Raw genomic sequence first — 72,089 nt, 5'->3', positions numbered from 1 at the left:
GGTGACAGGTAGCACAGGGGGACATAGCTTTAAACTGAGGGATGATATATATATATATAGGACAGATGACAGAGACAAGTTCTTTACTCAGTAGTAAGTGTGTGGAATTCCCTGCCTGCAACAGTCGTGGATTCGCCAACTTTTAAGGACGTTTAAATGATCATTGGATAAACATATGGTTGATGTTGGAATAATGTAGGATAGATGGGCTTTAGATTGTTGCGACCTGTGAAATCACTGAGGGCCAAAGGGCCTGTAATATGCTGTAATGTTCTATATTCTCAGAGCAGGTCAGAGACTAGGAATACTCCGATAAGTATCGCAACTCCTGACACCCCGAAGACTATCTGCAATCTACAAGGCACAAGTCAGGAGGGTGATGGAATACTCCCCACTTGCCCAGATAGGTGCAGCTCCAACAACACAACAAGCTTGACACCACATCTACAAACATTCAATCCTTCCACCAACAGCGCTAGGTAGCAGCAGTGTGTACTATCTACAAGATGCACTGCAGAAATTCACCAAAGATCCTTCGACAGCACCTTCCAAACCCACAACCACTTTCATCTGGAAGGACAAGGGCAGCTGGTACTTAGGAACAACATCCTCTGCAAATTCCATGCCAAGCCAATCACCACCCTGACTTGGAAAAATACTGCCGCTCCTTGACAGTCATTGAGTCAAAGTCCTGGAATTCCCTCCCTAATGGCATTGTGGGTAAACCCACAGCAAGTGCACTGCAGCGGTTCAAGGCAGCAACACACCACTACCTTCTCAAGAGCAAATAGGAACGGGCTATTAACGCTGGCCAGCCAATGAAGCCCAATTCTCACAAATGAATCAAATAAAAAATCAACTGGGACAACATTCCCATACTGGGACAGGCAAAAAAGAAAAACAAGCTCAGGAATTCCTGAAGGCCTAGTATTTATCCACTGGTGCCATAAACAAGCCTGTTAAATTCGACCTCCAACTCCAGACCATTTTCGTACAAAACTGGAAAAAGAAGCACCAGTCATCACAGACAGAAGAGTGTAAATTCTAGACAGATCACAACAACAGCTCTTCATCCGGAGGCAACACAGCACTCAAGATATCAACCAGAAGGAGATTAAAAGTTCAAATAATCAACCATCTCAGTGAACCGGCAACGACTCCTGAAGAAGAATAGGCTAGCCACCACTTAGTTCCCATACTGGAGGATCACACCAAGACAGGTAACCAGATCATCCAGGGACCAATCAGGGATAACGGTGAGCAACAAAACTGCACCCTGTGCAGGGAAACACCGGAACTGGATGATTGAATAGCTGAGGGAGAACCAAGGGAAGGTGCCATCCTGGATTAGTAATGAACAGCTTGGACATTCATTCTGAGAGACAACCCACACTAACATCTCCCAGAAGGAGAAAGTGAGGACTGCAGATGCTGGAGATCAGAGCTGAAAAATGTGTTGCTGGAAAAGCGCAGCAGGTCAGGTAGCATTCAAGGAGCAGGAATTTTGAAAAAGGGCTTATGCCCGAAACGTCGATTCTCCTGCTCCTTGGATGCTGCCTGACTGCTGCGCTTTTCCAGCAACACATTTTTCAGCTAATATCTCTCAGAGTCAGTCACAGGTCACCAAGATGTGGTTTGCTGACAGCTGCAGGGACAGAGAGGCACTGGGCTTGGGGCCTGGGACTCCAATTATTCCATGGGGCAAAGTTGTTCTGAGGCCCTTTGAAGTCAAAAAATATTGCAAGTTATTGGATAGATTACCATAACACCTTCCCATACGTGGTGGGAGAGAGAGAGGGGACAATGGACAGAGAGCACTCACAAATAAACCATACCATTGTTTGCTGCTAACCTGTACATCCTAAGAAAACTTGCTGTCTGGGGATCTAGAGGGAAGTCACACAGATCTCTCTCAGCATGGAGGGAGAATAACCTCATTTGATAACTATCAATATGGGGATTCCACTATCAATATGGGTATAGACACTACCTTATCGTTCAATCCTCACATTCCTGCTCGCACAGGGTAAGAGTTAACGGACATACAGGAGAGATCAGTGACTCCCATCAAGAACTAGGAGATTTTCCAGAAGTTGTTTGAGAAATATGACATTGGGATAAAACTCACACTGAAGTTGGATGAAGTCCAAACACAATTAACAAATGCCCGAATCGTCATCCACGTGTTACAGCATTCCCAAAAAAAACTACAAGATTAAGATTCCAAATTCGTGCGCTGACCTTTGGAACTCAGGTCCTAATATTTGGATCCATCCACGAAGTTTAAAAGAAAACTTCAGGTGTTTTTCTGCAATAAAGGAGGACACAAAGTCAGTGTCAGTGATTTAAAAAGAAAGCACCAGTAAGATGGATATCGGAAAACAGGGTCAGGGTTTGGTAAAGTGATACAACAAAGCACAGCTGAAGCTAAAGAGCTGGAAAACAGACTGGTTAGCAGTTGTTGAACTTGTTTTGAAGAATTTGCTTGTGGATAACGTTTACTGCCTTGTACCAGGTGGTGGTGTAGGTAAAGAAATCAAGATTTTATGGAAAGCTGAAGCTATTCAATCGTTGGAGGAGAGATAAGAGGATATGTCATTCAAGAGGAGTACAGCCAGAAAGCTGGTAATGTGAGGAATTCAAGGAGAGGAGAGCAAAGCAATGACCCATTATATAACAGGGGAGGTTGGAGAGTAGTGAGAATAGAAGTGCTGGGAGTAGTGATAGAGACATTCTGCTCACAGTCTATCCTTGGCAATGATACAGCTGGGAGGGCTGTCTTCTGTGATTGTAAAGCTAGTGGAAAATCAGGCAATTGGAGGTATTGCCTGAGGATATTTTTAGATCAGAGAAGTTAACTGAATTACAAAGATGGAAGGATAAAGCATTTTTATCAAAAAACATGCACAGAATCTGAGCATATCCCAGAACATTACTACCTTAAAAAAGAAAGTTTGGATGAGGAAATGGAGACGTATACATATTCAGGCAGTGAGCCTTGGTGAGAAGGTTTTTTTTACGAAACGCTGCTCCTGTTTATTTACTGTGACGGCTTGGAGGTCACCCTCAGGACACTGCCTGTCTTTTACCAGGACCTGATCACTGTCTGGACTCACCCACTGTCAGTGGTAGTGGCTAACATTTGCGCATACCCCTTCTCAGATGGAATTTCACATTGGCCCCAGGATCCCTTACCTAACCCTGGGAGCCTGTACCCAATAAACTGAGCCACCTCCAAAACGTGTTGTGTCTTTTAGAGAAACAAAATGGCAGACCACGTACAGACTGCTGCTGCACACCGTCCACCACTTCTCCACCCACATCCCAGACACGCCTTGGTGTGTCTATTCCCCACCGGGAGGGCTGGGAAGATCCTCAGTGGAGGGCTCCTTCCCTTTTCCTTCGAGGATCTGCGTTGGAGGGTGTTACACACAGCAGTCCCACGTAACTGCAGGTTGTAGTGGTTCACAGTGAGAGATTTGCAATTATCCGTCTCTTCACTAACCCACTCCAGCACGTTATATTTACTCATTCATAAATCCCTCCTCTAACACTGTCTCATTCATGAAACCTCAGTTTGGTAGTATATTTTACTTTGACACGATAAACCAGATTAAAACAACCCATTACCATAGTTATGGGGTTCAGCAGAAACTCACAGGGGAGGAAAGAACAAAAGGAGTGAATTAATTGAATCAGGGAAACGTCATTCGACAGAATCAATGTTTCCAGTGGCAACAATAGTGATAAAAGGCAACTAAAGAGAGCAGGTAGGAGTGACCATCGAACACAGTAAAACCCCTTTGAGCACGTAGGAGGGGCACTGGCAGAGCGTTTACTCGTTTGGTCGAAACCACATCACTGACAGACCCAATTCACAAGTCCCTGTCTGAATGGGTCAGTTTAAAGTTCTTTAGGAGATTAAACAAACAAAGCACTGAAACCACCAAGAAAATCATTTCAATGAACTGATAACGGCTTCTTATAAATGTTAGGCCCATTAATGAGCTGTTGTCATGATATGGTTTAGAAAAGCCCTTCCACTCAATGCTGTAGCTTCTGCTCAGAAACCTGTACAGCAAATTCTCCAAATAAAGACACTGACAGCCATTTTACCATCTCCATCTCTCTCTCTCTCACTCTCTCTGGTTCAGTGTCTCAGAACATCAACAATAGCCTCCCAGCCCAACTTTGTTTTGTGGTGCTGTGGAGTCTGTGGGCAATGTGTATATTGGGTGTACACGTTTACACTCTTTAGGTGATTTGAAGAACTCTGGTTTCTTGTTGCACCTCAGCCCCATGCTCCTGATCTTTGGGCACCTGATGAGGAGCAGGGAGGGTAGGTCAGAGGATCTCCATGTGGAGCTGCACCTGGGCCTGGCCAAACTGACCATAAACAGGTCCAGGCTGTGAGACGTGGAGGGGGTCGTTAGGGCCAACTGCCTGCCGGTTCTGTGCCTACGTTTGTGCCCAGGTGTCCCTGGAGAAGGAGCACGTGGTGTCTCTCACTCTCAACGTATTTAGGGAGAGGTGTGCACTACAGGGAGTGATGTGAACTGTAGACGATTCCATCTGAACTCGGTCCCTACTCCCCTCCTCACTTCTTTCACATAAGCATTGCCCCTCCCAGGCTGCACACGTTACTCGTTGCCTGACACATGGGGGTTTCCTGATGGTGGATGAGTGCACATAAAATAAATGTGTTTTTACAAGACCCTGCACTTACACACAACAGGCTGTGCTGAGAGAGAAATATGTCCTATCATTGTGCAGCAGTGTGGGGATAGCAAATTAAAATAACCATAAACAGGAGTGTCGTCATTCTCTGGACTGGCTCTGAGCTGTCTGGCCACAGACACTGTCCTGTGAGGGAAGTTACTAGGGGACAGAGACATTGACACAAGGCAGTACTGCTGCTACCTGGGCACCAACCATGAACTGTCACTGTCACTGGTCCCACTGCGTAGGCCCTGCCCTGGGATCCTCCTGCCTGTGGCCTGTCTCTGCTGCCTGGGGCCTATCAGCTGGACTGGACTGTCACAGGCTAAACTACTGCCTAGGCTCTGCTGACACAGGGCCCTGTGTCCTTTCTGTTCTGCCTGGGCCTGTTACGTATGGACTGGTGCTGCTGCCACAAACCCAAACTATGACCCCTCAGAGGTGTGGCAGCACAGGCATCCCCCTGCCTCTTGGTTACTGTCCCCAATCCCAGCCGTCCCACCACTTCACTCTCCTTCCCTGTACCACAGCTATCCCCAAGGCAATGAACCTGTCACCCTTTCAGCTCCTCACAAAGGGCTGAAGGACCAGGCCTTGAAGCACATTTACTCCTTCCAATGACAAATATATTAAGGACAAAAGGGTAACTAGGGACAGAATAAGGCCCCTCAAAGATCAGCAAGGTGGCCTGTGTGTGGAGCCACAGAAAGTGGAGGAGATACTAAATGATCAGTATTTACTGTGGAAAAGGATATGGAAGATATAGACTGTAGGGAAATAGATGGTGACACCTTGCAAAATGTCCATATTACAGAGGAGGAAGTGCTGGAGGTCTTGAAATGGTTAAAGGTGGATAAATCCCCAGGACCTGATCAGGTGTACCCAAGAACTCTGTGGGAAGCTAGAGAAGTGATTGCTGGGCCTCTTGCAGAGATATTTGTATCATCGATAGTTATAGGTGAGGTGCTGTAAGACTGGAGGTTGGCAAACGTGGTGCCACTGTTTAAGAAGGGTGGTAAATACAAGACAGGGAACTATAGACCGGTGAGGCTGACCTCGGTGTTGGACAAGTTGTTGGAGGGAATTCTGAGGGACAGGATGTACATGTATTTGGAAAGGCAAGGACTGATTCGGGATAGTCAACATGGCTTTGTACGTGGGAAATCATGTCTCATAAATTTGATTGAGTTTTTTGAAGAAGTAACAAAGAGGATTGATGAGGGCAGAGCAGTAGATGTGATCTATATGGACTTCAGTAAGACGTTCAACAAGGTAACCCATGGGAGAGTGATTAGCAAGGTTAGATCTCATGGAATACAAGGGGAGCTAGCCATTTGGATACAGAACTGGCACAAAAGTAGAAGACAGAGGGTGGTGGTGGAGTGTTGTTTTTCAGACTGGAGGCTTGTGACCAGTGGAGTGCCACAAGGATCTGTGCTGGGCCCTCTACTTTTTGTCACTTACATAAATGATTGAGATGCGAGCATAAGAGGCACAGTTAGTAAGTTTGCAGATGACACCAAAATTGGAGGTGTAGTGGACAGCGAAAAGGGTTACCTCAGATTATAACAGGATCTGGACCAGATGGGCCAATGGGATGAGAAGTGACAGGTGGAGTTTAATTCAGATAAATGCGAGGTGCTGCATTTTGGGAAAGCAAATCTTAGCAGGACTTGTCCACTTAATGTGAAGGTCCTAGGAAGTGCTGCTGAACACAGAGACCTTGGAGTGCAGGTTCATAGCTCCTTGAAAGTGGAGTCGCAGGTAGATAGGATAGTGAAGACGGTGTTTGATATGCTTTCCTTTTTTGGTCAGAGTATTGAGTACAGGAGTTGGGAGGTCATGTTGCGGCTGTACAGGACATTGGTTAGGCCACTGTTGGAACATTGCTCCAACAATTCTGATCTCCTCCCTATCGGAAAGATGTTATGAAACCTGAAAGCTGGAACTAGATTGGATTGGGATATCTGGTCGGCATGGATGGGTTGGACGGAAGGGTCTGTTTCCTTGCTGTACATGTCGATGACTCTAAGCCTTTTGATAACCATCATTCAGTAAAAATCTAAGATTTCTTTGGTTGACTGCAAATTTTCACTGATGATACCTAGCATGGTGACATTACATCTGAGAACAAATCTACCAGTGCAGTGAGCAACCTGAACAGTACAAAAAGTTACTGAAACCCTCCAAGATGAAACTTGTTGCAGTTCCATATGAGGTGAGAGATTTGAAGAGCTTACCAGACAATTGGATAGTAATCAGTACAGGAAGCAGAAGATGCAATTTGACGGCCATTTTGATGAGAAACTGAACAAGCAGGAAGCTGGAGGAACACGGTAAGCCAGGGAGCACCGGGAGGAGGAGAGGTCAATATTTCAGGTAGAAACCTCCTTCATTTTGAAGGGGAGTCAATTAGATAGAGGAAAGGGAAGGGCAGTGTGGTGGGGAAAATGCTAGAACGATGGCAGCGTCACTGGACTCACAATCCAGCAGGCGCAGCTACTTCTCTGGGAACATGGGTTCAAATACTGTGTCCTGGCAGGCCAATGGATTTTCAGCTGACCAGTCTGGAATGTAAAGCTGGTCTGAGGACTGAGGACAGAGACAATAATTGTTGTACAAGCCCCTAGTTTACACACAGCTTTCCAGGGAAAACAATCTGCTGTCTCTACCTGGTCTGGTCTGCATGTAACTCCAGATTAGATTAGATCGCTCACAGTGTGGAAACAGGCCCATCGGCCCAACAAGCCCACACCGACCCACAACCCACCCAGACCCATTTACCCCTTCACCTAACACTACGGGCAATTTAGCATGGCCAATTTACCTAATCTGCATATTTTTGGGCTGTGGGAGGAAACCAGAGCACTCAGAGGAAACCCACGCAGACACGGAGAGAATGTGCAAACTCCACACAGACAATTGCCTGAGGCAGGAATTGAACCCAGGTCTCTGGCACAGTGCTGACCACTGTGCCACTGTGCTGCCCACAGTCCAGATCTACAGCAACATGGCTAACTCTGAACAGACTTCAACATTGAACTGAGCAGTTTACTGGACAAGGGATATTAGGGGTGGTAACAGACACCAGTGTTCTCAATAATACCCACATCCCAGAAAAAGCAAACATTGATTACAAGAAATTAATTTGAAATTAAATCGCAAATCCTCCCACTGGGAAAGGCATTACACGGAGATTGTTATAAAGTGGAATTGGTCTACAGACACAGTCACAAAACCCCATCCTGCACGGTCACTACTGAAGACCCCAATGGCCCTGAATTAAGTACTTGGCCTTTCTCCACTCACTTTGAAGTCAGTCCCACTGGAGAGCTGACGACAGGATTTTAAACATGGTCACACTTGGTATTCAGTGTGTGTCTAATATTGCGACAGCTTCGAGGATACTATATTCAGAAAGCCATCTGCTTTGTATAACACGGGAGTGTTCCATCAGTTTAATGAAATGAAGAGCAATGTTCCACTTGCATCGCCATTATTTTCAGAGGCTGTTGCGAAGATGGAATGAGCTGCCAGAGGGAGTGGGAGAGGCAGATACATCACATAAAGACAGGTCCATGAATAGGGAAGGTTCACAGGGATATGGGCCAAATGCAGGCCCGTGGGATAAGTTCAGATCAGGACACCTGGTCAGCATGGACGGGTTGGACCGAAGGGTCAGTTTCTGTGCTGTATGACTCAGACTGGAAACGACTCAGCAGCATCTCAGTGGTACATGAGAATTTACCCAGCATGCCGATCCCAGGGAATGCCCATCTCCTTGTCCTAGACTGACAGGTGAGGTGATAGTGGTATAATGGTAGTGTCACTGAACCAGTAATTCACAACTCCATGGAGCTCAAGCCCTTATCCTGTTCCAGAAGGACCTTTGGAAATGATTGAAGAAAATTTAGGTATGGAATCAGTTCAGCAAATCAAACACCTTGGAGTTGCTAAGGAGGTTATTCAATTACCTGCCTATACTCTCATACAGATATTGAATGACAATTAACTCCAGCAGAAGAATTAATCAGTTAAAAAAAGAAATCCAGAAACAAGAGAGCAGGGTCTGGGGCTCAGAACACGGATTCATTGACTCAAGGAGAAACAACTTCAGGGAAAGGGAGGAAAGCAGATCATGGAAGGAGGTCACAGAGGACTAGTAAGAGAAGGCAGAAAGAGGACATCAATAGTGTTTGCTGGAAACATTTGGCTAAGAAATCCCATTAAAGAGACTCAAATACTGAACAACAATAGGAGATAATGTACCCACTAAACTCTGGGGCACCGACTGTTCCCCTCTGTCCTCTACCCAGTGAGGAGCTGGAAAGGGTATACAGTGGGGAATGATCCATTCCCAATCATAAAGCTGAGACGTTAGTTCTAGCCATATACCATCAGGGGGAATGTCAAGCTACTGATGAACCCCACAGAAGGAAGTGAAATCAAGCCAGCGATTGAGGAGATCAATCCGAAACGTGTCTCAGGACTCAATGGGATGAACCTTGAGGACATTAACATTCACAGAGTTACTACTCACCTCAAGGTTGTCTCTGTGGATCATCTGGAGCGGTACTGGATTCAATGGCAAATAGAACTGTTTTAATTCCAAAAACTAGGAAGAAGATAGAGGGTTTGGTGTCATGGTGCAACGGCAATCACCTCTCTCTCAATGTCGACAAAACAAAGGAACTGATCATTGACTTCTGAAAGAAAAGGAGGAGACCACGCTCCCCTCCACATCAAAGGAGCAGAGGTTGAGAACATCAAGTTCCGAGGAGTGACGATAGCCAACAACATGTCCTGGGCTTCCTATATAGATGTGACAGTCAAGAATGCATAACGACGCATCTTTTCCTGAGGTGGCCCAGAAAATTCGGCATGCATGGGAAATCATATCTCACAAACTTGATTGAGTCTTTTGAAGAAGTAACAAAGAGGATTGATGAGGGCAGAGCAGTAGATGTGATCTACATGGACTTCAGTAAGGTATTCGACAAGGGAGACTCCCCATGGGAGACTGATTAGCAAGGTTAGATCTCATGGAACACAAGGGGAACTAGCCATTTGTATACAGAACTGGTTTAAAGGTAGAAGACAGAGGGTGGTGGTGGGAGTTGTTTTTCAGACTGGAGGCCTGTGACCAGTGGAGCACCACAAGGATCGGTGCTGGGTCCACGACTTTTCTTCATTTATATAAATGATTTTGATATGAACATAGGCCACTGTTGGAATATTGCATGCAATTCTTGTCTCCTTCCTATCGGAAGGATATTGTGAAACTTGAAAGGGTTCAGAAAAGATTTACAAGGATGTTGCCAGGGTTGGAGGATTTGAGCTATAGCGAAAGGCTGAACAGGCTGGGGATGTTTTCCCTGGAGTATCGGAGGCTGAGGGGTGACCGTATAGAGGTTTACAGAATTATGAGAGGCATGGATAGGATAAATAGACAAAGTCTTTCGCTGGGGTGGGGGAGTCCAGAACTAGAGGGCATAGGTTTAGGGTGAGAGGGGAAAGATATAAAAGAGACCTAAGGGGCAACTTTTTCACGCAGAGGCTGGTACGTGTTTGGAATGAGCTGCAAGAGGAAGTGGTGGAGGCTGGTACTATTGCAACTTTTAAAAGGCATTTGGATGGGTATATGAATACAAAGAGATTGGAGGGATATGGGTCAGGTGCTGGCAGGTGGACTAGATTGGTATGGATATCTGTTCGGCATGGACGGGTTGGACTGAAGGGTCTGTTTCCATCCTGTATGTCTCTATTGACTCTATGACTGGATGACAAGGACAACCTTAAAGTAATTGATAACCAGACACCTATTATATTGGCATGATTTTAACAAGCTTTTTCCTGAGTGTTTAGCGAGGAGACTCAATCAGGCTGTTAGTTTGAATTTTAGACAGAATGGTTGTATTGCAGCAACACTGGGCTGTAATGGGAATACAGCCTTAGAACATAGAACACAGAAAAATACAGCACAGAACAGGCCCTTCGGCCCACAATGTTGTGCCGAACATTTGTCCTAACTTAAGCACTATCCATGTACTTACCCAATTGCCGCATAAAGGTCACCAATGATTCTGCCTCTGCCACTCCCACAGGCAGTGCATTCCATGCCCCCACCACTCTCTGGATAAAGAACCTCACCTGAAATCCCCCCTATACCTTCCACCCTTCACCTTAAATTTATGCCCTCTTGTAACACTCTGTTGTCCTGGGGAAAAAGTCTCTGACTGTCTACTCCATCTATTCCCCTGATCATCTTATCAACCTCTATCAAGCCACCCCTCATCCTTCACCGTTCCAATGACAAAAGCCCGAGCACTCTCTTACTATACTCGTACGACCTATTCTTCATTCCAGGCAACATCCTGGTAAATCTCCTCTGCACCCTCTCCAAAGCTTCCACATCTTTCCTAAAATGAGGCAAAAAGAACTGCACACAGTACTCCAAATGTGGCCTTACAAAGGTCCTATACAGCTGCAACATCACCTCACGACTCTTGAATTCAATCCCTCTGCTAATGAACGCTAATACACCACAGGCCTTCTTACAAGCTCTATCCACCTGAGTAGCAACTTTCAAAGATCTATGAACATAGACCCCAAGATCCCTCTGCTCCTTCACCTTACTAAGAACTCTACCATTAACCCTGTATTCCGCATTCTTATTTGTCCTTCCAAAGTGGACAACCTCACACTTGACAGGGTTGAACTCCAGCTGCCATTCCTCAGCCCAGCTCTGCATCATATCTAAGTCCCTTTGCAGCCGACAACAACCCTCCTCACTATCCACAACTCCATCAATCTTCGTATCGTCTGCAAATTTACTGACCCAACTTTCCAAGTCATTAATAAAAATTACAAACAGCAGAGGACCCAGAACTGATCCCTGCGGAACTCCACTTGTAACTGGGCTCCAGGCTGAATATTTACCGTCTACTACCACTCTATGACTTCGACCAGTGAGCCAGTTCTCTATCCAACTGGCCAAACCTCCCACTATCCCATGCCTCCTGACTTTCCGCATAAGCCTACCATGGGGAACCTTATCAAATGCCTTACTAAAATCCATGTACACTACATCTACTGCTCCACACTCATCCACATGCTTGGTCACCTCCTCAAAGAATTCAATAAGACTTGTAAGGCAAGACCTACCACTCACAAATCCGTGCTGGCTGTCCCTTATAAGGCAGTGTCTTTCCAGATACTCAAATCCTATCACTCAGTACCTTTTCCATTACTTTGCCTACCACCGAAGTAAGACTAACTGGCCTGTAATTCCCGGGGTTATTCTATTTCCTTTTTTGAACAGGGGCACAACATTCGCCACTCTCCAGTCCCCTGGCACCACCCCCATTGACAGTGAAGACGAAAAGATCATTGCCAACGGTTCTGCAATTTCTTCTCTTGCTTCCCACATAATCCGAGGATATATCCCGTCAGGCCCGGGGGACTTGTCTATCCTCAAGTTTTTCAAAATACCCAACACATCTTCCTTCCTCACAAGTATCTCTTCTAACTTACCAGTCCATTTCATTCTCTCCTCTTCAACAATATGGTCCCTCTCATTTGTAAATACTGAAGGAAAGTACTCATTCAAGACCTCTCCTATCTCTTCCGACTCAATACACAGTCTCCCACTACTGTCCTTGATTAGACCTACCCTTGTTCTCGTCATTCTCACGTTTCTCACATATGCATAAAAGGCCTTGGGGTTATCCTTGATCCTACCCGCCAAAGATTTTTATGCCCTCTCTTAGCTCTTCTAATCCCTTTCTTCAGCTCCCTGCTGACTATCCTGTATCCCTCCAACGCTCTGTCTGAACCTTGTTTCCTCAACCTTATGTAAGCCTCCTTCTTCCTCCTTACAAGACATTCAACCTCCCTCGTCAACCAAGGTTCCCTCACACGACCATCTCTTTCCTGCCTGACAGGTACATACATTCCTTGAACAAGTTCCATATTTCTACAACATCCTTCCCTGACAGCCTGAGCTCCCAATTTATGCTCCTCAGATCCTGTCTTGCAGCATCGTATTTATCCTTGCCCCAATTGTAAAACCTGCCCTGTTGCACGCACCTCTCTCTCTCCAAAACCAAGGTAAAAGTCACAGAATTGTGGTCACCATCACCAAAATGCTCGCCCACTAACAAGTCCATCACTTGTCCTAGTTCGTTACCAAGTACCAAATCCAATATGGCCTCCCCTCTGGTCGGACAATCTACATACTGAGTTAGAAAAGCTTCCTGGACACACTGCACAAACACTGCCCCGTCCAATCTACTTGATCTAAAGAGCTTCCAATCAATATTTGGGAAGTTGAAATCGCCCAAGACTACTACCCTGTGGCTTCTGAACCTTTCCAAAATCTGTTTCCCAATCTGTTTCTCCACATTTCTGCTGCTACTGGGGGGCCTATAGCAAACACCCAACAAGGTGACTGCTCGTTTCCTATTTCTGACTTCAGCTCATACTACCTCCAGAGGCAGATCGCCCTCGAACTGCCTTTCTGCAGCCATTATACCATTTCTAATTAGCAACGCCACCCCCCCCTCCTTTTTTACCACCCTCCCTAATCTTACTGAAACATCTGTAACCAGGAACCTCCAACAACCATTCCTGTCCCTCTTCTATCCACGTTTCCGTGATGGCCACAACATCGTAGTCCCAAGTACCGATCCATGCCTTAAGTTCACCCACCTTATTTCTGATACTCCTTGCGTTGAAGTATACACACTTGAGCCCATCTCTGTGTCTGCAAGTATTCCCTGTCAGTGCTACCTTCTCCACAGCCTCCCTACATTCTTGGACATCCTGAAAAACAGCTAACCTACTTGCTGGAGTACAAGTCCGGATCCCATCCCCCTGTCAAATTAGGTTAAACCCCCCCCCCCCCCCCGAAGAGTGCTAGCAAACCTACCTCCCAGGACATTGGTGCCCTTCTGGTTCAGGTGCAACCCATCCTGCTTGTACAGGTCCCACCTTCCCCAGAATGCAGTGCAATTGTCCAAATACCTGAAGCCCTCCATCCTACACCATCCTTGCAGCCACGTGTTCAACTGCACTCTCTCCCTATTCCTTGCCTCACTGTCACGTGGCACCAGCAACAACCCAGAAATGACGACTCTGTCCGTCCTAGCTTTTAGCTTCCAGCCTAACTCCCTGAGCTCCTGAATGACCTCCACACCTCTCTTCCTACCTATGTCGTTCTTACAAGAGCCTTCTTACAAAATATTAAAAAGGAGCCCAGAGCAATAGAAAGGATCTTTCAGTTGTCTTGGAATTGGCTACAGCCTTCAACTCCATCACAAGCTGCTGGTGTTAAAAACTTCAGAAGGTTTGTGTCATTTATTCAACTAATTGCTGATTTATATTCGAAATCACACAACAATTGTCCTCGAACAGGAAAGTAGGCTAAACCCATTTTGCGAATGGCGGGGGATGTGACTGTGGCTTTAGTTGTGGATGGGGTCTCCCCGGAAGCCTTGCTTGTGTAGTCCCCGTTGAGAGAGAGTGTTTGATCCGATTATCTCACGATGTTTGGTTGTACCTCATGGTTCCCCTGGTAATGGCAGTAGGAGAGTGTACCTGTTTAACTCTTATTGCTTGTTTTTAGCTGATTGTACTGGTCTTTGGACCAGAGTACTGGCTTTAGGTTTGTGGTACAGCCAGTTGGCTTGGTCTGGCTCGATCCACTGTATTCCCGTGTGGACTGTAGGCACTGCCATTGAACGGTGCTATTAAATAAATAATGGGCGATTTAGTCAATCTCCCGAGTTCTGGATGGACAGATACCTGGCCACACCTTGGAAGCTCACTTCTGCTGGGGGATTGTGACAAATATTAACCACACCAGAAAAATGACAACTATCTCAACACTAACTGACCGCTGGAGACCCACAGATTTTTGTCTGTTGCTGATACTAGGTTGCAAGCCCATCGGGTCAGTGAATAGATCAGAGAGTGACATTAACCCTGTTGTAGAGGAACCCAGTACTCTAGCCCCTGTATTGGGAGGTTCAGACTCTAATATTCTACAGACGTTTTAGATAAGACGACCTTCAAGCAGAACATCAGCAAAGATTCACCCATGATTTTTAAATCCATCCTGCCTTCTCAGGATAGACGTAATTTAAACAAGATAATCCTGGATTATCCAATAGGTAGTATGAAAGATGTTGGATATTGAGGATAGGGAAGGAAGTTGCAGGGGATGGGCACAATTGAAATGTGGATCTTATTCACTGAACAACAACTGCTGTTCCTTGATACGTATGTACCTGCCAGGCAGGGAGAAAGTTGTCGAGCGAAGGAGCAGTGGCTTACAAAGGAAGTTGAATCTCTTGTCAAGAGGAAGACAGTGGATGAGATGTGAAGGCTCAGTTAGGGTGCTTGAGAGTTGCAGGTTAGCTAGAAAAGATCTAAAAATAGAGAGCTAAGAAGAGTCAGAGGGCACATAAAAAGTCATTGGAGGGTAGGATCAAGGAAAACCCTAAGGCTTTCTATGGGTATAGCAGGAATAAAAGAATGACTACAGTAAGATTAGTGCCAATCAAGGATAAATAATGGGAAGTTGTGCATAAAGTCAGGAGAGATGGGGAAGCGCTAAAGGAATATTTTTCATCAGTACCCACACTAGAAAAAGACAATGTTGGTGAGGACAATACTGAAATACAGGTTACTAGACTAGATTGGATTGAGGTTCACAAGGCGGAGGTGTTAGTAATTCTGGAAAGTGTAAAATAGATGTCCCCTTGGCTGGATGGAATTTATCCTGGATTCTCTGGGAAGCCAGAGAGGGAGATTGCCCAGCCTTTGGCTTTGATCTTTATGTCAAAATTGTCTACAGGAATAGTGCCAGAAGACTGGAGGACAGCAAATGTTATCCCCTTGTTCAAGAAGGGGAGTAGAGATAACCCTGGTAGTAATAGACCAGCGAGCCTTACTTCATAGTAGACTTGCTAACTTTAGGGACATTTAAATGGTCATTGGATGGGCATATAGACGAGAATGGAAGAATGTCTGTTAGATGAGCTTCAGATTGATTTCACAGGTCAGCGCAACATTGAAGGCTGAAGGGCCTCCATTGCGCTGTTCTATGGTTGTTGGCAAAGTGTTGGAAAAAGGTTATAAGAGGTAGATTTATAAATCATCTAGAAAGGAATAAGTTGATTAGGGACAGTCAACATGGTTTTTGTAAAGGGTAGCTCAAGCCTCACAAACCTTGAGTTATTTGAGAAGGTGACCAAACAGGTGGATGAGGGTAAAGCACTTGATGTGGTGTATATGGATTTCAGTAAAGCATTTTGATAAAGTTCCCTATTGTAGGCTATTGCACAAAATACAGAGGCATGGAATGGAGGGTGATTTCATGGTTTGGATCAGAAATTGGTTAGCTGAAAGAAGACAGGGGGTGGTGGTTGATGGGAAATGTTCATCCAGGAGTTCAGTTACTAGTGGTGTACCGCAAGGATCTGTTCGTCATTTTTATCAATGACCTGGATGAGGGTGTAGAAAGATAGGTTAGTAAATTTGTGGATGACACTCAAGTCAGTAGAGGTGCGGATAGTGCCAAAGGATGTTGTAGGTTACACAGGAACATAGATAAGCTGCAGAGCTGGGCTGAGAGGTGGCAAGTGTAGTTTAAAGTGGAAAAATGTGAGGTGATTTAGTTTGGAAGGAGTAACAGGAATGTAGAGTACTGGGCTAACGGTAAGATTCTTGGTAGTGTAGATGAGCAGAGTGATCTGTGTCTATGTGCATTGATCCCTGACATTTGCACCTAGGTTGATGGGTTGTGGAGAAGGCATATGGTGTATTTGCTTTCATTGGTAGAAGGATTGAGTTTTGGAACTGTGAGATCATGCTGCAGCTGTACAAACCTCTAGTGCAGCCGCACTTGGAGTATTGCGTACAGTTCTGGTCACTGCATTATAGGAAGGATGTGGAAGCTTTGGAAAGGGTTCAGAGGTGATTTATTCGGATGTTTCCTGGTAAGGAGGGAAGGTCTTCAGAGGAAAGGCTGAGGGACTTGAGGCTATTTTCATTGGAAAGAAAGTGGTTGAGAGGTGATTTAATTGAGAAATACAAGATAATCAGAGGGTTAGATAGGGTGGACAGAGAGAGCCTTTTTCCTCAGATGATGGAGGCTAGCACAAGGGGGCATAGCTTTAAACCGAGGGGTGATAGATATAGGACAGATGTCAGAGGGAGTTTTACTCAGTAGTATGATGTGAAACACAACCTGTAACAGTCATAGACATGCCAAATTTAAGAGCATTTAAAAGGTCATAGGATAGGCATATGAATGAGAAAGCAATATCGTAAGTTAGATGGGCTTCAGATTGGTTTCACATGTCAGCGCAACATCAAGGGTTGAAGGGCCTGTACTGCACTGCAATGTTCTATGTCCTAGATAGAATGTATTATGATAGATATCAGACACCATTCCCTATAATGGGAGCTTTTAGCTCATGTTAAAAACACAAAGATTTCAGACTAGAAGCTCCAAGTGTGGGAGATTTGGGGAGTTTCATGCTATAGCATATAACTATACAAAGTGTAGAAAAATTAGTAAAGAGATTGTAAATATAGGGTTTGAATGCTTCTGATGTGATTTCAGTTTTCGTACTAAGTGTAGTTTAGGCCAACCGACATAACAGTGTTAGTACGTTATTGATTATCATGTGGTTGAGGAGGAGTAAGGTGGGTGGGCAGCATGATGGCACAGTGGTTAGCACTGCTGCCCCACAGTGCCGGAAACCTGGGTTCATTTCCCGCCTCAGTTGACTGACTGTGTGGAGTTTGCACGTTCTCCCCGTGTCTGCGTGGGTTTCCTCCAGGTGCTCCGGTTTCCTCCCACAGTCCAAAGATGTGCAGGTCAGGTGAATTGGCCATGCTAAATTGTCCATAGTGCTAGGTAAGGGGTAAATGTAGGGGTATGGGTGGGTTGCACTTCGGTGGGTCGGTGTGGACTTGTTGGGCCGAAGGGCCTGTTTCCACACTGTAATCTAATCTAATCTAATCTAAAAAAAGATAGTGTCTGGTCAGAGGATGAGGTTAGTTTAGTTTAGAGTTAGAAATTAAATTTAAAGTAGTAAACAGATTAATAAGCAGATAACTGGAATGTTAATGGGTAAAAGATCCAAAGCAAGTATTGGATAAAAGGAGGATTCTCCATTGGCTGAAAGAAGTTGTGCCTGATTGAGTCGTGGTTGAGGATGTTAGAAGAGTTAAAGATCAGTGCCAGGGAGAAATAACTGGTACTCATGTGGAACATGTCGATGGTGTCCCAAAACATCAGAAACTAGAAAAGCTATTAAAGCAAGCAGAGATATTCCTCACGAGTTATGGGAATTCTATAGCTCGGAGACAGGGTCTGTTGTTCGTGAGCATATGATTGAGACACACCATTCCCTATTTTTATTCTTCACTCACATCCTAACTATCTCAGTACAGACCAGATAAAGTAAGGAAGAAGATGTGTAATAATAATGGGGTGCAATGATGATATGTGAAGAAAGCCTGTTTGAGAAGATCCCAGCTCTTGCACAAAACTAAACATAAGCAAATAGCGAGAGAGATGATGGAGTACCTGTTAACAGATTTTTGCTTTCTTGTTAAAGTAGAATTAGAAAAAGGTGTTTCAGGATAAACTCTCAGTGCCAAATGATAAGGCTCATATTATTATGTGACTTAAGTCATATGGAGCTATTACTTTCGCTGATCACCTTATGGAGTAGGGAAATGGAAGGTGCCATTTGGCAGAGGGATCCCAAAACAGCAGCAGGACCTGATGGTATTATGTTAAAAGGAGAGAGTGTCCATTCATATGATTGATAGTCCTCGTCTGCCGAGGCTGGTTTCATTGTGGCTCCAAACTGGTGTTACACTAGAAATGCTAGAGAATGGGAGGACAGTGCTAGTCCCCAAGACCACCAATACCTGGCAACCAGTGAATATAAGGCCACTTCTGCTTTGTATATTTACAAAAAAAATTGCAAAATGACTCAGCATAGTAATTAAACTTACCCTGAGACGGGAAGGTTTTGCTGGGACAACCCGAGGTTGTAATGAAAATATGGAGATTGTAAATAAATGGTATTAATAGGAAAAAGAGAAATAGTAGAGATTTAGCAGTTTTAGGCCTTTGATTTGACAGGGCACAAATTTCATTTTTTAAATATCATTACAGAGTCGCCTGAGGATTTTATACAATGATAAATCATCATACAAATTATGACAGTGATTGAGGGCAACAATTTCAAGACAGTTTATAAACATAGCTTGTAGCGCAAAGCAGGGTGATCCTTTGTCCCTCATTGTTGTTTAATATTGCTATGGATCCATTTAGTATGTTGGGAGGGAAGTCAGGTATTTTTATGAATTTTAAGGATGATCTTATCCACCGTATGGTCCTGGCATTTGCTGATGTTACAGACTTCTCAGAGAGACCCACACAGGTAGGGCGTGTAATTTGAAGATTGTCCAACACTTGTGAGAATGCCAGACTGTCAATTAACACAAAAACTGGAGGGTTCCATTTCTTGCATAAAAATAGACCTTACACATACAGGTCAATGGAACTGAAAGATTGGCAAGAATCAGACCCAATCCATTGTCCTGGGGAAATTGGCAAAATATTTAAGAGCACAAATAGATCCATGAATTGGCATTGGGCGGGGTCAAGTGGAAAGATATGTTGAAAGAATGGATAAAAATCTTAAAAACATCAGTCATACACCTGACAATGAACTGACTTAAAAGAAAACTTAGATAACCCCAAGGATGTACTACTATCTGGTTTTCAAAGGAATTGTCTCAATCTTTTACAACGATTAGACTCTTATTCCAAATTATCAAAGAAATTTTACATTTGCCACATTGGATTGGGGATTCCTAGATCGGAAATACAAATGTCGAAATAATGAAAGAAAACATGAAGCCTTGGAAAAGCAAATTGATAGTGTAATCCAAGGTTCCTTTCAATACAGCAAAGAAAGCAAGACCAATGTTCTAAGGATGCTGGCATAATAAAAGGTTCCTCAAGAACTATGACCAGATGATGGCGTAGATGACGAGGAAGAACAAGATAATGGTGAGCCTATTTAATAATAGCTGTAGACAATGGAGGCAAGTGAAATACTTCAAGGACAGTGGAATCTCCAACGTGTGGATAAAGACAGCAATAATTAGTAAGACCTCCAGTTTTATTAGTATTCTTCTGCTTTGTAATTTAATTTCACTAGAACAACCCTGAGCCATGAATGGTCTGTAGGAAGTAAGGCTTGTCAAAGATGTACTGCCCCATATGAAACACTTCCACATACCCCCAGCTGGTGCCCTGCAGTTACAAATGAGAATTAAATGGCATTAAAAGATAGTTGAGAAATTGTATGAACATGTCGGTAAATACGGTTAGAAAACGTATGTAGAAGCTTGGATAAGAGCTGATGATGAATGATGAAGAAAGTTAGACATAATCTTCCAGAAAAGGTTTGGTGGTTATTGTCAATGTCACGGGTGAGTTTGAGAATGAGGACAGTTCACCGAAGAAGGTGTGAGATGAAAATGTGGACAAAAACATCTTACCATCAAGCTAATGGGATTAGCAAGAGGGGTGACTTCTTGACAGGTGTACCATCCGATTTTAAACAGAAGCATCTCAAAATATCCAAACATATGACCAAAATATTTACAATTTTACAAAACATGGTCTATCATCTTCCCCATTATACAAGAGATGGTATCATCTGCACAAGGAACTGGGATGGTGGCATTAGAGTTCAATTACAAGGGAGTTATGGAACCAGGAACAGCCATCAGTTCCCCAATATCCTCCAAAGGGTATATTCCATCTTTACCCACTCTGGTAAAGACTGACTCCATTCTCACATCAAAGTCACTCGCAGTCTGACAATGAATTTGTTGAGAGCAGTTAGTTCGTGCTGATTCATTCTTTTCAAAGCATAATTAATAAAATTAAAGGTCATCATGACAAGTACATAATTAGATAGACAGGCTTCACTCCAAGTAACACATGACTAGATATAGTCACAGAACTGATTTCTGAACAGAGATTCCAAGGATAAATAGAACCCTTAGGTGAGTAAGAGATGTGTGGCCTTATTTTTGTGGTCAAAGAGACCAGTTAGGTCTGGGTAAATAGTTGGCAACTGATGAGTGGTAGTGGACAAAATAACAATTTGCATTTGAGAAAATTTAATATTCATGAACTTCTGAGGTTTTGCTTCCAACTGAGCCAAGACCACAAAGTAGAGCTGTCAACAATCTTCATTGGTGTGGGTTATTATCCCAAGTTCATTTATCACATGGAATGAATCGGTGCTCATGTGATCAAGTGATTAAGCCCAGATGTATATTTGTCAAATCATTTCAATTGAGTGGGACTCATCAGAAGAGACATAACTAGAGTGGACTAGTTCCAACCTCCACGTCTCCATGTTCACACTGAATTAAGGAGCTTCAGTATAGCCAGTGCTAGTTCAAGTGTAGCCATCAACATGGTGCTGAGCATTTGGGTATGGATAGCTTTAACTAGACTTAAAGAAAAACCAGTAGTATTTTTGCTTTGCCTCAGTGAGGGAGTGTGCCTCAATGTAATTAATAGACACTTGGAGTAGTTGCTCTTCCTTCTAATCCCTACTTCATCTGACAGAGTCTTTCACTTTCATAAAGCACTTCCTTTCCTCTTCAGATGGAGAGCTTTTTTTTAACCCCTCTAGAAAGTGGAGGATTGGTAGGAATGCAGACAAGCAGAGAGACAGGAAAGGAGAAAGATGATTGTGAGTAGACACCAGCTGTTGGCCAGGAACAAGCTGCTCCAACACCTTCCACTGGTTTCCCAGACTGAGGAAGGGCCTGAACATTTTCTTTGGTGCTCAAACCCACATTGAGAAGGTTTCTCCCCCTGCCAAGAGCAAGCCAGACTTGTATCTGGATTAGTGGTGCTGGAAGAGCACAGCAGTTCAGGCAGCATCCAAGGAGCAGTAAAATCAACGTTTCGGGCAAAAGCCCTTCATCAGGAATAAACGCAGTGAGCCTGAAGCGTGGAGAGATAAGCTAGAGGAGGGTGGGGGTGGGGAGAAAGTAGCATAGAGTACAATGGTTGAGTGGGGGAGGGAATGAAAGTGATAGGTCAGGGAGGAGAGGGTGGAGTGGAGAGGTGGAAAACGAGATAGGCAGGTAGGACAAGTCCGGACAAGTCATGGGGACAGTGCTGAGCTGGAAGTTTAGAACTAGGGTGAGGTGGGGGAAGGGGAAATGAGGAAACTGTTGAAGTCCACATTGATGCCTTGTGGTTGAAGTGTTCCGAGGTGGAAGATGAGGAGTTCTTCCTCCAGGCGTCTGGTGGTGAGGGAGCGCCGGTGAAGGAGGCCCAGGACCTCCATGTCCTTGGCAGAGTGGGAAGGGGAGTTGAAATGTTGGGCCACGGGGCGGTGTGGTTGATTGGTGCGGGTGTCCTGGAGATGTTTCCAAAAGCGCTCTGCTCGGAGGCTCCCAGTCTCCCCAATGTAGAGGAGACCGCATTGGGAGCAACGGATACAATAAATGATATTAGTAGATGTGCAGGTAAAATTTTGATGGATGTGAAAGGCTCCTTTAGGGCCTTGGATAGAGGTGAGGGAGGAGGTGTGGGCGCAGGTTTTACAGTTCCTGCGGTGGCAGGGGAAAGTGCCAGGATGGGAGGGTGGGTTGTAGGGGGGCGTGGACCTGACTATGTAGTCACGGAGGGAAGGGTCTTTGCGGAAGGCGGAAAGGGGTGGGGAGGGAAATATATCCCTGGTGGTGGGGTCTTTTTGGAGGTGGCGGAAATGTCGGCGGATGATTTGGTTTATGCGAAGGTTGTTAGTAATCCCCCTTCTCAGTACTAGCTGTCCTTGTCCCTCACAGCTACAGAGAGGTGCCTAGCCCCACAGCCTCCCTTTTAATAATCTGCTAATCAGCCCCTTAGCTGCTTCAGCTGAGCAATCACTCAGTGAGAGATTGAAAACTAAGTGACCCTGAGGAGATGGAACAAACACAATGAAACTATTTAAAGAGATAGCCTTGTAAAAATGGAAATTCCAGACTACAGAAGATAGCTGCGATACTGGGTGTGTGTTTAAATATTAATGATCTATACTTTGTTAATGTGACAAGAACATTGTAATTTCTCATATCCTTGTTTTAATTTTGAGGAATTTTTGAAAGTGATCGTGTATGAACTAAAACTTCCAATTGCAGAGCTTGTATTTGAGATGAGACACAATCTCATGTGAGAGACTCAGAACAAGTCAGTGGGTGGGGGAGAGAGCGAGAGCGAGAGCGAGAGCGGGAGGTGGAGGTGGAGAAAGGGAACTAAATTGTGAGAAAGTCAGAGAGACAGACAGTGAGAGAGAAAGATGCTGCGAGAAACAAAAAGTGTGTGTGTGTGTGAGAGAGAGAGAGAGAGAGAGAGAGAGAGAGAGAGATGAGACAGATAATGTAAGAGTTAGACAAAGAGACAGAGAGGGACACAGAAAGAGAATGAGAATGAGAGTGATAGAGAATGTGACTGAGAGTGACCCAGTTAGTCAGACAGAGATTTCTTATTGAGTACTGGAAGGAATTTTTTTCTCTGTGAATATGAGCTGGTGTGTTTCTGTAGATTGCAATTGAGTGTGTTTTGGAATTGTTTCCTGAAACAAGCTGTTGATGTGAATAGAATCACAGTCTGGTTATAGCACAGAACGAGACTCTTTGGCCCATCATTTGCGTGCAGCCCTCTGCAACATGAAGCTCGCCAGTCCCACTAGCCTATCCTTTGCCTGTAGTTTTTCAAATGCTTTTCTTTTCGGATAATGATCCCGTTCCCTCCTGAATGTCACAATCGAATCTGTCTTTACTCCTCTATCAGACCGTGTGCCAGATTTACACTTTGGTTAATGATTAGCAACACATCAGAATCAAATACGTTATCATCATGTTGCCATTATTTCTTTAGTCAGTCAGCTTATATCTGTGCCCTTTGGATCTTGGATCCTTCTACTAAATGGAGTAGTGTCTCCATATTTTGTTCCTCACATTCTGCATCATTGTGAAGTCCTCTGTCAACTGTCCTCTCAACATTTCTCCTCTTTCAGGAGAATAACCCTTGCTTTACCAACCCAAACATAATGGAATGCTCTCACTGACAGCCATTCCTGTAAATATTCATTACACACTCTAGCAATCAGGAGGGATGGTATCTTGCAAGGATTATCAAATGAGGCCATAGGGGTAGAGTTGGAAACAGCAAAAGGTCAAAGAAACTATGAAGTGTGTACGATAATCCAACAGTCTCCTCACAGGGAGCGAGATAAGACTAAACATTCAAATTCCAATGGAGTACCAGAATAATCCAGCAGCAATAGCAAGAATTTTAACAACCTGAATATTAATAGGGATAGTTTTAGGATGCAAGGTAGAGATGGAACAGTGGAGTTCATTAATTTGGAGTTAGATTTAAACATCCAGCACACACACAATGCACTAAAAATACTTGGTTCAGACTACAAGCCCCGGAACGCTGGAAGCGGTGACTCCCGGATGCAGTCTAGTGTGAGGGAGGCAATCCTGGCACTTACCTGGGAGCATCTGAGTGCTGGTACAGAGCGGTCTGAGGCTTGGAGCGGGGGCAGGGACGGCTGTTGGACTGGGCTCTGGTGTGGGTGGTCAGACCACGCGTGGAGACCTTGTGCTGAGCTGCTACACTGTAATGTTTACTTGAAGTTACTGACCTTGCTGTGATGTCAACCCTTTAATGATGTCCTGTTTTTAACTTATTTTCAACTCTGGGTAATGCATCTACTTTTCTCCCTCCACTGTATCCAAGAATTATACCTGAGGACTTGTATCTCAGATATTGCTATAAGGCGGCAGAAACTGTAAAAACTTTGCAGTGTGCTCCAGCAATGGAGGACACATGACAATAAAAGGGTATTGTGTTGTTTCGGAGAACTTCCCGAAAGTGGGATGGCCAGAATTGGACACACTGTGTTGTACTAGGACTTCCTCTTCTGTGATGGGTTTCATGACCTTGCCTGTGGGAGTGGGTCTGGTGTTGGTGGATGTGGGACACCGTTAACATTCAGTCTTCCCATGGGCAGCGAATATACTGTAGGCAGGAGAGTGGCTGTTCAAAACCACCTTGTACCATCTCCCTGCTTCAACCCACATCACAGTCTATAACCCTCAGAGTTAATGATGCATTCCCCCCCAAACTTTCACTACCCTGCTCCCTTTCCCTCAAAACTATCATTACCCTCCTCGCTTTCCCTCGAAACTGTCACTATCCTCCTCCCTTCCCTCCAAACTGTCACTACCCTCCTCCCCCACCCTACAAACTATCACTACCCTCCTCCCTTCCCTCCAAACTGACACTACCCTCCTCCCTTCCCTTCAAACTGTCACTACCCTCCTCCCTCCCCCTCTAAACTGTCACTACCCTCCTCCCTCCCCCGCCAAGCTCTCACTACCATCTTCCCTTCCCCTCCAAACTCTCACTACCCATCTCCCTTCCCTTCAAACTGTCATTACCCTCGTCCTCCCCTCCAAACTCACACCACATTCCTCCCTCCCCCTCCAAACTGTCACTACCCTCCTCCCTCCCCCTCCAAACTGTCACTACCCTCCTCCCTCCCCCTCCAAACTGTCACTACCCTCCTCCCTTCCCTCCAAACTGTCACTACCCTCCTCCCTTCCCTTTAAACTGTCACTACCCTCCTCCCTCCCCCTCCAAACTGTCACTACCCTCCTCCTTCCCCCTCCAAACTGTCACTACCCTCCTCCCTCCCCCTTCAAACTGTCACTACCCTCCTCCCTTCCCTTCAAACTGTCACTACCCTCCTCCCTCCCCCTTCAAACTCTCACTACCCATCTCCCTTCCCTTCAAACTGTCATTACCCTCGTCCCTCCCCTCCAAACTCACACCACATTCCTCCCTCCCCTCCAAACTGCCACTACCCTCCTACCTCCCCCTCCGAACTGCCACTACCCTCCTCCCTCCCCCTCCAAACTCTCACTACCCTCCTTCCTTCCCTCCAAACTCTCAGACACACTGACATTTTTGCTGGTCTCCAATCCTTCTGTTTATTGTCTCCAAATGCCCTGTGAAGCTCACTCTCACTCTGCATCTGTGGTTCTGGGAATAGAGACAGGAATCTGCCATCCTCACCTGGTCTGATCTGCATGTGACTCCAGACCTACAGTGATGTGGTTGACTCTCAACTGCCCTCTGAAATGGCCTCGCAAGCCACTCCGTTGTACCAATTGCTACGATATCTCAGAGAAACGAAACTGGATGGATCACCTGGCATTGACCTAGGCACAAGAAAGGACAATAACAGAAACAGCCCTGTTGACCCTGCAGAGCCGTCCTCACTAACATCTGGGGGCTGGTGCCAACACTGGGGGAGCTGTCTCCCAGACTGATCAAGCAACAATCTGACACAATCATACTCACGGAATCAAATCTTCCAGACAATGTCCCAGACCCCACCATCACCATCCCTGAATATGTTCTATCCTGGGACAGACCCCGCAGAAGGTGTGGTACAGTGGGATATAGTGAGGAGGAAGTTGCTCTGGGAGTCCTCAACGTTGACTCTGGGACCCCACAAAGTCTAGTGGCTTCAAGTTAAAACGAGCAAGGATACCTCCTGCTGATTACCAGGTACCATCCTCCCTCAGCTGATGAATGGGTACTCCTCCATGTTAAACATCACATAGAGGAAGCATGGAAGATGGCAAGACCAGAAAATGTACTCTGGGTGGGAGAATTTCAAAGTTCACTACCAAGAGTGGCTCAGCAGCAGTACTACTGATCGAGCTGGTCAGGTCCTAAAGGACATAGCTACCAAACTGGGTCTGCAGCAGGTGTTAAGGGTATCAACAGGAGAGAAAAACATATTTGACCTCATCATTACCAATCCAACAGCTACAGATGCATCTGTCCATGACAGTATTGGTAAGAGTAACCACCGCACACCTTTTTGGAGATGAAGTCCCACCTTCACGTTGAGAATACCCTCCATCATGTTGTGTGGCACTATCACTGTGCAAAATGGGACAGAGTTTGAACTGATCTAGCAGCTCAGGGCTAGGCCATCAACAGCAGCAGAATTGTACTGAAGCACAATCTGTAACCTGCATATCCCGCACTCAACCATTACCATCAAGCCTGGGGATCAACCCTGGTTCAATGGAGAGTGTTGGAGGACATGACAAGAGCAGCATCAGGCATACCTAAAAATGAGGTGTCAACCTGGTGAAGCCACTAGAAAGGTCTACTTTTGTGCCAAACATCATAAGCAGCAAGAAATAAACAGAGCTAAGTGATCCCACAACCAACGTATCAGATCGAAGCTCTGCAATCCTGTGATCCCCAGTTGTGAATGGTGGGGGACAATTAAACAACTCACTGCGGGAGAGGACTCCACAAATATCCTCATCCTCAATGATGGAGGAGCCCAGCATATCAGTGCAAAAGGTAAGGCTAAAACATTCACCTCTACCTTCAGTCAGAAGTGCCGAGAGGTGAATCCATCACGGGGTCCTCCAATGGTCCCCAGTATCACAGATACAATCTCCAGCCAATTCGATTCACTCCACGTGATATCAAGAAACAGTTGTGGGCACTGGAAACTACAAAGGCAATGGGACCTGATAACATTCTGGCAATAGTACTGAAGACTTGTGCTCCACAACTTGCCACTCCCCTAGCCAAGCTGTTCCTGTACAGTTAAAACACTGGCATCGAACCGACAATGTAGAAAATTGCCCAGGAATGTCCGGTACACAAAGCGCAGGACAAATCCATCCCGGCCAATTACCACCCAAACAGTCAACCCCATCATTAGTAAAATGATGGAAGGGGTCATCAACAGTGCTACCAAGCAGCACCTGCTCAGCAATAACCTGCTCAGTGACGCCCAGTTTGGGTTCCACCAGGGTCACTCAGCTCCTGATCTCATTCCAGCTTTGGTTCAAACATGGACAAAACAGCTGAATTGTAGAGGTGAGGTCAGAGTGGCAGCCCTTGACATCAAGGCTGTATTCAACCACGTTTGGCATAATGCGTGCTGGCAAAACTGTGATCAATGGGTAGCGGGGCAAACTCTCTGGTGGTTAGAGTCATGCCTGGCATAAAGGAAGATGGTTGCCGAGGGTCTGTCATCTCAGCTCCAGGACATCTCTGTAGGAGCCCCTGCAAACCTTGAGATGTTACATTTTGTTCCTTCATCCACATCATTAGTATATATTGTGAATAGCTGTGGTCCTAGCACCAATCCCTGTGGTACCCCACTAGTTACTACATGCCGATTTGAAAAGGATCCATTCATTCTTACTCTGTGTTTCCTCTCTGCCAATCAGTTTTCAATCCATCTCAATACACTTCCCCCAATCTTGCACTTTAATCTTGCACAATAATCTCTTATGTAGGACTTCATCAAATGCTTTCTACAAGACTATGCTATCTCCCTTGTCAACTCTATTAGTTACATCTTCATAGAATTCCAACAGATTTGTCAGGAATGATGTCCCTTCATAAATCCACACTGAATCTGTCAGATTCTTCCAATGCTTTCTAACTGGTCCAATATAAAGTCCTAGGTAATGGATTTGTGAATTTTCCCCACTACCAATGTTCAGCTTACTGGATAATAATCCCTGGTTTCTCGCTATCTCCCTTTTTTAATATTGGAGAGACGTTAGCTATCCTCCAATCTGCAGGGACTGTACCAGATTCTGTGGAAACCTGGAAGATGACCGACAATAGCTTCTGCTCTTTCTAGAACTATTTCCTTAAGTGTTCTGGGATGTAGATTATCAGGCCCTGGGGATTTACTCAGTTTCAATCTCCTCAATTCATCCAGCACCATTTCTCTACTAATATCGATCTCCCTCAGTTGTTCCCTCACACTAAATCTTGCATTCTCCAACATCTCTGGTATCTGATTTGTGTCCTCTTTTGTGAAGACAGAAGTAAGGTATGCCTTCAGTTGCTCAGCCATTTCTTTGTCCCCAATTTGTCAGGAATGATTTCCCCTTCGTAAATCCACACATTCCCCTGTTTCTGTCGATAGGTGACCTGCATTTATTATCACCAACCTCTTTCTCTTCACGTATCCATAGAAACTCTTAGTGTCAGTCTTTATGTTCCATGCAAGCGTACTTTCGTACTGCATTTTACCCTTCTTAATCAATCTCTTGGTCCTTCTCTAATGAATGCTAAACTGTTCCCAATCCTCAGACCTATTATTTTTATTGGCCAATCTGTTTGCTTCTTTCTTGGGTCAATACTCCCTCTAATTTCCTTTGTAAGCAATGGATTGGCTCTCTTACCCATTTTGCCTTTGTATCATACAGGAATAAACAGTTGTTGCAGTTCCCCCATGCATTCCTTGAACGTTTACCATTGCCTATCCACTGTCATCCTCACTGGCCTTATTGTGCTGGGATCCCCTGAACAAAGTCTAGCTCCTTTATTGGGCAAAGGTCTGAAGGCAATTGTGGCAAGATTCCTGCCTTACTGGCACAGCAACCTGGCATCTGTGGCTGAGACAGCAAGGCGCAATAAAACGAATGCAGGTTGGAGCATTCAGGTACCCTCAGAGTGAATGAGTTTTATGACAATGAGCAAACAGCCAGAGATAATGCCTGGCCCAATCCATAAGCTGGGTCTGTGTCCCTGAGCATACAGTGTCCTCACTGTAGTGTTACAATGAGAATTACCAGTCCACCCTGAGGTGCAGCAATGCAGTGCAGAAGTGTCCTGTAAGTGGATAAGAGGTGGACCATGAGGGTTCTTAGAAGCAGAGACCGTTTTCCATGGATGTGGGATGCATGTAGTCGATAGTCATAGGAACAACAGTAGGCCATTCAGTCCCTCAAGTCTGTTCCACCATTCATTGATATCATGGCTGCACTGTGACCTAACTCCAGAAACCTGCCTTTGGCCCATATCCCTTAATACCTTTACTTAACAAACGAATTATGGAGCTCAAGATTAAAATTAACAACTGAGCCAGTATCCACTGCCATTAGTGGATGAATTAAAAATCACACAACACCAGGTTCTCGTCCAACAGGTTTAATTGGAAGCTCACTAGCTTTCGGAGCGACGCTCCTTCATCAGGTGGTTGTGGTTCATCAGGTTAATCAACCACAACCACCTGACGAAGGAGCAGCGCTCCGAAAGCTAGTGCTTCCAATTAAACCTGTTGGACTGTAACCTGGTGTTGTGTGATTTTTAACTTTGTACACTCCAGTCCAACATCGGCATCTTCAAATCATTAGTAGATGAGACTTCCAAACATAAACCACCATTTGTGTGTAGCAGTGCTCCGTAACGTTCCTTCTAAACACCTCTGGGCCTAATTCTCAGATTATGCCCCATAGTTCGAGAATCTGTAACTAATGGGAAGAGGTTTTCTTTATCTACCCTGTCTTTTCCTGTTAATATATTGAAGAATTTGATCAGATCACCTGTTAGTCTTCTACATCCTAGAGAAAATGGACCTAATTTGTGGAATCTCTCCATTTAACTCCCTAAGTCCAAGTATCAACTCCTGAAAGGTCAATGCCCAGTGTCTATCACTGAGGTCTTTTAGAGGGAGCAATGAGTTGAAATTGACAAAACCCCACTTTGGTTCCTATGTTGAGTCTTCCCAGCAACTACTTTGCATGGTGTGTTTGGTAACAACACAATCCATGGTCAGTTGGGCTGTTAACAAGCTATTGAAGAAGCAATGATGAGCATCAATTGGAAACACACTGCTGCCTAGACAGAACATCACCAGACTGCTTGAAAAAAATCAGACAAAATGTGACAACATGATTTCGATGCTGAAATGGATCTCACTGACCATCTTCACCAATTCTTCCACTCACCTCACCATAGCCCACATTGCTGGGAGCCTAGGACGATTCCATTCTGTGATAAGTCAGTTGAACTGTACTTTACATTATCATATTGTTGTTACTTGTTAACAATTACCTCATGGCTTTTGAAATCTCAAACTAAATTGGTCCAGATTGCAGAAGTTAAAACAGCTCCCCCTAGTGTTTCACTAACATGAGACTGACTGTTATCGGGTTTTATCCATCTCTTCATCCCTTCCTCATAAGGCAGTGGATACACAATGTTTAAATATTTTATGGCAGAGGTAGTTCGATTCTTGATTCCCAAGCAAATGAAAAATTATCGGGGATATGCAGGAATGTGGAATGGAGGTTAGAGTCAGAGCAGCCATAATCTCATTGAATGAGGGAGCAGGTTAGATGGGCTGAGTGGACTACCCTTGTATTTGATTGTGTGACTGTGTTTTTATAAACAGAATGACTATTTACAACTCTCCAGTTCTCTGGGGCCACTCCCATAACCCAGGAGGATTGAACAACATGGGCCATAGCAAACCTCAAATCCCATCCAGACCAGGTAACTGTTCCACTTTATTATGGGACAAAGAATGTTGGATTGAAAGGGGTTACTGAAACTGTTTGTTCAGTGACTGTGATTAATGTCAGTCTCCATGGATCCGAACTGTGTCACTGGAGGGTTTCCCTCTTCTCATTAAAAAGGCCATCCTTTCAACGTGCTATCCCATTGTATCAGTGGAATTGTCACCACCAGCATTGACAGGAATCAGTAGCTCCAGGGAAAGGAGAGACCAGAATCTGAGAACGATGAACGGGAACGTTCCAGCAATAGACAGGGGTCTAGACTCAGCTCTCTACATGCTATCCCTGGATCGGATACGATTAGAATGGCGATCACATACACACTTCAGGTCATTCAAGCAGGTTACTATCCCATCCTGGCTGTTGTCGGTGTCCCTGGTAAGTCTGTCTGACTGGATATTGACTCAGAGAACCATGTTTATCTGTGTTACTATTCTTGTTATTGATGTTTTGGAATGAGCATAGCCATTAACTTCTGTTCCAGTCATAAATTCTGGTCCCTATCCGTTAACCTGACTACCCTCCTAACCAATATCTGAGGATGAAAGAGACTTGTGACCTCGTGATGGATCCCTTTGACCCTGAGTTGATTTCGACCCCATAGACACCCCAGCCCCAATCCAGCTGACTGTAACTTCTCAAAGATCACCCACATGAACCTCTCCAAACTGTCCAACATAAAATGTTATCAGTGTATCATTAAATATAGGCTTGACTCTTCCAATCTTATACAGACTACCTCCCAGTTACAAGCAGACATGCCAAATGCCATTCATCCACAATCCCTGTGGTCAATGAGCTATAGTAGCTCCCAGTCAATTTTTAATATTCTCATTCCTGTGTTTGAATCTCTCACAGCCTTACTCATCCACTTGCTTCCATTGTCCTCTCCATTTCCTACATTCCCGCTGATCTTGTCTCCATCTCCAATTCCATTTTAAGAGAGTTTCTCTTCCTCTCTATCTCCCATTGGCAGTGATTTCCAGTTCTATACTGCATCTAGCACTGGCTTTATGGAAACATGATTCTATGAAATGGTGTCAGTCACACTGCCAAACCCTTCCAATGTAGTGTATTTTGGTCGTCTCGCTGTGCAGGGCTTGGGCCTGGCTTAAGTTCTGAATGTGACATCGACCAGCCATTGCAGCAGCTTTGACACATCTCTTTGAAACTTGCCCTATGCCTATTTATTGAATGCCTGTCTCAGAGCCTCTGAGCTGGGCCTGTGTTAGACTCTCTGAGCTGGGTCTGTGTTGAACCTCTGAGCTGGGTCTGTGTTAGACTCTCTGAGCTGGGTCTGTGTTGAACCTCTGAGCTGGGTCTGTATTAGACTCTCTGAGCTGGGTCTGTGTTAGACTCTCTGAGCTGGGTCTGTGTTGAACCTCTGAGCTGTGTGTGTGTGTGTGTGTGTGTTACAGCCTCTGAGCTGGGCCTGTGTTCAACTATATGAGGAATCCTGTTTTGGTGTTATTTACACAGAACAGGCTGGCCAATGAGCAGGTGAGGGGAATTTGTCTCATATTTGCTGTTGGGCATGTTGACAAACTTCCCAATGTCACAACTGCTTGTGCATGGATTTCAGAATGTGTAACTTCTACTTGCAATAGTAACAAAAGCTGAGGCTGTTAATGTTGGAAATGAAGCACTCCATTGTCTTTTGAAATCAGTTTCAGAAAAAAACACCTCCTGTTCTGGGGACTTGGGTTCAAACCACAGCAGATGGTGAAATTTGAATTTAATAAAAATCTGGAATTAAGAGTCTCATGAGGATCATGAAACTACTGTCAATGATTGTTAGAAATCCATCTCTTTAACTAATGCCCTTAAGGAAGGAAACTGCTATACTTACCTAAGCTTACCGTATTGTGACTGCAGATTCACAGCAATGTGGTTGAGCCTTAACATCCCTTAAATAAAGGTTAGTCTTGCAGTGTTGTGCACATACCATAAATGAATACAATTTTTCAAAAGATACATTCACATTTGGCATTAAGGAAGAAATCACGTCATAGTCAATGTCTTATCATAGAACATAGAACATAGAAGAATACAGCGCAGTACAGGCCCTTCAGCCCTCGATGTTGCGCCGATCAAAGCCCACCTAACCTACACTAACCCACTATCCTCCATATACCTATCCAATGCCCGCTTAAATACCCATAAAGAGGGAGAGTCCACTACTGCTACTGGCAGGGCATTCCATGAACTTACGACTCGCTGAGTGAAGAACCTACCCCTAACATCAGTCCTATATCTACCCCCCCTTAATTTAAAGCTATGCCCCCTTGTAATAGCTGACTCCATACGTGGAAAAAGGTTCTCACTGTCAACCCTATCTAACCCCCTAATCATCTTGTACACCTCTATCAAATCACCCCTAAACCTTCTTTTCTCCAATGAAAACAACCCCAAGTGCCTCAGCCTTTCCTCATAGGATTTTCCTACCATACCAGGCAACATCCTGGTAAACTTCCTCTGCACCCGTTCCAGTGCCTCCACATCCTTCCTATAGTATGGCGACCAAAACTGCACACAATATTCCAGATGCGGCCGCACCAGAGTCTTATACAACTGCAGCATGACCTCAGGACTCCGGAACTCAATTCCTCTACCAATAAAAGCCAGTACGCCACATGCCTTCTTCACTGCACTATTTACCTGGGTGGCAACTTTCAGAGATCTGTGTACATGGACACCAAGATCCCTCTGCTCTTCCACACTACCAAGTAGTCTACCATTAGCCCAGTAATCCATCTTTTTATTACTCTTACCAAAGTGAATCACTTCGCACTTAGCTACATTGAACTCCATTTGCCACCTTTCTGCCCAGCTCTGCAGCTTCTCTATATCCCGCTGTAACCTGCCATATCCTTCCTCACTGTCTACAACTCCTCCGACTTTCGTATTATCCGCAAACTTGCTCACCCAACCTTCTAACCCTTCCTCCAGGTCATTTATAAAAATGACAAACAGCAATGGTCCCAAAACAGATCCTTGCGGAACACCGCTAGTGACGGCAAACCAAGATGAACCTTTGCCATCAACTACTACCCTCTGTCTTCTTCCAGAGAGCCAATTCCTAATCCCAACCTCCAACTCACCCTCAATGCCATATCTCTGTATTTTCTGCAGTAGCCTACCATGGGGGACCTTATCAAACGCCTTACTAAAATCCATATATACCACATCTACCGCTTTCCCCTCATCTACCTCCTTAGTCACCTTCTCAAAGAATTCAATAAGGTTTGTGAGGCACGACCTGCCCTTCACAAAACCATGCTGACTATCCTTGATCACATCATTCTTATCCAGATGTGCATAAATCCTATCCCTTACAATTCTCTCTAAGACTTTGCCCACAACAGAAGTGAGACTCACTGGCCTATAGTTACTAGGATTATCCCTACTCCCCTTCTTGAACAAGGGAACCACGTTTGCTAGCCTCCAGTCCTCTGGCACTACTCGTGTCGACAAAGAGGACACAAAAATCAAGGCCAATGGCTCTGCAATCTCCTCCCTTGCTTCCCAGAGAATCCTAGGATAAATGCCATCAGGCCCAGGGGACTTATCTATTTTCACCCTTGCCAGAATTTCCAACACCTCTTCTCTACATATCTCAAAGCCATCCATTCTACTTATTCGTGCCTCAGTATTCATATCGACAACAATGTCCTGTTCCTGAGTGAATACTGACGAAAAGTATTCATTCAGCGCCTCCCCAATCTCTTCAGCCTCCACACGCAACTTCCCATTACTATCCTTGATTGGACCTATTCCTTCCCTAGTCATTCTTTTATCCTGGCCATGGTTCCAGCCCCATTTATACAGTAACATAATGGGTAGAGAGAGTGCTTTGTAAGCGTCACTAGACTCGTTGTCTCGAGATCCATCCGGCATCTGACATCTGGTCCAGTTTGAATGTAATTAATAAATCTCAAATTTATAAAGCTGCTCTCAATGATAATGTCATGACACCACCATTAACTATTGCACAAGCCCACCTGATTCACTCATGTCCTTCAGGGAAGGGAAACTGCCATCCTTACTCCATCTGGTATATTTGTGACGCCAACTTCTCAGGAAATCTGGTGAACTTGTACATGCCCACAGAAAAGGCCAAGCAGGCACATGACTGAGAAATCCTGTCATAATTCTCCCTTGGCCAACCTGTACTAAAAAGCGACAGGGAATGAATTTTGTGAGGACCTTTTAAAGGGTGTTGATACCTTTTCCAAAAGCAGGTTTCTTTGTGAAAGTTTAACTCCAGTTAATGTTAGGAGTCTATCCATGATCAGTTACTTCAATTTAAAGGTGAGCACTCAGTTAAATATCTCCAAATGGAACTGTTGCTATTTTGAATATTGTCTGCTTTTTTCACTCTGCACACTCTATAGATTGGTTTTCCAAGTTTATAAAAGACTCATTCAGTCTCATATGCATTTAACAGAAGACCTTTCAGGCTTGCTGAGTTTCTCCAGTAATTGATGTTTTCGTTTGTTTCTTCCTCCATTCTCCCCAATTGTGAGAATATTTTAAATGTTATCCTGCTTTAGCTTGGAAGTAACAGTTGCAAGAGCATATCCTGCTTTCCCTTTGCCAAGGGATAAGCTGTGCACACTTATCGACTTGACTCACCCACTTTCTTTGTCCAGAGATTTTATTCATTTATACCCATTATCACATTTTCCCTCAGTCCCAGTTTTTGTTAACTTTATGTATGTATTTTCATACCATTAATTATCAGTTCTTACCTATTCTAACCTTACATTAAACCTGGAGTCTGGGCCATGGTTTTGGCTTTCTAAGATTCTCAGTGCCAGTGTTTAAATGTTCTGAAATAAGCCTTAATCATGGTCCTCTTCCACTGCAGCTTTTCCCCATATTCCCCCACCCTCTCGTGGGTCTCTGGTCTCACTTTGTTTTCCTTTCACCACTGGTCTTTGGCCTGCTTTACCACTGGCCTTTCCAACTCTGCTAATCTCACATTGTTCTTACTCTTTCTGCTGCTCTTGAGCCTTTCTGCTCCTGCTGTCTCTTTTGCTCAGTTTTTATAACCGCTCTCAAGCTTACTTTGTTATTATTCCTTGCCCCTGCTCACCCTTGTTTTCTGGAGTGGGAACAAATGTGTTAGTTGTGAAATGAATTTTACCTAATCTTTTACAATCAATTTTTCTTCACATGATACATTTTAGCTTGAATATTAATTTTGTTTAATGATCATTTACATTTGCAGATAACCCCGTCACAAGTTCAATAATTTTAATACAACACCATCTGGAGTAAAACATTTGAATATCTTAGTTCATCCTCAGTCACATTGGCAAATGTGATCTCAGCTTAATGAATAATTTCCCTGTTTATTTCTCTTCCTCACAGTTAACGTTGTGACAATTGTGATCCTATCTCAGAAGAAGTGTGGTCTGTCAAAATGTGTGACCCGTTATCTGGTGGCCATGGCAACGGCAGATGTACTGGTTGTTATACTCGATTTAATATTGAGGCACATTCCAATTGTTTTTGAGATTAACTTGCAGGAGACTATTCCTATATGTAATATCCACGCTGTCTTGCTTTATGCAGCCACTGACTGTTCTGTCTGGTTCACTGTCACTTTCACCTTTAATCGATTTGTGGCCATTTGTTGCCAGAAGCTGAAAAATAAATATTGCAGTGAGAAAACAGCGGCCGTGGTTCTGGGAACAGTGACTGTCCTAAGCTTATTAAAGAATATTTTCTGGTATTTTATGTTAATGGGCCAATATTCACTGAGGAATGACCCCTGGTTTTGTGATGTAACACTCATGACTTTGTTCTCTCGGATCTGGGTAATAGTTGAGTTTCTCCATAACATTCTAACTCCAGCCGTCCCATTTGTCCTGATTCTACTGCTCAATGTTTTCACCATCAGACACATTTTAATGAGTAGCAGAGCCCTCCAGAGACTCCGGGCTCACACCAGTGCAGAGAGTTCCAAAGACCAAGAGATGGAGAATCGAAGGAAATCCATTATTTTGCTGTTTGTTATCTCAGCTAACTTTATCCTGTTGTGGGCAATGTTAATGGTTTATACGTTATGTAGGCGGATGTGGTTATTGGGTTATCGATCTGTTTATGTACATCGTTTTGTGCAGGAATTGGGATTCATGTTGCAGCTCCTGAGTTGCTGTGCAAACACTTGTATTTATGCTGTGACCCAGACTAAATTCAGAGACCAGTTTAAAAATGTGCTGATATATCCCTTTATTCTAATTCTTAAACAATTCCAATGAAGAGAATTGAGTCACTGAGCATTTCCAGCATCTTCTAATTTAGTTCTACATTTCAGCAACAGCTGGGGGTGGAGGTAACCACCATGATGACATAGTGACACAGTATGTGGTACAGTTGCTTTTCACACAGTGATACTGTACCTGTTGCACCTTTACCAGAGAGTGGAGATAGAGTGGAATTTCTTTGCAGTGGTCTGGCCCTCAATGATTTCTCTTCAACCATGGACATCCCAATGTCTCTACCCAACCAACCCCCACCAGGACAGCCTGAAGGCTTGACGGAGGACAGACAAGTCTTCAAACACCACCACTCTCTTTGACTTGGATGAACCAATTCGCTCATTGAACACCTTTGGTGTAAATTCATGTCACCTCCTTGAGAAAACAATGTTGCTATGGGTGTCCAAATGGGTCCAAACCATGTCTGTCTTTTTGAGAGTCATGTGGAACATCTTTTCAAATATTTAAAATTCCAATTCCAATTTCCATTTGAAATTTAATTTCTTTTTAAATGCTCCTTTCTTAACTCCTTTCTTTCCCCCTGCTATGATGGTGATGGCTGGATCAGTCTCATTTCTGGTCACACAACTGGACCTAGAAAGAGTTATCAACTTTACTTTGAATATCATCCTTTTCAACTTCACGTGTTGTATCTCTCCATCTTCCCTCATCTTCTTTAATTCTTGGGATGGGCTGTCAATGAATACTCATTATAAACCGACAGCCATCCACATTGATCTGGATTGTCGTACCTCACATTTCACTACTGTAAGGATTCTGTTGTATCTCCATGTAACAATGTCTTCTTTGTATCTGATGATGACTTATTCCAGATCCAACATTTCTGATCTCAGTTTGTTTACTCTCCACTCTTTGCTGTTATCTCCATGCAATGATAGATCCATTGACCGTGCTCATCCTTTTTCCTTTTTATCCCTTTCCAGCATTCCAAACTTTCGATGAGGATACCCCGTGTTCTACGACCACTCCGATCACCTTGACCTCACCCCCACCCCCATTCAATTGATCATCCACTGCAAGTTTTGCTAACTCTTGTCTTGAATTATTTTATTCTGCCCCACCCCCATTCAACTGCTGTCACTATCACCAGGAAACTCTGTTTTCCCACATGATCAAATCCCCCTCCTCATGCCCATGTGTGTATGCTATCTTCCCCTTCCCATCCTCATATTCATAAATAAAGCCCCTTCACTCACTCTCATGGTCACTAAAAGCACCCAACGCAGCCCTTGCTCAGGTTTGTTAGCACCCTCTCCCCTCCAAGCCCCACCCCAATACCTTGGCCCTACTTTGGAGTGTCTGTTAAATTACTTTACATGGAATTATCACATAATGTTAATTATTTTATCAGCTACTGTGCCGTACTCAGCTATTCTGTGTTGAGATATTAAATTCTATACAGCATTCAATTTCCAAATGCTACATTCGACTTGTTGATTAGATATGATTAAAAATTATAACGTAAAATTTATATTTATTCCCATCCTCACAACAATGTAAACTGCTACTCTGAGCTAGAAATGTTCCAAAAAAAGTCCATTTAAAATGGACTAAATACATCTTTGCATTAAAAGTTTATCCATTTTCTGCTAACTCACAACTTAGTTTAGTTGTCTGGGCAGTTAGTTTGTGATGCAGAGTAACACTAGCATCATAGGTTAATTCCCACACTGGCTGTGGTTACCAGAAAAAACTATCCTCCTCAACCTCTTCCCTCCCCTGAGGTGTAGTGACCCCTCAGGTTAAATCACCATCTGTCACCTCTCTCCATTGACAGAGCAGCCCTGTGATCTGGTGTGACTGTGGTAACTTCATCTTTATTTCTTGCTTGACTGCTTGTAATACTTTGTAATGATAACACAACAGCATTTTTGAATCTTCAACATGGATATCGACAAAAGTGAGCATGAGGTGTTTCTGAAAAATCCAACTGGTTCATCGGTGTTCTTTCGGAAAGGAAACCTGACATCCTTCCCTGGTCTGCTCCATGCTAGTTTCACCTTTAATTGCCCTTGTAATCTGCTGAGCTGCTCATACTATCGGACCATAAGATGGATACAGAACTGGCTCAAAGGTAGAAGACAGAGGGTCATGGTGGAGGGTTGTTTTTCAGACTGGAGGCCTGTGACCAGTGGAGTACCACAAGGACTGGTGATAGGTCCACTACTTTTCATCATTTACATAAATGATTTGGAGTTGAGCGAAAGAGGTATAGTTTGTCAGTTTGCAAATGACACCACAATTGGAGGTGTAGTCGACAGTGAAAAAGGTTATATATAACATAGAACATAGAAAGGTTCAGCACAGAACAGGTCCTTAGGCCAACAATGTTGTGCCGAGGTTTAATCCTAATGTAAAATATAGTAATTTAACCTACGCACCCCTCAACTCACTGCTATCCATGTGCATATCCAGCAGTTGCTTAAATGTCTCCAATGACTTCGCTTCCACCACCACCGCTGGCGATGCATACCATGCATTCACGACTCTCTGAGTAAAGAACCTACCTCTGATGTCTCCTTTATATCTTCCTCCGAATATCTTCAAACTATGACTTCTTGTACCAGTCAATCCTGCCCTGGAGAAAAGTCTCTGGCTATTGACTCAATCTATTCCTCTCGTTATTTTGTACACCTCGATCAGGTCTCCTCTCCTCCTTCTCTCCAGAGAGAAAAGTCCGAGCTTGTTCAACTTTTCTTCATACGGCAAGCCCTCCAGTCCAGGCAGCACCCTCTCCAAAGCCTCTGTATCTTTCCTATAGTAGGGTGACCAGAACTGGACACAATATTCCAAGTGTGGTCTCACCAGGGACTTGTAGAGCTGCAGCAAAACCTCACGGCTCTTAAACTCAATCCCCCGTTAATGAAAGCCAAAGCAATATATGCTTTCTCAATAACCCTATCCACTTGGGTGGCAACTTTGAAGGATCTATGTATTTGCGCACCCAGATCCCTCTGTTCCTCCACACTGCCAAGAATCATGTCTTTAGTCCTATATTCAGCATTCGAGTTCGGCCTTCCAAAGTGCATCACTTCGCATTTATCCAGGTTGAACTCCATCTGCCATTTTTCAACCCAGCTCTGCATCCTGTCTATGTCACGCTGCAGCCTGCAGTCGCGCTCTATACTATCAACGACACCTCTCACCTTTGTGTCATCTGCAAATTTTCTAACCCACCCCTAAACCTCCTCATCCAAGTCATTTATAAAAACTACAAAGAGCAGAGGCCCATGAATAGAGCCCTGCGGGACCCCACTCAACACTGTCTCCCAGGCATAATATTTTCAATCTACAACCACTCTCTGCCTTCTGTCAGCCAGCCAATTCAGATTACAACAGGATCTTGATCAGATGGGCCAATGGCTGAGTACTGGAAAGTGGAGTTCAATTTAGTTAAATGTGAGGTGCTGCTGTTTGTGAAAGCAAATCTTAGCAGGACTTATACACTTTGTGAGTGTTGCTGAACAAAGAGACTTTGGAGTGCAGGCTCATAGCTCCTTGAAAGTGGAGTCACAGGTAGGTAGGATAGTGAAGAAGGCGTTTGGTATGCTTTCCTTTATGGGTCAAAGTATTGAGTACAGGAGTTGGGAGGTCATGTTGCGTGTGTACAAGACACTGGTTAGGCCACTTTGACAATATTGTGTGCAATTGTGGTCCCCTTCCTATCAGAAGGATGTTGTGAAACTGGAAAGAATTCAGAAAAGATTTACAAGGATGTTGACAGGGTTGGAGGGTTTTTGCTATGGGGAGAGGTTGAATAAGCTAGGTCTGTTTCTGGATCGTCGGAGGCTGAGGTGTAACCTTATAAATGTTTATAAAATCACTAGGGGCATGGAAAGGGTAAATAAACAACGTCTCTTCCCTGGGTTTGGGGAGTCCAGAGCTAGAGGGCATAGGTTTAGGATGAGAGGGGAAAGATATAAAAGAGACCTGAAGGGCAACTTTTTCATGCAGAGGGTGCATGCGTGTATGAGCTGCCAGAGGAAGTGGTGGAGGCTGGTACAATTGCAACATTTAAAAGGGATCTGGATAGGTATATGAATAGGAAGCGTTTGGAGCGATATGGGCCGGGTACTGGCAGGTGGGACTAGATTGGGTTGGGTTATCTAGTTGGCATGGACGGGTTGGACTGAGGGATCTGTTTCCATGCTGTACATCTCTATGACTCTATGACATGTAATTGCAGAAAACAGCGACAATGAAGGAGTCATTCATCCCAGGGTTAACTAGGGACAGACTCTAAATGTGGATCTTTCCAAAAGACTCACATTCTGAGAACATGATTACAGGAATATTAGTGTCCAGTTACTGAGCCTATTGAAGGTGAAACAGTTTCTTATGGATGTGGAGCAAGTAAGGACTGCAGATGCTGGAGATCAGAGTCGAGAGTGTGGTGCTGAAATCGTTTCTGATGATTGGTTTATGCCCGAAATGTTGATTCTCCTGCTCCTCGGATGTTGGCTGACCTGCTGTGCTTTTCCAGCACTACACTCTCAACGCTCTCGTGAATGTAGCAACAAATTGAAGTGCTGTTGTTCCCAGCCATTCACACTGCACCCAGAGTCCAGCTGGATTTGTTTACCATGGGAAGCATTTCAGTGGCCAGCCATAACACCATGATCATCGTCAAACCCTATCCCTATGGAAATGAGACATTATGGCTTCAGGGAGCAGGCCTTCTGAGATTTTCTGGAATATTCATCACAATGGAAAGATTCCCTGTTAAGGTAAAAATCTGGACTTTCGTTTAAGTCAGATGTGGATCACAACCAGTTAGACCTCCCCCTGAAGTACCTATGGTATTCCACTTGTTAGAGCTGCCCAACTAAAATGTGATCCATTTCTCCAACTCTTACTACCTGTTAGTTAGTCAATGTCCGATTCAGAACAGCAGACTGACTTAGGGCTGTGAGAAGGCAGTAATATCAGAGGTTTAAGCAGTTAGAGGTCTAGGGGTCCGCAGGATGAAAACAAGCCGTTCGGCCCAATTTGCCCATGCCAATGAGTTTTCACAATCAATCTTGTCCCATTTGCCTGTGTTTGGTCCATATCCCTCCATACCTATCCCATCCATGTACCTGTCCAAATGTACTCTCTTCCACCACGACCTCCTTCTGTATCACACACACACACACACACCTTAAACCTATGCCCTCTAGTTTTAAACTCCTCTACCATGAGGAATAGCTGTCAGCTGTCTACCTTATCTAGGCCTCTCATGACTGACCGGTCATGTAACCTTGAAGTCAGAAATTTTAAGATTTGGGTGAACCACAGGAAATCATCCCTCTGATACAAATGTACAATTTTATGAAACCTGGGAATTATGTCTCCAATGAAAGAAATAAAAATAAACTAAATGAGGGATTCTGGCCCATTCCTACATCCCAGCGAATGCACTAAATAGGACCCTTCAGCCCATTGAGCCTTTTCTGCTGATCAGTGGAATGGTGACTGATCCCTGATTTAAACTCTAATTCCCTGTCCAATCCTCTTATCCCTTGATTCCTGGAGAGACCAACAATGTCTATCCTGTCCTGAAATATATTGGGGGAGTTATCAGGTCGACAGAATTTGTGAACATTTCAAGTTTAGTATGACTTCCTTAGAATGATGTTTGAATGTGCTGAGTTCAGTTGCGAGGGTATGAGAGAAACTGGTGGTGTCTGGGGAGTGGGGGGGGGGAGGGGGGGATTTGGTCCAGAGCAAGTAATATTGGGAATGGAAGGAGAAAATCGGGGGACATTGGAGAGAGTGAGACATGTTGAAGGATAAAGGGTGGACATATAAACACCTGAATTTGGAATAGGACGAATGTCATTCAGCTATCTAGATATCTTCATCATTCAATAAGATCATTGCTGATTTATTTTTGTTTCGAACTCCAAGAATTCACCAAGAATCTAAGTCTATCTTAAACATATTCAATGAGTACACCTCCTTCAACTCCTGAAACATCAAATGCCAAATTTGCAAAACATCCAGAAAACAATTCTCATCTGTGTTCTAAAGGAGGGACTCCCTGATTTTTAAACAGTGCTCCTGAATTCTTGACTTATCCACATGAGGAAACATCGTTTCCAAGTGCACATTGTCAAGATCATTCAGCATCAAGCATTCTTCTGTTAGAACTCCCTCTCACTCTTTTAACCTCCAATGGATACAAACCCAATCTGCCCAACCTCTCCATATCAGATGAATCACTCATTCCTGCTATCAATCCAGTTCATCTCCTCTAAACTGCCTCAATGAAGGTACATCCTTCCTTAATACTGGAAACAAATCTGCACACAGTATTCCAGATGTGGTTTCCTGTACTGAAGCAGAACATTTTAACCTTTATGGTTAATTCCTCTCGGATCTCTATCGTTGACCAACTTTGGGTCCCAACCCTGGAACTCTGCCCCTAACAGCATTGAGAGCAGGTCTACACCACGTGGACTGCAGCAATTCAAGAAGGTGAGTCTGCAGCACCTTCCAATAGTAATTTGGGATGAGGAATAAAGCTGGTGTAAGGATACCAATGTCCTTTAAATGAAAAGAAAATGAAATTAACTCAATTATGCGATGGCGGCATGGAGAAAAGAAAGTATCAAAATTTAGATCACTTGAAATGAGCTGAATAGCTGCAGAGATCTTGACTAGAGAGCAAGAGGAGACCAGCAGAAAGAGGGTTTGACCTGAATGTAGTTGGATGGTGGATGTAACAAACAAGCTCCAGCTGGTGTGTGAGGATGGTATGAGACTGATGAGTGTAGCACACAGTGACAGCAGATCTCCTGGTTGAAGTCGGTACCAGCAGCAACAGGACTGAAGCGATACACATGCTATCGCAAAACCAACTTTGAAGTGTCTTTCGGCCTGCTGTGGAGGGGTGAACCAACATGTCTCTATGGCAACAAAGGCTTCAGTTCTTCTTAGCACAAGGCTATAACTCTGTCCAATTAACAGGTCCCAGAGTCATAGAGATCGACAGCACAGAAACAGGCCCTTCAGCCAATGAAATCTGAGCGGGTCATAAACAATCCCTTCCCTATTTGCATGCTGTAAGGTAAATGCAGCCAATCACAAGGTTTCTCAAATTTAAAAAAAGACAATTTTTGACCTTTCAATCCTGAGCAAAAATAATAAAGTTGCAATGTAAAGCGTTCGCCCTTTGTTCCATCATTTAGGACCTCACACACACACATGGATGTACAAAGGGAAAAGAGGACAGCATTCAGAACAAAGGAAATCAAAAAGATAATTGTTTGATAATGCTGAGCTTCTGCATTGCTAACAAGAGACAAGATAGCAAAGCTTTTCATTTCTCCTACTTCAGAACCAAGATACAAGAAATGGCCTGGAAGCAGGAACACTCGCTGAAATAGCATGAGAAGTGAATGCTGATTGGTCGGCCATTTTTGGCATGGTGATACAGCAGGAACAGTTCACTGTTAATCTAGTGCTCAAACCAATCAGACAGACTCTTACTGGTGAGAGCACCATGGGAATACAGCACTCCCCATGACCACTTTCCTTTCTGTGGAAATGTTGCTTTGCAGCTTTCTTATGACTGATTATAACATCTCCAGGCTATTTATGTCCCTCTTCCTGGAAGATACTCATGGTAATTGAACAAAACATAGTCAGGAAATTTTCACAGAGGCTCATAATTAATGTCAAATCAAACAAAGATGTTTTTAAACTTATACCTCACTTTGACATCAAGCCAAATTTCTGGAGAACCTTCACATTGACAATAAAACCTGGAGATAGCAATGGGATTGTCATTTGAGTTAGGAGTGAGGGGATTTGCTGAGGTTGGGTCTTGCTTCATGACTGGCACTGCCTGTCCACTCTGTTTTCTTGTTGTTGGGTCAGAGGCAATCACTTCATGTGATGACACAGAGTCACAATCAAAGAGAGGATAGTGTTCAGTGTGTGAACCACTCCATTATGTCTCAGACTGGAGACAAGGCTCTCTCCTGGTACTAGGTTAGTGCCACAGGAAGTGGAGGAAGTTATGAGGAACTCATCAACAACGCTTAAACTATTGGCTGACCTTCGACCTGTGAGGAACTAATATGAATGCTGTCCAATAGAACATAGAACAGTACAGCATGGGAACAAGCGCTTCGGCCCACCATCTCTATGGCAACCATGATGCAATTTTAAACTAATTCCATCCTCCTGCATGTAGTCCATATCCCTCTATTTCCTGCATCTGCCTAAATACCTCTGAAATGATGCTATTGTATCTGCTTCTACCATTTCCCCAGACAGAGCGTTCCAGGCACTTACCACTGTCTTTTTAAAACTCTTCCCTCACTCATCTCTTTCAAACTTTCCCTCCCTCACCTTAAACCAGTGTCCCTTAGTATTTGACATTTCCCACCCTGAGAAAAAAGACTTCAACTATCTAGCCTATCTGTGCCTCACACCAACCTTTATTCTCAGGGCTCTGAGCAGTGAAAGCAAGCAAACCATATGCTTTTTTACCACCTTATACACTTGTGATGCCACTTCCAGGGAGCTGTAGATTTGCATCCCAAGATCTCTATGTATATTAATACCCTTAAGGATCTTGCTACTTATGCATACTTTCCCCTTGTATTGGACCTCCCAAAATGCATCATCTTAGTTGTCCAGATTAAATAGTATATGTTATTTCTCTACCCAACTTTCCAACTGATCTATATCCTGCTATATCCTTTGACATCCTTCCTCAATATCCACACCCCCACCAATTTTCATGTCATCTGCAAACTTACAAATCAGACCACTTATATTTTCATCCAAATAATTTATATATATATATTGCAAACAACAGAGGTTTCAGCATGGATCATTGGGGATCACCACTAGTCACAGACTTCCAGTCAGAAAAACACCCCTTCAAAACAACCTTCTATGGTCCAGAGAATTTTATATTCAACTTCCCAACTCACCATGGATCTCATGCAGCCTAATCTTCTAGACCAGCCGACCATGGGGGATCCTTGTCAAATGGTTCAGTAAAGACCATGTCGACAACATCCACTGCCCTACACTCATAAATCATCTTTGTCACTTCCTCAAAAACCTCAATCAAGTTTGTGAGACAAAGATCTCCTCTACACCAAGCTACACTGACTATCCCTAATAAGTCAATTCATCTCCAAATGCAAGTAAATTCTGACCCTAACAACCTTCTCCAACAATTTCCCTATCGCTGACGTAAGGGTCACTGGCATATAATTTCCTGGATTGTCGCTGTTGCCTTTCTTGAACACTGGAACAACATTGATTATTCTCCAGTCTTCAGGAATCTCACCTGAAGCTAAAGAGGATACAAAAATCTCTGCCAAGGCCCCAGCAATTTCCTCTCTTGCCTCCTTCAGTACCCTAGAATAGATCCTTCAGGCCCTGGGAACTTATCAACCTTAGTGTTTTTCAAGACACCCAACACTTCCTCCTTCTTACAATCGACATGCTATAGGCTAGGGTTAGGTTTAGGATCAGGGTCAGGGTAAGGATTAGGGTTAGGGTTACTGAGAACTCAGTCAGGATGTTCCATCATCCTGTAGCCATCACTTGCTGACTTGATGCCTTTAGGGAATCTGGAGATTTAACTTAGTCTCAAACACAAATACGGAATTATGATTTAATCCCCAGGGCAGGATTGACTGGTATGACGGGTCATAGTTTTAAGATTTTAGGAGAAAGGTACAGAGAGGACGTCAGAGGTAGGTTCTTTACGCAGAGAGTTGTGAATTCATGGAATGCATTGCCAGCGGTGGTGGTGGAAGCAGAGTCATTGGGGACATTTAAGCGACTGCTGGATATGCACATGGATAGCAGTGAGTTGAGGGGGGCGTAGATTATAATATTTTATATTAGGATTAAACCTCGGCACAACATCGTGGGCCAAGGGGCCTGTTCTGTGTTGTACTTTTCTATGGTCTATGCTCTATGATTGAACGCCATTTCATTCCCTTTGAGAAATGTGGTCTGCTGTTTATATAAAGTAATCGTCAGATTGTTGTAATTCGCAAGTCTCAAACTAGATCCAGTTCACCATGGAGACCCTGTTGCAATGACAGGACAGTTGGTTAAATGGCTTGATCCCCCTAATTTAAATGAAGACCATTCTGAAGATTCCTTTGAGGAATCAGACATGACTCAGTGGTTAGCACTGCTGCCTCAGAGGACCAAAGACCTGGGTTTGATTCCAGCCTTGGGTGACTGTGTGGAGTTTGCACACTCTACTTATGTTTGCTTGGGTTTCATCCCACACTCCAGGTTAGGTGAATTGGCCATGCTAAATTTCCCATAGTGTTCAGGGATGCGTAGGCTAGGTGCGTTATTAAGGAATAAGTGATGTTGGTCTGGGTGGGATACTCTTTGGAGGGTCAGTGTGGATTTGTTGGGCTGAAGGGCCTGTTTTTCTATACTGTAGAGATTCTGATTCTATGTTGACATGCTTCAAAAATACAACTATAGTGAATGAGGTTTAATTGAAGCTGTTCAGTAAGACCTGCCTTGTATACAAAAGGTCATTTTTCAGATTGTTTGAGATTTTAAAACTTAATTTGACGTCTCTCTCTCTCTCTCTCTCTCTCTCTCTCTCTCTCTCTTTCTGGGGTTGAATTGTCCACGGTCAAAACCAAGGCATGGCCCAGTCTGAGTGGATTTGAGTGCAATGCAGCTACAAGGGAATGTCGTCAGAATTGTCTACATGAAACGAAGAATTCAATGCTCAAACTGAAGTACACACTGGCCAATCCGGTGAGCAGCACAAGGTCCAGATAGACAATCTGAGTGTGGGCAAGGAGATGGACACCGAGTGAAGGATGGGAAGGGGTTCAATATCTGGTGTCTCCTGTAACCAGCACCATTGTGACCTCTGTCAGTCTCCATTAAAAAGAAATCTCATTGTGTAGCTGGATGTGAATATCCATTTTGTGAAATGGTTGCCAAAATAAAGCTTACTTTCTCTCTAACTTTCATCTTTGTCTTAACAAAACCTGATTTGTCATTTGTCTTGAATCTAAGATTGAATCCCTTTGTTGTGGTTCTGTTCGCCGAGCTGGGAATTTGTGTTGCAGACATTTCGTCCACTGTCTAGGTGACAGCCTCAGTGCTTGGGAGCCTCCTGTGAAGCGCTTGACTCCCTTTCTCAATCAATTCCTTTTTCCCCTCTTTTTTGGCAATCTATTGACCACATGACCAATCATAGCATTCATGGCACACAGTCATAGAGTCATAGAGATGTACAGCTTGGAAACAGACCCTTTGGTCCAACCTGACCATGCCGACCAGATACCCCAACCCAATCTCGTCTCACCTGCCAGCACCCGTCCCATATCCCTCCCATCCCTTCCTATTCATATACCCATCCAAATGCCTCTTAAAAGATGCAATTGTACCAGCCTCCACCAAATCCTCTGTCAGCTCATTCCAAACATGTACCACTGTCTGTGGGAAAACGTTGCCCCTTAGGTCTCTTTTATATCTTTTCCCTCTCACCCTAAACCTATGCCCTCTAGGTCTGGACTCCCCGACCCCAGGGAAAAGACTTTGTCTATTTATCCTATCCATGCCCCTCATAATTTTGTAAACCTCTATAAGGTCACCCCTCAGCCTCCGATGCTCCAGGGAAAACAGCCCCAGCCTGGTCAGCCTCTCCATATAGCTCAAATCCTCCAACTCTGGCAACATCTTTGTAAATCTTTTCTAAACCCTTTCAAGTTTCACAACATCTTTCCGATAGGAAGGATACCAGAATTGCACGCAATATTCCAACAGTGTCTGACTTTTGATTTTAGTTCTCGTGTTAATATTGCTGATCTGAACTGCATTTTATTGTCCAATGCTAATTGCCCTTGAAGGTAAGTCTGTAAGTCAGCTCACAGTGCTTGAATGTTTACTTTCAGATTTCAGGGGGAGAACCTGACAGTCAACCCTATCTATGATATCATAATGTTATAGACTTCTGTCAAGCCTCCCCTCAGCATCTGCTACTCCAGAGAAAACAGCTACAATTTTTCGAGCCTCTCCTTATAGCTCATACCCTCAAAGCCAGGCAACATCCTGGTAAACCACTTCTGCAGGGAGAACGTGAGGTCTGCAGATGCTGGAGATCAGAGCTGAAAAATATGTTGCTGGAATAGCGCAGTAGGTCAGGCAGCATCCAAGGAGCAGTAGAATCGAAGTTCCGGGCATAAGCCCTTCTTCAGGAATGAAGAAGGTGTGCCAAGCAGGCTAAGATAAAAGGTAGGGAGGAGGCACTTGGGGAAGGGGCGTTGGGAATGCGACAGGTGGAAGGAGGTTAAGGTGAGGGTGATAGGCCGGAGAGCGTGGTGGGGGCGGAGAGGTCAGGAAGAAGATTGCAGGTTAGAAAGGTGGTGCTGAGTTTGAGGATTGGGACTGAGACAAGGTGGGGGGAGGGGAAATTAGGAAGCTGGAGAAATCTGCATTCATCCCTTCTGGTTGGAGGGTTACTGGCGGAAGATGAGGCGCTCTTCCTCCAGCCGTCGTGTTGCCATGGTCTGGCGATGGAGGAGACCAAGGACCAGCATGTCCTTGGCGGAGTGGGAGGGGGAGTTGAAGTGTTCAGTCACGGGGTGGTTGAGTTGGTTGGTGCAGGTGCCCCAGAGGTGTTCTCTGAAATGTTCCGCAAGTAGGCGGCCTGTCTCCCCAATATAGAGGAGGCCATATCGGGTGCAGCGGATGCAGTAAATGATGTGTGTGCAGGTGAGGTGAATTTCTGACGGTGTGGAGGTGCAGGTGAACTTGTGACGGAATTCCCTCCAAGGCCCCAAGGGATCCTTCCATATCTGTCACAAATTCACCTGCACCTCTACACACATCATTTACTGCATCCGCTGCACCCAATGTGGCCTCCTCTACATTGGGGAGACAGGCCGCCTACTTGCTCCCCCTCCCACTCCGCCAATGACATGCAGGTCCTTGGCCTCCTCCATCGCCAGACCATGACAACACGATGCCTGGAGGAAGAGTGCCTCATCTTCCTCCTAGGAACCCTCCAACCACAAGGGATGAATGCAGATTTCTCCAGCTTCCTCATTTCCCCTCCGTCCACCTTATCTCAGTCCCAACCCTCGGACTCAGCACCGCCTTCTTGACCTGCAATCTTCTTTTCGACATCTCCGCCCCCACCCACTCTCCGGGCTATCACCCTCACCTTAACCTCCTTTCACCTATCGCATTCTCAATGCCCCTCCCCCAAGTCCCTCCTCCTTACCTTTTGTCTTAGCCTGCTTGGCACACCTTCCTCATTCCTGAAGAAGGGCTTATTCCCGAAACGTCTATTCTCCTGCTCCTTGGATGCTGCCTGACCTGCTGCACTTTTCCAGCAACACATTTTTCAGCTCAAACCTCTTCTGCATCCTCTCCCAAGCCTCCTGTAATGTCGTAAACAAACTTGAGGCAATGCTCTGCTGTGCCTGCCACACTGTGTTTTGACCCTTCTTTTCAGCAAAGAACTGAGAGTTGACTCTTAATGCTAATAAGAAATGATCTTGATCTATTTCAAACAATCACTACTCTAATAAATACACTACAAACTCATAATTAACACTATAAATCTAATTAACAATCTTATACTTAATTTTGATCAAATAAGACCACACTAGAACTTGGCCTTGATCCAAGTGGCAAGGATCATCGTTTCATCGTCTTCCAGTGGTCTCAGGGTCGTAGCCTCTTCACTGTGTTTGGTCTCAAGTTACCACTCCCGAGGCTGGTGTTGCAACAATCCTTATACTTGGAAGTTTTCAAATCCCTTTGGCAGGGTCTTCCATTCTTATCAATGGATCGATCTGGATTGATCAGTCACGGGTTGATGTGTTGGGTGATATTTGGGCCTCCATTCTTGAAGGTATTAGGGGCACATACGTCAGGTAGTCTCTCCCAAATGAAGTTGTTCTGGAAAACAACTCCTCCATGTTTCCTTTTGTCCTGGGAATGGACTGGGTCAATTGTATATTATGTTGTCTGCAGCTGTTGCCTGTCCGGTATATAGCTTGTCTATTTCTGTGTTTTCAGCACGGATACATTTGGCCAATGCTTGGCTCTATTTCCTGGCATGCTTTATTTCTTATCCAGCTTTTTGAAAGTCTTCCATTCGCAGTCCCTCTTGATCCTGAACATGAATTATGATGAATCACAGTCCAATTTCTGTATGGTGACTATGATCATCCAAGATTTGGAGATGCCGGTGTTGGACTTGGTGTACAAGTTAAAAATCACACAAAACCAAGTTATAGTCCAACAGGTTTAATTGGAAACATGGTACATTGGTGAAACTGAGCAGAGGCTATGGCAAAGGATAAATGGGCACCGCACAACAGTCAACAGACAGGAGTGTTCCCTCCCAGTTAGGGAACACTTCAGCGGTCCAGGACATTCGACCTTGGACCTTCGGGTGACCATCCTCCAAGGCGGCCTTCGGGACAGGCTGCAGCAAAAAGTGGCCAATCAGAGGCAGATAGCTAAGTTCCATACCCCGAAGGGAGAGCCTCAACCGGGACCTTGGGTTCATGTCACATTAAAGGTGACCACCATTGCACTATACACACACACAGGCACCACACACAGACACCCACACCTATACACAGACACGCATGCAGACACTCATACACACTCCTATAGATACACACACTCCCACACTCGCACATGCACCCTCTCACAGACTTAGACCACTTCACACTCACGCAGATGCACACACCCTCCCTCACAGACACTCACAAAACCCCAACCCAGACCCAGACACACACACACACATGCACACACACACACACACACATACACACACATTGCAGAGTTACATTGTACTTTGCTGAAAAACTGCATGAATCCTAAGACTCTCCTAATTCACATTTTAAATAAGAATCAGTCTAAACATTATGGCACAGACAGGGAACACAGGGGGCTAACACCTTCAACATCTTAAAGTCTTATCTGAGTTGACACCAATTGTTACATACTGGATTGGTGGTGCTGGAAGAGCACAGCAGTTCAGGCAGCATCCAACGAGCAGCGAAATCGACGTTTCAGGCAAAAGCCCTTCATCAGGAATAAAGGCAGTGAGCCTGAAGCGTGGAGAGATAAGCTAGAGGAGGGTGGGGGTGGCTAGAGAGTACCAATTGTTACAGTTAGCTTGAGAATGTAATTTCTTTTTAAAAGTTTTGTGATTCACAAATGAAAGAAGTGAAACTATCATGGTCATTCTAACAGATGAGAGATTTAACAAAATCCAGGTATTTTTCAATGTATAATTTCAGTTACATCACACTGTAAACTTTTGCTATAAATTCTGTGTCTTACAATCATGTACTCCACAACCACTCCGAAAGCTAGTGCTTCCAATTAAACAGTTGGACTATAAGCTGGTGTTGTGTGATTTTTAAATATGATCATCCAAGTTCAAGTAAAGTACTTAAACAACTGAACTCTTACAGCAATTTGGAAAATGACACTACTTAGATCAAATAATCATTGTCAAGCTCTAGCCAAATATTGATGTTTCACTTATATAATCAAGCAAGTGTGGTCAATTAGACATGAGACATTACTGTTGTAACATTTGTTTTATTTCCACTATCAATTCCCAGAGTGATGTATACAGTGATCAAACAAGGGTCGTCATGTACAAATGAACAAACATCCAAGAAAAAATTTACACAAACAGTAGAATAAATGAATATTTCGTGTCACATTGTGGTGCCCTTTTAATAGGCTAGTTGACAGCATGAATTGAGTGACGTCTCTGTTCAGTCTTCATAGTTATTTTCTACCGGGTGAATTTGACAGTGAGGTTAATGATGTATACCAGGGAAACCAGGATTAACAACACAGACAGATATGAAACAAAACAGACTCAGCGATGGACTTGTATGTAGAGCCCCAGTCCCAAAATTCCTCTCACCAAATTGTAACATTAATTTCATTTATTCATTCTTTGGCATTGTTGGCCTGCTGTCCTACCTTGGGAGAGGCTCTATAGGCTGTGGCCAATTCAGTTTGGATTTGGTGTAACTCCTCTGGCAGGTGTTTGAGACCAGTGTCGTTCTTCAGGTATTCCCTCAGTTTGCGAAAGTTCCTCACTTACATTGAATTCCACCCTGTCCCTTTTCTGTCTATTTATCAGCTGAGTTCGGCCTATTCTGGCAGGGATGTGCGACTGAACAGAAGGTAGTGTTGCTGACATTGCACTGGGCTGCCCCATACTGATCAGTGCTAGGTGAGGCTATGATGTGATATTCCCCTTCTCCCCTGTAGGCTACCCCAGTTATGTTGGTGCCCATTTTGCAAGCCTCTATGTAACGATTCAGATTGGCATTTTTCTTAAAGGCACAGTGCACATCCGTTCAAATGAATTGGGCACAGGCATGTTATTACTGTTAGTTTGTTGGCATATGTCCAGAGTTGTGCCTATAAGCCTTCCTTCCTTCTCTAGTGTGTATGGCAGGGTGTCATTATATCCTATCCATAGACCCTCTTGAATAGTTGCCTTGTTTTTCTACTTCGAACACCCTAAGTCGAATTCTATTGTTCCTGATGATTGGGAGTCTGAACACCATCCCTAATGCTTGCCAGGGAGATCCTTTACAGTCGTCATTGAACCAGACTTTGGTCAGTTGCCAGTCTGGTCATTGTTTTCCCTAAGTAAATATTCTATCTGGTCATTGCTGATCCAGATGGAACCTGTCCCTGTCGAACTTGATTGAGGTTCTCCTCGATTGTTCTATCATCCATTGTCTGCTGCACAGGCTCCAATTCTGTATCCTTCTGTCATTTTCCAAATTCCCTCTAATAGAACATTGAACAGCACAGTGCAGGCCCTTCAGCCTTCTAAGATGAAACTAACCTGCACACCCTTCATTTTACTATCATCCATGTGCCTGTCAAAGTGTTGCTTAAACATCCTTAATGCATCTGACTCTACTACCACTGCTGGCAGTGCCTTCCACACACCCATCATTCCCTGTGTAAAGAACCTACCTATGACATCTCCCCTAAACATTCCTCAAATCACCTTTAAAATTATGCCCCCTCAGGATAGACATTTCTGCCCTGGGAAAAAGTCTCTGATCATACACTCTATCTATGCTTCTGATCATCTTGTTCACCTCTATCAATTCATCTCTCATCCTTCTTCAGTATGGGTAGAAGTTAGGAACAGCAAGGCAACAGCCATCACATTGGGGGGTTTCTACAAACCACCTAATAGCAGTAGAAAGATTGAAGATCTCACAGGCGGGCAGACTGTGGAAAAATGAAAAAAGTAGCAGGGTTGTTGTTATGGGTGATTTCAACTTTCCCAATATCGACTGGAACTTCCTAAATGCAGATGGTTTGGATAGAGCCATTTTTGTCAGGTGCGTTCAGGAGTGTTTCCTTACTCAATATGTAGACAGACCAACGAGGGGAGAGGCCATTTTGGATGTGGTGCTCAGCAACGAGCCAGGACAGGTGCCAGATCTCGCGGTGGGAGAGCAATTTGGTGAAAGTGATCACAGCTGCCTCACAATTAGCATAGCCTTGGAGAGTGAAAGGTGCAGTTACCGAGGGAAGATACTCAATTGGAGAAAAGGAAATGATGACGCTATCAGACAGGAGTTGGGATGGACAGACTGGGAGCAGTTGTTCCACAGAAAGGACACAGCAGACATGTGGAGATTATTTAAGGAGCAGTTGTTGCGAGTGATGCACGAATTTGTTCCTCTGAGACTGGTAAGAAGGGGTAAGGTTAAGTAACTTTGGATGACGAGAACAGAGGAACTTCTCATCAAAAGGAATAAGGCAGCTTACATAAGGTGGAAGAAGCAAGGATCTAGCACAGCTTTAAAGGATTACAGACTTGCTAGAAAGGAGCTCGCAAATGGACTGAGAAACGTCAGGAGGGGGCACGAAAAAGGCTTGGCAGGAAGGATTAGGGAGAACCCAAAGGCATTTTACTCATACGTGAGGAATAAGAGAATGATCAGGAAGAAGGTAGGGCTGATCAGGGATAGCGGAGGGAACTTGTACCTGGAGTCTGAGCAGATAGGGGAAGTCCTAAATGAGTTTTTTGCTTCGGTTTTCACCAAGGAGAGGGAACTTGTTGTAAATGAAAACTTAGAGGAGCTGGGACACAGTCTTGATCAGATCACAATTGATGAAGATGATGTGCTAGAAACTTTGAAAACATTAAGATTGATAAGTCCCCAGGGCCAGACCAGATTTATCCTAGACTGCTCCGGGAAACGGGAAAGGAGGTTGCTAAGCCGTTGGCGAGGATATTTGCCTCCTCACTCTCCACAGGAGTCGGACCGGAGGATTGGAAGGAGGAGAATGTTGTTCCACTTTTCAAGAAGAGTACTAGGGAAATCCCTGGAAATTACAGACCAGACAGTCTTTCATCTGTGGTCAGCAAGATTTTGGAAAGAATTCTGAGGGATAGATTAGATTAGATTCGATTCCCTACAGTGTGGAAATAGGCCCTTCGGCCCAACAAGTCCCCACCCTCCAAAGAGTAACCCACCCACACGTATTTCCCTCTGAGTAATGCACATAACACTATGGGCAATTTAGCAAGGCTATTTCATCTGTCCTGCACATCTTTGGACTGTGAGAGGAAACTGGAGCACCCAGAGAATATGCAAACTCCACACAGACAGTCGCCCAAGGCTGGAATTGAACCTGGGACCCTGGTGCTGTGAGGCTGCAATGCTAACCACTGAGCCAGCATGCCGCCCCATAAATAGGATTTATGACTATTTGGTAAAAACAATGACTGCAGATGCTGGAAACCAGATTCTGGATTAGTGGTGCTGGAAGAGCAGAGCAGTTCAGGCAGCATTCAAGTAGCTTCGAAATCGACGTTTTGGGCAAAAGCCCTTCATCAGGAATAAAAGCAGTGAGCCTGAAGCATGGAGAAATAAGCTAGAGGAGGTTGGGGGTGGGCAGAAAGTAGCATAGAGTACAATGGGTGAGTGGGGGAAGGGATGAAGGTAATAGGTCAAGGAGGAATGGGTGGAGTGGATAGGTGGAAAAGGAGATAGGCAGGTAGGACAAGTCCGGACAAGTCATGGGGACAGTTACTGAGCTGGAAGTTTAGAACTCAGGTGAGGTGGGGGAAGGGGAAATGAGGAAACTGTTGAAGTCCACATTGACGCCCTGAGGTTGAAGTGTTCCGAGGCGGAAGATGAGGCGTTCTTCCTCCAGGCATCTTGTGCTGAGGGAGCGGCAATGAAGGAGGCCCAGGACCTCCATGTCCTCTGCAGAGTGGGAGGGGAAGTTGAAATGTTGGGCCACGGGGCGGTTTGGTTGATTGGTGCGGGTGTCCTGGAGATGTTCCCAAAAGCGCTCTTTACGCAAAGAGTTGTGAATGTATGGAATGTGCTGCCAGCTGAGGTGGTGGAAGCAAAGTCATTGGGGACATTTAAGCGACTGCTGGACATGCACATGGATAGCAGTGAGTTGAGGGGTGCGTAGATTAAGTTTTATATTTTACATTAGGATTAAATCTCGGCACAACATCGTGGGCCTTGGGGCCTGTTCTGTGCTGTACTTTTCTATCTTCTATGTTTCTATGTTCTATGTTCACTCCAATGAGAAAAGCCTTAGCTCCCTCAACCTTTCCTCATAAGACATGCCCTCCAGTCCAGGCAGCATCCTGGTAAATCTCCTCAACACGCTCTAAAGCTTCCACTTCGCTCCTGTAATGAGGTGACCAGAACTGAACACAATATTCCAATTGTCATCTAACGAAGGCTCATTAGAGCTGCAGGAGAACCTCGCAACTCTTAAACACAATCCTTCTGCTAATGAAAGCCAATACACTGTATGCCTTCCTAACAACCCTGTCAACTTGGGTGACAACTTTGAGGGATCTATGGACATGGTCCCCAAATCCCTCTGTTCCTCCACGCTGCCAAGAATCCTGCCTTTAACCCTGAATTCTGCATTCAGATTTGACCTTCCAAAATGAATCACTTCACACTTTAACAGGTTGAACTCCATCTACTACTTCTCCGCCCACCTCTGCATCCTATCAATGTCCTTTTGCAACCTACAACAGTCCATCACACTATCCATAACTCTACCAATCTTTGTGTCATCAGAAAACTTGCTAACCCACCCCTCCACTTCCTAATTCAAGTCATTTATAAACATCACAAAGAGCAGAGGTCCTAAAACAGATCCCTGTGGAACACCACTGGTCACCGAGCTCCAGACTGAATACTTTCCATCTACTGCCACCCTCTGTCTATGGGCCAGCCAATTCTGTATCCAGACAGCCAGATTTCCCTGTATCCCGTACCTCCTTACTTTCTGAATGAGCCTACCATGGGAACCTTATCAAATGCCTTGCTAAAATCCATGTACACCACATCCACTGCTCTACCTTCATCAACATATTTTGTCACATCTTCAAAGTATTCAATAAGGCTTGAGCCATGACTTGCCCCTCAATCATACTGACTATCTCTAACAAAACTATGGTTTTCCAAGTAATCATAAATCCTGTCTCTCAATCTTCCTAATAATTTGCCCACCACACACGTAAGACTGACTGGTCTGTAATTCCCAGGATTATCTCTATTCCCTTTCTTGAACAAGGGAATAACATTTGCTACTCTCCAATCATCTGGCACTACTCCAGAAGACAGGATGCTAAGATCATTGCCAAAGGCACAGCAAACCTTTCCCTCGTTTCCTGTAGCAACCCTTGGATATATCCTGCCTGGCCCAGGGGACTTATCTGTCCTTATGTTTTCAAAGTTTTCAGCACATCCTCCTCCTTAACATTTAAGCGTATCTGGAGAAAGTGAGGAATGCAGATGCTGGAGATCAGAGCTGAAAAATGTGTTGCTGGATAAGTGCAGCAGGTCAGGCAGCATCCAAGGAGCAGGAGAATCGATGTTTCGGGCATAAGCCCTTCTTCAGGAATTTCTGATGAAGGGCTTATGCCCGAAATGTTGATTCTCCTGCTCCTTGGATGCTGCCTGACCTGCTGCACTTTTCCAGCAACACATGTTTCAGCTTTATTTGAGCATATCAGCCTGTTTTATGCTATCCTCACAAATATCAAGGTCTCTCTCGGTAGTGAATAATGAAGCAAAGTATTCATGAAGGACCTCCCCTCTCTCCTCGGACTCCATGCACAAGTTCTCTCCACTATCCCCGATCATCCTTATCCTCACTCCGGCCATCCTCTTGTTCATCACATTAAGTGTAGTATGCCTTCAGGTTTTTCTTAATCCTATCTGCTAAAGCTTCTTCATTCCCCCTTCTAACTCTCCTAAGTCCATTCTTCAATTAATTCCCGGCTACCTTGGTACTCTCTAGCGCCCTGTCTGATCCTTGCCTTCTCAATTTTAGGTAAGCTTCCTTCTTTCTCTTGACCAGATGTTCTACACCCCCTATTACCCAATGTTCCTTCACCCTAGCATCCCTTCCTTGCCTTAGTGGGACAAACCTGTCCAGCACTCACAGCAAGTGCTCCCTCATCAACCTCCACATTTCTGTTGTGCATTTCCCTGAGAATATCTGTTCCCAGTTTCGGCACCCCCATTCTTGCACAATAGCATTGCAATTCCCCCTCCCTTGATTAAATCCTTTCCCGTCCTTGTCTGCTCCTATCCCTCTCCAGGACAATAGTAAAATTCAGGGAGTTGTGATCACTATCACCGAAATACTCTCCCACCAAGAGATCTGACATCTGACCTGGTTTATTGTCAAGTACCAAATGCAATATGCCCACCCACCACTGTCAGCTGATCTACATTTGAGTCAAGAATCCTTCCTGGACACACTTGGCAAAAACTACTCCATCCAACTTTTGAAGTAAGGAGGTTCCAATCAATATTAGGGAAGTTAAAGTCACCCATGACACCCCATCCCTGTTACTTCTGCACCTTTCCAAAATCTGTCTCCCAATATGCTCCTTTGTATCTCTATTGCTACTGGGGCCTGTAGAAAATTCCCAATGAAGTGACTGCTCCTTTCCTGTTTCTATTTTCTACCCATACTTACTCTAGACAAACCCTCCTTTACCACCTTCCTTTCTGCAGCTGACCCAATCTGTGATAACTAAGTCTGCATAATGTTCACAACATTATAGTATCAAGAACTGATCCATTGCTCTACATTTATCAGCCTTATTCCTAATAATACTTGCATTAAAATAAGTACACTTGAACCCATCACACTGATTGCACTTTTGCTCTATCGACTGTCTATCCTTCCTCACAGGCCCTTCTGCACGCTCCACCTGGCTGTTCACTAGCTACCCCATCCTCTGATCCATAGCTCTGGTTCCCATCCTCCTTCCAAACTAGTTTAAACCCTCCCACTGAGCTTGAGCAAACCTCCTGCTTAGGGTATTGTGCCCCTCCAGTTCAGGTGCAACCGTCTTCCTTATACATCTTCTCAGAAGGTATCCCAATGACCTACATATCTGAATGCCTCCCTCCTACACCAGCTCTGCAGGCACATGTTCATCTGCACTTGCTCTATGTTCTCAGTCTCTAGCCTGTGGCACCGGTAGCAGTCCTAAGATTAGTACTCTGCTTGTCCTGCCTTTTAGCTTCCAACCTAACTTCCTATATTCTCTTTTTTCATCCCTTTTCCTAGCTATGTCATTAAGTACCAATGTGTACCAAGACTTCAGGCTGCTCACCCTCCCCCTTAAGATTCCTGTAGACTTGATCCAAGACATCCCTGACTCTAGCACCTAGGAGGCAACTGACCATCAAGGAGTCTTGTTTGCAACCACAGCATCTCCTGTCTGTTCCTCTAACCATTGAATGTCCTATTAATATCATTCTCCTATTCTTCCCCCACTTCTCTCATGAGCCACAAAGCCAGACTCAGTGCCAGAGACCTGGCTGCTGTGGCTTTCTCCTGGTAGGTCTTATTATCTGGTTTATAGCTTTGTCATGTCCTTCGAACACAGCTACCATTAGGATGCTGGCTTTATTTCCAACTAGCTCCCCTTTGGATACAATTAATGAGAGTAGTCAACAGGATGCCAAAGACTGTTTCCCCTGTTGGGTCAAGACTCTGAGTTTATTGTCCAGGTCGGCCAAATCAAGGGCGTCAATGGTTGACACCCTTATCTCATGTGCTGTTGCTAAGTCATTTAGTATTTTGCTTTTTTGTCATTTCTCTGTTCTGGGTTTGGCCTGCGCTTCATCTGCCTCTATCTCCCGTCCCAGTAATCCATGGGATAAGTGGAGGTGTAGTCTTTTGTGTTGTGGAGAGCACCATTCTGACAGCTGAATTCCATTCAATTCACCATGGGTCTCAATTTGTGGTGCATGTTATCATTAAAACTAGCACATTTTGTGGACAGCAGCTGGCTTCAGAACAAACAAGTTGGGGTAACTCTTCAGCTGGTGTTAGGCTGTTTCTAATCATGTACAGAACTAACTTCCCCTCTGAGTTCTCTGGGGTATCACTGCTGGAGTTCCAATCCTTTTTCTGAGCCGCTTGATGAGCATCTTATCTCGAGGCACTCATTGTTTAAGAATGGGGGGCAGACCTCGATTCTCAGTGCACATGGCACACTACTGTGTGCCTTCCCTGAGCTCATCCCAATCTATCTCCTGTCCTTGGAGAAACTGAGAACTGCAGATGCTGGAGATCAGAATTGAGAGTGTGGTGCTGGAAAAGCACAGCAGGTCAGCAGCATCAGCGGGCAGGAGAATCAGCGTTTCGGATATAAGCCCTTCATCATCGAGCGTAGGCCTGAAACATCGATTCTCCTGCTCCTCAGATGCTGCCTGACCTGCTGAGCTTTTCCAGCACCACACTCTTGTCTATCTGTAGCATCACCTACTGTCTATAGGGTATTCAACAAGGTTAACTTTACTTTACTGTCAAAGTAAGCCTCACAATTTATTTTTGGTCCCTAACCTGACAGCTGCTGCTAACTGAGTGGCCTTAATATTCTCGGTGAGCTGCTGCACTACTTTTTTGTGGGTGAGGGAACGTTCAGTTAGGTGGAGACTGAACAGGTTGGCTCCTTTTATGGATCATCAGGGTATAGGTTGTACACCCTGTTGATCAGGAGATGGTGTGTACCATCATGAAGACAAACAGAAATACTGTATCTCAGGTTTTATTGTTCTGCTGCACTGTCTTCCTAACCATCTCTCTTCGGGTGCAGTTCATCCTTTCCATGATCCCACTTGATTGGGGGTGGTATGCAATGTGAAATTTCTGCTTGATAGCAAACAGTCATCACATTCTGCATGACACGGCCAATGAAATGGGTTCCTGATCTGAATCGATACTGTGGGGCAGACCACATCTCAAATACCTGTTGTGTTAGGATTTGTGCGGTCGCTTTGGCTCTATATATCCCAATGGGAAAAACCTTGATCCAATTCATGAAGGTGTCTATGGTGATTAGAATACAGATCCCCTTTGACCATGTAGGAAAGGGTTTACCTATACAAAGAATGTGTAGATTTGTCCATTTCCACTGGCCTAGTTTGCCTCAGTTCTCTCTTTCAAGCGTACCTGTCTGGATTGTTTTGGGCACACACCAGACAGCTCCCTATGTAGTGTGCTGCATCCCCGTGTTATCTGGGCCACCAACATAGTTCTTTCAATAGTTCAGGAGTGGACTCAGTTCCGTGGTGTCCATATCCATCATGTATTGGCATATGGTCTGAATTTGTCTTGAATCAGTACTAATCTATCTCATACCTGGACAAACTCTTTCCTTTTGTCATAAGCAGCCAGAAAAACCTTTCAATGTGCTTGCCTAAGGTCCGCTGTTTGTTTGGCTTAGTGACTGCATTTACCTGCTCTCCGACATGTGGCTGCCAGGATTCTCATCTGCTTTGCAGTTGCTGCTGACCTGCTGTGCTTTTCCAGCACCACACTCTCAATTCTGATCTCCAGCATCTGCAGTTCTCAGTTTCTCCAAGGACAGGAGATAGATTGGGATGAGCTCAGGGAAGGCACACAGTAGTGTGCCATGTGCACTGAGAATTGAGGTCTGCCCCCATTCTTAAACAATGAGTGCCTCGAGATAAGATGCTCATCAAGCGGCTCAGAAAAAGGATTGGAACTGGTATCTCCTAACATTAATTATGCTGTATTTCCTTCCACCAGTGGCCTTGAGTATTTATTTTAATAAGGGGGCTGATGGTAGGGGTTTCCCATCAGCAGAAATACAACTTATCGAATGGTAAAAGTTCAGTGAGGCTGTGGCACACAAATATACCGTCAGGGTAAATATCTGGGTGAAGGGAACAGACCAAGGTGACTGACCACACTGACCAGATGTTACAGCTGCTAACTCGCAGCTTGGGCACTTCGATGGCTGGGTAATCTTAAAGCTAGTTCAATGAGTGGTTGGCCCTGCACGCCTGTCAAATATTATCCCACAGCCGGTGATCCGACTGCCATCATCCCTGTGGAGGATCTATCTACATAGAATTTCACTGTGGTTGACTTCCCTATCCTTTTGTCTCATCCCAAACTGTACTTCATGCTTGTTTAGGGTGAAAGGGCCACTGGGGTGTTTTGCTGCTGTTATTTGGCAATTGTGTGGGTCTCGCCACTATTTAGGCTATTGGCTAGGAAGGTGGGCAACTTGGTATGTCTGACCGTAATGTCCCAACCTTGAAGCAGCAGAGTCCATCATGTGGTTCTGGTTCACTGAGCTCTCTTTGGTTCGACTGTTCAGCAGAAGCTGGATAGGGGTGTGCTCAGTCAGTATGGTCAGTGGGTTTAAACCAATGAGATAGTCTTTTGGGCAGTCCAGCACTTTGATTGTGAGGAAGCGTCATTCACACATGAAAAAGCCATGTTTCATGGGCTATAGGACCCTGGAGGTGTAGGCCACTGTGCCTTGCGTGCTGTGCTGCTCTTGTAGTAGAACAGTACCTATCATCTAGTCTGTGGCTGCAACTTCTAGGGCATATGGTAAGACAGGGTTGGGAAATGGTAACGCTGGTGCTGGTGTGAGGGTGTGTTTTAACTCAGTCACTGCCTCTGGATATTGGAATGTCCAATTCCAGGCAGCATTTTTTTTCAGCAACTGATAGTGGAGCTGCTTTGGTAGTGAACCCATTGATATAGTTCCTGCAATATCTCTATATGTTCTCTATTTGCTTTTGGTTTATCTCGTCTTTCCCCTGGGTGACTATTGTTCCCAAGGATGTAACCCTAGCTGTAGAATCTGCACCTTTACTGGGTTTATCTTACAAGCAGCATATGTAAAGATTGAGGAATATATCCAGGAGTTGGATGTGCTGCTCCTTGTTTTGGTTTGTAGGAGTAGGTGTGCTAATATTGGATTAGGTAGTCTGGGAAAATTTCTCTCGTCCCTTGGTGACCCATCTATGAAATATCGAAGGTGTGTTGTGGAAACCTTTGGGCAGATGGATCTGGGTGTATTGTCCTTCCTGGAAGGTAAATGCAAATTTGTACTGAGGATTGATTTAAGGGTATGGACAAGAAACCATTCCTGCTAATAAGTAATGCGAAGTACTTGTGGGGCTTACTTCATTGTTGTGGCTGGTATGGTAGTTACTGTTGGTGCGGTGAGAGGGATGACTTTATTCAGCTCCTGATAATCGATGGTTAAATGCCATAAACTATCTGATTTCCTGACTGGCCAAATTGGAGTGTTATTAGTGGAGGCTACAGGTCACCGCACTTCTTGCTGTAACAGCCTGTCAATCACCTTGGCTACCTCCCTCTCTGCCTGTCCGGGGTAATCATATTGTCTTTGTGGTTTGGGTCAGGCCCCTCGAGTATCATCTCTCCTGGGATATGCCCACAGGCATGTTTATGTTGGGCGAATGCCCCTTTGTTTCACAATCATCTCTTTCTTAGCCAGAATCTTGGTCATTTTTAGGGGATTGAACCAAAACTCCTCTGTTCTGCTGATCTGATTAGTGGCTTACCTACCATTTGGCATGTATGACACGAACGGCAAATGGTAACCACATCCTTGTGCATTCCAGGCCAATAGAAATGGTTTTGTACCTTAGCCTGAGTCTTCCATATACCTGGGTGACCCCCTCCTGGTAGTTCATGTGCTACCCGTATCACTTCCTGTCTGTATGCTCCCGGCAACACAATCTGGTGCACTTCTGCCCATTTGCCTTCTGCACTAACCTGCAGTGGTCTCCATTTTCATTTTCGGATTCTATCTTTCAGATAATAACCTACAGGAATATATTCTGTCTCCTTTTCTGAGTATACATCAACATATTTTATTGCCTTGTCTTTCTGTTGTAAGTCCATTAGCCTTTCAGGACCAAACCCTTCCGCCTGACCCTCTGTCTGTTCAGGTTTTTCCTGCACCGTTACGTCAAACAGGGGGTCCACTACTTGAACACTAACTCCTTTGTCTTTCTCTTTAGTTGTTGCTTCGTGCTGTGACTTACGAAAGTGGGATCTTGTTAATAGTCAGCCTGGAAAAATTCCAGGGTATTTTTCTTTTAATTCCTCAGTTCCCTGATCTTCCTTTGGCTTCTCCACAATAAGGGGTGTCACTCCCAATGTGGATTTTGCTAAATCGTTCCCAGGAACAAACTGGATTCCTGAAACTGACACTGTCAATCACTCCCACTGTTAATTCCCCAATCTTGAGTTGGCAGTCCAACCTGAACTTGCATAGGTGAGCATTAAGTTTCTGTCCATCTATCCCACAAATTACCACTCTCTCAGGTAACAGGTCAGAAAGAGTGCAAATATGTTCATTTCTTATTATTAGATTGATTAGATCCTGTCTTTCTCAAAATTATAACTTCTTCCCTTCTACCCCTGTTCTTTGAGTAAACTTTACCTATACAGGTGAACTCTTTATCGAGATCAGGTACTAACTCCATACCCAGTCCCTGCCTGGGCTGTACACTCTGCTGCAGCTCCTCGGCTCTTCTTGGGTTCTCCTTTACTACCTTCACTAAAGCCACTGGTTTATCTTCTTTTACCCCATCTTTTTCCCACAGTGCCTTTCTTTAACAACCAGTGCTGCGACTTTATGTGTCCCACTTTACGATAGTGGAAACACCTGAGGCCTTTCCCCTCCTTTCCACCTTCTCGAGCTTCTTTGTTAACCGGTGGTAAACGATTCCCAGTGTTCTCTACTCATTGTGTTGTAGTGTAGGACTTCCCCTTCTCCCAGTTTCTATCCCTCACAGGATGAAATTCTTGCCAGAAACTTGTCTTATGCACCAACATGTATTCATCTGCTATCTCTGCCACTCTTCTCACTTCTTGAACTTTGTGTTCACCCTCATAAATTCTTATTTCCGGAAGTACGTTTTTAAACTCCTCCAGCAGAATAATCTCTTTTAGAGACTCACAGGTCTTATCTACTCTTAAGGCCCACACTCATCTACCAAAATTGTAACTCTGACCTGGTTCCTTCTTTGTTTCTGAACCACTGTCTATATGCTCCTGGTTCCAATTCACAAGCACTTAAATTAGCCGGTTTGACATCTTCATACAGCAAATGGCATAATACTTAGCAGCATTAAGATAACAAAGGAATCTAAGCATAAAGATCTATTGCTGCCTGAAAGTGGCAAAACAAGTGGAGAATGTTATCAAAAAGACGAATGGAATGATTGTCTTGATCAGTCTGGGCAGAGAGTGTAGAAATGCAGAGTCATGTTGCAGTTGTTTAGTTCTGCAATTAGGCCACATTTGGAATTTGAGACAACAAATAATGGATGAGTCACGTAGGAAGTGGAAAACCAGAGGCCTCTGCTTTGTGAAAAACAGTGTGTGTAATAAACCAACTAGATGGAAGCAAGACCACATGATTAATGAGCATGTGAAATGAAATCTGAAATGGTCCAATCATTACGAAATGTGTGGTTTTTTTTGCAAGAGCTTTGGAATGGAAATTCCCTTAAAACCAAATCAGAGTTTTTGACTACCATATCATTCCAAATCTTACTTACCTTATTGATAGAAATGATACTAACACTGAAATTAACATGTCATTGCTTCATGTTACAATTTTTTAAAAACCATGAGAGACAGGAAGACATCAATGTTCTACTTAAAGGATCCGAAAACAAAGCCAATGAAAGGAAAATAAGAATTTGTGTCAATTACCATGCCTACCACTAGACCGTTCTTTCTTTCAATTTTATTCCTGAAGCCTTGTCAATAAATCAATGCTTCTTTATATTTAGAGTAAGTGCACTTATTGGAGTGGTCCTGAGATAAAATCTACCATTGTTGTTTTTCTTTGACAAAATGTGGGCGCTGCTTAATTTAATGATGAATTTGTTTGAACAAATTCACCGTTTTCATAGATTGAGTGCCAATGATTATATCAATTGGAACTCACTTGTTATTCGACACCCAATTTTTCAGAAGATTGAATATGAATAGGCAATTTGACTGTTTGGCTATCGCAAGGTCAAGTTGAATTCAAACAAAGCCAAGTTATCTCCTGGCTGCGCAGCTCAGCAAAGTATTGTTTGCAAAGCTCAGCACAGCATTAAATTTAGTAAGGCATTCTCTTTCAGATTTCACAGTAGATGTTAAATTTGTTAATTTCCCATTACAGCCCACCATACTGTTCTGTTTGGGTAAGGTCTTCCTCACTGTCCTGTTTTGACACGATGACCTTGTACAGCTTTGGATTATTTGTTATTGGTTAGCCCCTCAGCATGTGATTCTTACACTTATCATGTTATTCCAGCCTTTGGTTTGTCTCCAGTACCACCTTATTTTTGATTTTTTGTAATTATCTCTCTGCCTCAATTAATTGGATCACAAGTTATCCCTCTCACTTGCTATTTACAGGGTAACCTTAATTATCCGAATGACACGAATGGGTGTATTTTCTTCAGATAATCAAATGCTTGGTTAATCGAATGTTTGAATAACACAGTTTACCCAAGCATCGGAACGTGAAATCTTGTTTGGGTAATCCGAAATTCGGATAATCAAGGTTGCTCTGTAATTGTCGTTACTTTACTCACACCGTCTGACACTTTTGATCACTCGCAAAGACTAATCATGCAACCTTTTGGCACTCAACTCATACCATTTGTATGATCTTTTGATCTGTCTATCTATGAATTCTGTTAAAAATCACACAACACCAGGTTATAGTCCAACAGGTTTAATTGGAAGCACTAGCTTTCGGAACGACGCTCCTTCATCAGGTGATTGTAGAGGGTTCGATCATAACACAGAATTTATAGCAAAATTTAGTGTGATGTAACTGAAATTATACATTGAAAAATTAATTGTCTGTTAAGCCTTTCATCTGTTAGAATACAGTGATAATTTCACTTCTTTCATGTGTAAATCACAAAACGTTTTTTTAAAAGTTGCATTCTCGAGTTAGCTGTTAACAATGGTGATAGCTAGACAATATGTTGAAGGTGTTGGCCCCCTGTGTTCTCTGTCTATGCCATTATGTTTAGATTGATTCTAATCTAAAAAGTGAGATAACGGAGTTTTACATAAATTCATGCAGTTTTTGAGCTCAGACTTCTACATGAATGTATGCAGTTTTTGAGCAAAGTACAATGTAACTCTGCAAGTACAAATTCACCACATAAAATATATGTGTGCATGTGGGTCTTTGTCTGTCTGTGTGTGTGTGTGAGACTGACTGGGGTGGGGGTTGTGAGTGTGAGACAGTGTGTGTGTGTGTAGTGAGTGCAGAGTGTCTTAAGTCTGTGAGGGGGTGCATGTGTGAGTGTGGGAGTGTGTGTCTTTTAGGGTGTGTGGGTGTCTGTGTGCGCGTCTGTGTGTACCTGTGTCCATGTGTATGTGAGAGTGCGTGTGTGTGTAGGAATATCTGTGTGTGTGTATAGTGCAATGGTGATCACCTGTAGTGTGACATGAACCCAAGGTCCCGATTGAGCCCTTCCTATGGGTACCGAACTTAGCTATCAGCCTCTGCTCGGCCACTTTTCTCTGCTGCCTGTCCCGAAGTCCACCTTGGAGGATGGTCACCCGAAGGTCCGAGGCTGAATGTCCTGGACCACTGAAGTGTTTCCCAACTGAGAGGGAACCCTCCTGTCTGTTGATTGCTGTGCGGAGCCCATTCATCCGTTGTCAAAGTCTTTGCTCGGTTTCCCCAATGTACTTCCCAGGAGCTGAAAAATTACGCCATGTTCTTCGTGACCTGCAACACATTATCAATGAGGATGAGCACTTCACCAAGACCTTCCCCACATCTCCACTACTTGCCTTTAAACAACCGCCAAACCTCAAACAGATCATTATTCTTAGCAAACTGCCCGGCTCTCAGGAAAACTCCATACAACCCTGTCACGGTGGACGCTGCAAGACGTGTCAGATTGTGGACATAGATACCACTATTACACATGGGAACACCTGCCACCTTGTACATGGCAGGTACTGATGTGACTCACCCAACGTTGTCTATCTTATACGTTGCAGGCAAGGATGCCCGGAGGCATGGTACATTGGGGAAACCGAGCAAAGGCTACGACAACGGATGAATGGGTACCACACAACAATCAACAGAGAGGAGGGTCCCCTCCCAATTGGGAAACACTTCAGTAGTCCAGGACATACAGCCTCTGACCTTCGGATGACCACCCTCCAAGGTGGACTTCGGGACAGGCAGCAGAGAAATGTGACCGAGCAGAGGCTGATAGCTAAGTTCGGTACCCATAGGGAGGGCCTCAACCGGGACCTTGGGTTCATGTCACATTACAGGTGATCACCACTGCACTACACACACACAGATATTCCCACACACACACACACACACACACACACACTCACATACACACGGACACAGGTACACACAGACACGCACGCAGACACCCACACTCACCCTTATGGACACACATACTCCCACACTCACACATGCACCCCCTCAAAGACTTAAGACACTCTGCACTCACGACACACACACACACATACACTTTCTCACAGTGACAACTCCCAACCCAGACAGACACACACACACACACACTTTCTCACACTCACAACCCCTACCTGAGACAGACGCACACATACAGACAAAGACCCCACATGCACACATATATTTTGCGGGGTGAATTTGTACTTGCAGAGTTACATTGTACTTTGCTCAAAAACTGCATGCATCCATTAAAGAAAAGGTTATGTGATTTACACATGAAAGAAGTGAAACTATTACTGTATTCGAACAGATGAAAGGCTTAACAGACAATCAATTTTTCAATGTATAATTTCAGTTACATCACACTGCAAATTTTTGCTTTGAATTCTGTGTTACGATCGAGCCCTCCACTATCACCGGATGAAGGAGCGTCACTTCGAAAGCTAGTGTACTTCCAATTAAGCTTGTTGGACTATAACCTGATGTTGTGTGATTTTTAACTTTGTACACCCTAGTCCAACACCGTCATTTCCAAATTATGAATTCTGTGCCTGTGTTCTTCTCTTCACTTCACCTGATGAAGGAGCAGCACTCCTTTGAAAGCTCTGAAAGCTTGTGATTGCAAATAAACCTGTTGGACTATAAACTGATGTTGTGCAACTTCTGGCCTTGTCCATCCTAGTCCAAAATCAGCACCTCCACATCATGGCTATCATCGACCACACAAACTGTTGGCTCAAGGTAGAGTGAATCTCCAAGTAGATCACACATATCAACACAGGCATCAAGATTATGCTGAGATGTGAGAAAGCCCACAGTTCACAGACCCACTCTAATCGACCTACAACACAGATTATGCTGAGAGGGTCTGCCATCACACCTCTCGCGCATTCCTTAATCATCTCGTAAACCAGCTCTGCAGAAGAGGCTGCAACCTTGAATTTGAGATAGAGTCCATATTCGAGAATGTGGTTTTGGAAAAGCACAGCAGGTCAGGCAGCATCCGAGCAGCAGGAGAATTGACATTTTGGGCATAAACCCTTAATCACGAATCAATCTGATGATTTGGTGGAGCACATTGAGGGAGGCGGGGTTTAAACTACTTTGGCAGGGGGATGGGAACCAGGGCTACAGATCAAAGGACAGGGTAATTGTTGAGCGGGCAGAAATAGAATGCAAAGTCTGTCAAGAAGGATACATAGCCTGATTCCTGATGAAGGCCTCTTGCCCGAAACATCGATTTTCCTGCTCCTCTGATGCTGCCTGACCTGCTGTGCATTTCCAGCACCACTCTAATCTTGACTCTAATCTGCAGAGCAAATGGATGGGTTAAAGTGAGTCTGTTTTAACGCAAGAAGTGTCAGGAATAAGAGTGATGAACGTAGAGCATGGGTCAGTGCTTGGAACTGTAATGTTGTGTCCAGAACAGAGCCGTCGGTTTCACAGGGGCAGGAATGGTTGCTGGATGTTCCAGGGTTTGGAATTTGTAAAAAGAGCAGAGAGAGAGTAAAAGACGAGGGGGAATAGCATTGTTAATTAGAGAGTGCATCACAGCTGCAGAAAAGGAGTTGTTGAGGAGAGTTTGTCAACTGAATCAGTATGGGTGGAAGTCAGTAACAGGAAAGGAGTACAGAGGAACCTCAATTATCTGAGCGACGCGGGCGGAGAATATTTTGTTCGGATAGTCAAATGCCAGATAACACAGTTTAGAGAAGCATTGGAACCTTGCAATCTTGTCTGTATAATCTGAAATTTGGATAATCAAGAATCTTCTGTAGTCACTTTACTGGGTGTTTTCTATAGACCCCCAATAGCAGCAGAGAGATGGAAGGACAGGTTGGGCAGCAGATCTTGGAAAGGTGCAGGTGTCACAGAGCTGTTGTTACAGGTGACTTCAAATTCCCCAATGTTGATTAGAACCTCCTTAGTGCAGATGGTCTGGATGGAGCCGATTTTGTCAGGTGTGTCCAAGTAGGATTCCTGACTCAATACAGTACATCCTCGATTATCAGAACATCAATTATCCAAATTTCAGATTATCCGAACAAGATTTCAAGGTCCTGTTAAAAACAGCATGAGGCAACTCAGCCTTCAGTTAAATGGCATTATGGTTTGCATTGCCGGATAACCAAGAAATGTTCGGATAACCGGTACTCATAAATTACTGTTTGTTTACAATCAGATCAATTATCCGAATGATCAATTATCCGAACAAAATACTCCCCGCCAGTCTCATTTGAATAATTGAGGTTCTACTGTATGTAGATAGGCCGACTAGGGGAGAGGACATATTGGATTTGGTGCTCGACAATGAGCCAGGCCTGGTGGCAGATCTCTTGGTGGGAGAGCATTTTGGTGCCAGTGAGGTAGCCATGGAGAGGGATAGGAACAGACAGTATAAGAAAGTATTTAATTGGGAGAGGAAACATTATAGTGCTTTTAAACAGGAGCTGTGGAGTATAATTTGGGGACAATTGTTCTACAGGAAATGCACAACAGAAGTGTGGAGGTTGTTTTAGGAGCACTGACTGTGAGTGTTGGATAACTTTGTCCCACTGAGACAGGCAAGGAACGGGAAGGTGAAAGAGCCTTGGATGACGAGAAGACGTGGCTGCGCAGCTGGTGTAGGAGGGAGGACTTCATATATGTAGATCATGGGATGCCTTCTGGGGAAGGTGGGACCTGTACAAGAAGGACAGGGTTGCATCTGAACTGGAAGGGGACCAATGTCCTGGGTGGAAGGTTTGCTCGAGTAGTTCGAGAGGGTT

The sequence above is a fragment of the Chiloscyllium punctatum genome, chromosome 42 (assembly GCF_047496795.1).
Source record: "Chiloscyllium punctatum isolate Juve2018m chromosome 42, sChiPun1.3, whole genome shotgun sequence".
Lineage (NCBI taxonomy): Eukaryota > Metazoa > Chordata > Chondrichthyes > Orectolobiformes > Hemiscylliidae > Chiloscyllium > Chiloscyllium punctatum.
The sequence above is the reverse complement of the archived record's forward strand: the minus strand, read 5'-3'. Positions refer to the sequence as shown.